The following is a 72,089-nucleotide window of genomic DNA, read 5'->3' on the forward strand; positions in this document are numbered from 1 at the left end:
CGCAACAGCGATAGTGGCTACATGCGGTAGCAACGTTGATGCTCCGGTGATCTCTTTGCAGCAGAAATAGGAGATTTTAGCAAAAGGGAAAAAGAATTAGGGTTTCACAGTGGTCCCGCTTAAGTTCCAATCTCTTTAGACAGAATTAATTAAATGTACTAAATTAAGAAAATAAAACCTAATTATTTATTTATTTACAAAACAAGTTTATGAAAAATCAAGGGTCTATTAATTTGAACAAGAATTCAACTCGCTTAACTTCACCATCCCAATAATGTTTGAGACGTTGACCATTAACTTTAAACGTACCACTGTGATTGTCATAAAATTCAATAGCTCCATAAGGATACACTTGATAAATGGTATAAGGTCCTTTCCATCGAGATTTCAGCTTCCTAGGAAATAACTTCAGCCTTGAATTGAACAACAAAACCTTCTGACCTTCTTTAAACTCGCGAGGTCGTATATGACTATCATGCCATCTTGTTGATCTTTCTTTACACATGTTGGCATTCTCATAGGAAAACAATCTCAACTCTTCCAACTCATCCAGTTGCAACATCCTTCTCTCACCAGCTTGCTTAAGATCAAAATTCAACTTCTTAAAAGTCTAGTGAGCTCTATTCTCCAACTCTAATGGCAAATGACATGCCTTCCCAAAAACCAACCGATAAGGAGTCATTCTTAACGGTGTCTTAAATGCTGTTTGATAGGCCCATAATGGATCATCGAGCCTTTGAGACCCATCTTTTCTGCTAGGACGTACTACCTTTTCAGGGATACCTTTGATTTCATGGTTCACTCTTTCAACTTGCCTATTAGACTGAGGGTGATAAGCAGTAGCAATCTTGTGTTTCACATCATATTTGTCAAGCAACGACTTAAGCCATTTGTTCACAAAGTGAGAACCTTCATCACTAATAATAGCTCTTGGTGTCCCAAATTGTGTAAACACATGTTTATGTAGGAATCATGTGACTACCTTAGCATCATTTGTAGGGTATGCTTTAGCTTCAACCACTTGGACACATAATCCACAACAACTAAGATGTATTCGTTCCCATACGAAGAAGGAAATGGTCCTAAGAAGTCAATGCCCCATACGTCGAATAATTCAATCTTCAAAAATTTGTTAAGGGCATTTCATTCCTTAGTGATATATTTTTGGTTCTTTGACAATTATCGCAGTTCTTCACATAAACATAAGAATCTTTAAATAGTGTAGGCCTGATAAGTTGTAATTTATACATATTTTTATCCCATGCTTAGTACATTTTTGGATGAATTATCCTTAGATTTATGGAATTTGATGCTCCTAATCCTTTAATTACATGTTTTATACTTGGTGAGCATAAGAGAGTAAAAAGAGCGAGAAACAGGCCAAAACGGAGAAAACTGGTCAACGTGAGAAATCGACACGACCTGGACTTCCTTACACGGGTAGACCACACACCCGTGTAGTTTTAGCAGACTCTAACACGGCCTAGACTTCCTTACACGGGTAGACCACACGGCCGTTTCTATTCAATAGACTCTAACACGATTTGAAGCACTTGCACACGGGTGTGTCACATGGGCGTGTCCCTGTTGAGACCAAGTTTAGTTCTAGTCGAAAAAGGCCACTCTTGAGGGTTTGGAAACATTCTAAAGCCTATAAAAACACCCTAGAAGAGGATGAGAGGACACACACGGAGTATAAGGCAAGGAATTACTCGAAGAAAGCCAATTGATCCATCTCAGAAGCCGGATTCTCCTTCAAGACTGAAGATCTTCCTTTAATTTCCTTCAGGAGTTTTTGTGTTTACTTTATGTTTTGTTATTATTATTCTTCTGAGATATTTTCTTTTACACATATGAACTAAATCCCCTAAATACCTAAGTGGAATGAAACCTAAGACGGATCTTGTTATTATTTTTTGAATTATATGATAAATACTTGATTTGTTCTTAATTATGTGTTCTTAATTCTTGCTTTAATATTCCAAGATTTTGATTCAAGTATTGATGTACTTATTCAGAGGAGCAAAAATCCCTGTCTAAGAGTAAATCTCAACAATACTTGAATGGAAATGATATAAGATCTCAACAATCTAACTTTCAGTTACACACTTTCGGATTATATTATCTGCACACTGTTTAAATAAGAATGGGTTCTTCCAAAAATAATACCGACTATCATTAAGGAATTTCTTCTTTTGTTGGTATGTCAATTCTCGAGGAATTATTCCACATGCAATGTAATTGGTAAAATCTACAAACCAAGGTGTTTCATGAATTCGACTCATCTCAAATAAGTGATCATCTAGGAAATTCCCATTGATAGGCACATGTGATCGAGTTACCTAATCTTGCTCCAACCTCAATAATGATCAGCTATTTGATTTTCAACACCTTTTTTGTCTTGGATCCCAAGGTCAAATTCTTGGAGTAAAATTATCCAACGAATTAGCCTCGATTTTTCATCTTTCTTCGTGAGCAAGTATTTAAAGGCCGCATGGTCAGTAAATACTGTAACTTTGGTACCTAAAGATATGAGCGGAATTTTTCAAAAGCAAAAACTATAGCAAATAGTTCCTTTTCAGTTACCATAAAATTGAGTTAGGCTCTCGTCAAAGTTCTACTTGCATAGTAAATGGGGTGGAACACTTTATTTCTTCTTTGACCCATCACAGCTCTTATAGCATAATCACTTGCATCACACATCAACACAAAAGGTGTGCTCCAATCGGGTGTAATGATTATTGGGGCTGAGATTAACTGTTTTTCAGCTCTTCAAAAGCTTCTAACATGCTTTGTTAAAATCAAACACTGCATCCTTCTCTAACAACAAACACAACGATTTAGAAATTTTTGAAAATTCTTTGATAAATGATAGCGTGATTTCGTGATAGGTTTTAAATATTTATAATTAATCATTCTTGAAACTAACTATTATCGCGATGTAGGCAAGTGTACCTATCGAACAGTAGTATAGTTTTAGTAAGACCGAATTGTCGAACCCAAAGGAACTAAAAGTACTAGTAATGGCTGTCTTTTTATTATCTAGCCTAAGAATAATGGGGTTTTGTTTTAACTAACTAATTATCTAAACTAAGAACTCACAGAGAATAGAATTGAGGAATTTCTTTTGGGAAAATCAATTGAATTAAGACAATACCTAAGGAAAAATCCACCTAGACTGTACTTGTTATTCTGGCTCCGAATCGGACGATTTATTCATTTAACTTGTTCCGTAGAGATTCCTAAGTTATGTTATAATCCCTATTCAAGACTAATAACGTCTAATCCCTAGATTGAATAACCGAGACTTTTCTCTAATTAACACTTTAGGGTTGCATTAACTCGATCTATGGATCCCTTTATTAGGTTTCACCCTAATCCGGCAAAATCTTGTCACCCTATGTCTAGGCGCGCAATCAAATCTTCTTAATTATGATAAATGTACTCTTAGACATGGTCTATTCCTCCTCTGAATAAGAGCTTATCTTGAATCAAGATCCGGGATATCAAAACAAGAATTAAGAACACATAATTAAGAACAAGTTAAATATTTATCATACAATTCAGAAAATAATAACAAGATTTGTCTTAGGTTTCATTCCCCTTAAGTATTTAGGGGATTTAGTTCATAACTAAATAAGAAAACATCTCAGAATAATAAAGAGAATACAAAACATAAAGAAAACCCAAAACTCCTAAAGGGGAATTGAGGAGACATCTTCAGTCTTGATGATGAATCTGGCTTCTGAGATGAATCAATCGGCTTTCTTGGAGTAATTCCTTACTCCCTATTCTGTGTGTCCCCTTTTCTCCTCTTCTAGGGTGTATTTATAGGCTTTGGAATGCCTAAGAGCCCTCAAAATTAGCCCTTTCCAAATTGGACTCAACTTGGGCTCGGTGGGGACACGCCCGTGTGTGATTACTTCAAGTGGTGCTCGAGCCTGCCAATTTGACACGGCCATGTAGGCTGCGCGTGTGAGGAGGTCCAGGCCGTGTTGATTTCGTACTTTGGCCCATTTTCTACGTTTTTGGCCTGTTTCTTGTTCCTTTCGCTCTCCTATGCTCTCTTAAGTATAAAACATGAAATTAAAGCATTAGGAGCATCGAATTCACCAATTCTAATGAAAAATCATCCATAAAATGCGTTAAACATGGGGTAAAAAGATGTATAAATTACAGTTTATCAAATACCCCCACACTTAAGCATTTGCTTGTCCTCAAGCAAAATCCTCAACTCATAATCAAAATAAATTCCTCTAAACTTATAATTTCTATTGATAATATCTCAAAATAATCCATAGGTAATAATACTTTGAGAATTCAACTAAAAGAACATAAAAGTTTCAACCATTTCAAGTTGAGCATTTAATTATGCAAACATAGGTGTCTCCTCTCATCTGAGTAATTACCTTTGGTTTAGAATATCACAGAGTTTCACATCCTCACTAAAGATTCGCTCAAAGCACTCGAGGTGTTTAAGCACAATAAATGAAGCGCTCAATAGTCAATAAGGAAAAGTCATTACCATAGGCTTGTATGAAAATCAAATCTCAACCACTATACTTTAAGATGATACATCAATCAAAAGGTCTTTAGAGGGTTGTAACGAGGCTTAGTTAGGAGGTGTGCTCACAAGCTGAAAGAAAGGGTTAGAATCAAGATTGAATTGAAAAATTACCTAACTAGAAAAAGAGTTGATATCACTTGCGTACAACAGAGCCTCTTCTAAGAATATGGAATTACTAATGTGTATACATTGTTTTTTTTTTTAGAACAAGTTAAATAACATAGGCTAACTTATTACAAACAAGACATGGCTAAACAATTTCTTCAACTCAAATCTTGAAAAACATAGGGATCAAATTAATTTAGGGGATTTCAACAATAATGGGTTAAGGGTCAATATTGAGGTTAATATAAGGAATGGCTTGTTAGACTCAAAGGGGTTTACTAAGGGTTAATCGTGGAGGTAGGCTTTGCATGGTTTGAGTGGGTTAATCCTAAGTGCCTTAATCATTTTGACATATCAAATCAAACGGTGAGGTCTCGACATGCATAATCAAGCAAATTCTAGAATAACAGTTCAATACTGACGCACTCAAAGCAATAATAAAAATGAGCATGAAAGAATTAATAAATGCTTAAAAGGCTAAAAAATCTCACAAAAAATTATGGCTTTTTGATGTTTAGACTCGTGAATTCCAATTCAAAGTAATACCTAGACTTGGGGAAACAACCTATAATTTTAAATTCTTAAAAATCAACTTATCATGCTTGATTCTCTAATGTCTTAAAGTTTAAAAAATCAATGCATAAATCCCTATGTTTTAATTCAAGATATATCAATCAAAGTCATAAATCAATTAAAATTTATCCTAAATATGATATAAGAGCTTTTCAAGAGAAAGGTGATCATTTAGGGATTTTTTTGATAATGAAATGAATGCCCCCCCCCACACTTAAGATGTACATTGCCCTCAATGTACAAAGATAGTTATTATAGAATATAAAAATAAGATAGGGAGAGAAGTGAAACTTCCTGTATGATGAATTCCTCGAACTAGAGTTTTGGAGAGTAATCTATTCGAGAGTGGAGGAGGATACTTCGGCGGTCGTAGAGGTTCATTAGTCCATAAGTCCTGTGCCAAAATAATATTATATCTAGTGGTAGCTATGGTCGTGGTCAATCAGGACATGACAGTCGTGGAAAACCTTTCCTGGTGGAGTTTTTAGCTCCAATGCGATGATGAGCTTAAGAGCTCTTATTTAACTATGATAAAATCAAGAACTTTTTAGGGGATATTAGGAGAAATAATTACTTATAAAGAAATAACTGAATTTGATAATTAAAAATAAAATTCTAAAATCTAATAAAAATAAAAAGTAGTTTTAATAAAAATAAAATAATATAAAATATTAAATAAATATTCTTAAACATCTTTATCGCTGGATGGTTCACGAGGGTGCTGACAAATCTGCTGTAGAGTAGCATCAATGTTGTCAAATCGTTGAAAACACTGCTGCTTGAATCGGGTGAGGCACTCAGAGATGTCAGCATATGAAGCCGCCGCATAAGCTGGACGAGAGGGTGGTGGTTCTTGAGTCAAGGGTCCTCGTCTTTGCAGTGACAAGATCGTGAATGTCCTCGTAGGCCTCCTCCTCAGTAGATTGGGCGAGACGATATTGAGGAGGGTAGGTTCCTCGGTGCCACTCGATCATCCTCATGCTAAGCATGCTCGAGATGCCTTGTGGAGACATTTGGCCAATGAGGGTTAAGGATGATTCTTGGGCTGTGGTGTCGAGGAGCCCGAAGTGTCGAGCCAATCGCGTCACATAGGGGCCAATGAAGATAACCCCCTTCTGATGCCGCTCCGTCTGGTGCTGAATCACAAGGGCAATGAAATAGGTAAGGTCGATGATTTGCCTGTGCGACATACACCATAAGAAATAGGCATCTTGAGTGTTGACGATGCCAGTGCTCTCTCGCCTCCCTGTAATCGTGTGAGCTAAAATGGTGTGTAGGTACCTCAGGGATGGTGGGAGAACTGATGCCTTGGAGCGGCTAGGATTGTAGGAGGCTGCGCCAGGGGCTAAAGTGTGCCAGCGCTTCGAGGGAGAAAAATGTATGTGGCGAGTGAGTGCCTATAGTTCATTTTCCTCCTTGAACTCCTCCGTATATAAGCCTAGTGCAACACCAAACTCTGGGACACTTAGGTGGCAGACTAACCCACCTAGGCGAAACTGAATCGTGCCGGGATCATCGCAATTTTTCATTACGGTCTGAAGATGGAACGTTGAGCATAGTTCCATCGTGAGCTCGAGGTATGTTGGTTCGATGATCCCAAAGAACAGCTATCAAGGGTCGGTGGTTAGGAGGGTCCGAATCGCATCAGCCATCTAAACTTGTTCTATGGTAGCCCAGTCGATGCAGCGGCCTGCAATTAAGGGTTGGGCCTGAAGTATTTGGAAAAGCTCTTCCTGGGGCCCTCAGAGGAACTGCAAGAGAGGGTGACAAATTTCTGTGGTTGGACTCATGGAAGATGACGCTCCCTTCCTCTTCTTCGAGATAGGTACGGTAGTTTTCTTTCCTTGTGAAGACGACATGGTACCTGCAATTTAGAATTATCAAGTCATCTTAATGAATGGTCAAAGTAAAAGGAATAAAATTTTCAACTAAAAAGCAGAATTTCAGCCATAACCAAACATAATTAATATAATAATTTGGTGACATTATCATTGTATGAGAATGGGCATAGTAATGGCATGTGTAGGACAAAAGAGTGAGGCTTTCCTAACAACTTGTTTTAACATGAGATGTATGATAAATAATCGAAGAATGCAAATTAAATGATAGACATTGGCATGCAAATATCATGAGAATAAGTATAATAAAGTCATGGGTATGAGGTTTCCCTAATAACTTGATTTAACACGAAATGTATAATAACTAACCTAAGAATGCAAACTAAATGATAAAATAATGAGCAAAAATAAAAAATAGTTCAAAAGTAATGAAGATTATGCTCATAATAAGTATTAGTAATAAGTAAAATAGAAGTGAAAGGAGTAAACAAACGCTAAGGGAGAGAGATTGAGCGTAAAAAATAGAGTGGGAAGTGATGCACGGGCATGGCAGGGAGGTCGTGTGGAGTTGCAGCGGCTAGGGTTAGGGTTTTTGAATGGGGAAGAAAGTGAATAGTGCAGGGTATTTATAGATTTTGGGGCACAAGGCCATGGTAAACGCCCGTGTTCCCCAATTTTAGCCCGTGTGATTCGTGAATTTTGAATTTGGGCGCGTCTGACATTTAGTACACGCCCGTGTTCATTGGGCATGTAGGTCCACACGGTCGGGTCGCATGACCGTGTCTAGCTTCGTTCGCTTCTCCAATGCCCGTGTGTTCAAGCCCCACGCCCATGTTAATTTGACAGGTTTGACCACGGGTGTTAGACAAAGGTGTGTCGCACGCCCTTGCTATTTTAACAAGTTCGCCCACGATTCTTCCATATGGACGTGTCGCAGGCCCTTCTTGTTTTGGTAGGCTTGACCACGGCAATGTCACACGGCCGTGGCATTTTATAGTAGCCCGTGTGAGGGAAATCTTTTTCCCTATTTTCACACAGCCCTAAGCACGCCCGTGTGCTTGGCCGTGTCTCTGTGGAAAAACCTGTATTCAAGATTTCTATTAGTAAGTTAGGTGTTAAATACCAAAATTTAAAGAAATTAATATTGTTAGTGCTCGGGTTGCCTCCCGAGAAGTGTTTATTTATAGTCTAAGCTCGACTTACCTCTCCATTGAATGGTCATGGTGGTTTGAGGAGTTTATACTCATCATACCTGCTGTCAATCTTATCAAAATAGGGTTTTAAACGGGTGTTGTTTACCTTAAAGGTGCCAAATTTGGGATGACTCACCTCGATCATACCGAATGGAAAAATACTAAGTACCGTAAGAGGGATTTCTTCATCCTTTCTGGCAGTGACAATGTTAGGATCTACGACATCTAATAAGACTTTATCGCCATCCTTGAGTTGATTGAGAAAGGTATCAAGCTCATTTTGGTGCAGTTTTGGTTTATCATGTGTTCTTGGTTTATGTGTTCGCCATTCATCTAGGTCCTCTATTTGTAGTCTTCGTTCCTCATGAGTAGGTCCTCTACTATTGCTTGAGAGTGACTCATGTGCTTCCTTTAGACTCATTTTCTACAAAGTGGGTTGCACCATATTGTTAGTTTTAGTAGAATGGTTTAAATGATCACCTTTAATTCCTGATGTGTTGCCAGAATTGCGAGCTTGAAGGGTGATTGTTTCATCTCCCACCCTGAGTGTGAATTCACCTGTGCCAACATCAATGATTGTTTTAGCAGTTGCTAAAAAGGGCCTTCCTAGAATTAAGGGAGTGTTGCTATCCTCTTCTATGTCTAAAACAATAAAGTCAACGGGAAATATAAATTTATCGATTTTAACTAGAACATCTTCAATAATACCCCTAGGGAATCTTATAGTTTTATCTGCTAATTGAATGCTCATCCTAGTCTGTTTGGGTTTCCCGAGACCTAGTTGCATAAACATTTTGTAAGGTATGACGTTGATACTAGCCCCTAGATCAGCTAATGCGTAATTAACATCTAAACTACCAATTAAGCAAGGAATCGTAAAACTCCCTGGATCTTTTAGTTTGTTGGGTAGTTTATTTTGGAGAATGGCCAAGCAAACTATGTTCAGCTCCACATGCGACGCCTCGTCCAAGTTCCGCTTATTTGCTAAAAGCTCTTTTAAAAATTTCATTGCATTTGGCATCTGTGATAGAGCTTCAATAAATGGTAAGTTAATATGTAATTTTTTTAAGAGTTTAAGGAATTTGTCAAATTGTTCATCTGATCTATATTTCCTTGTCATGTTGGGGTATGGCATACGAGGTTTATATTCAACAGTCATTGGTTTGTTTGTATTTTGATCTACCTCACCTTGACCTTTACTTACCACAGTTTCTTGCCTCGGTTTTGGTTCAGGCTCAACGACTCCTTCGTCATCTTGAATATTAATTGCGCTGAACTGTTCCCTTGGGTTAGGTTCGATATTACTTTGCAAACTACCTTGTGGTCGATCAGAGATTAGTTTGGAAAGCTGGCCTATCTGAGTTTCGAGCCCTTGGATCGACGCTTGTTGATTTTTAAGTGCTGTCTTGGTGTTCTAAAAATGGGTTTCTGACACTGATATAAACTTTGAGAGCATCTCTTCAAGGTTTGGCTTCTTTTCCTGTTGGTAGGGTGGTTGTTGGTAGCCCAGAGGATGTTGTGGTCTTTGATTTCCTTGACCGCCCCACGAGAAATTTGGATGGTTCCTCCAACCTGCATTATAAGTGTTACTATATAGATTGTTTTGAGGTTGAGGATTATTACCCATGTAATTTAATTTCTCGTTATCCATGTTGTGGCCATAAGGTTGGTATTCCGAATGGTTTGTTCCACCTCCACTTGCTTCGAATTGCATTACTAGGTGAACCTGTGAACAACTAAGAAAACCATCAATTTTCTTATTCAAGAGTTCTACTTGATTAGAGAGCATGGTGACCCAATCGACGTTATAAACATCGGCTGTTTTCGTTGGCTCTGTCCTCATGACTTGCCACTAATAGTTATTCAATGAGATTTCCTCTATGAACTTATAAGCATCTTCAGGTGTTTTATTACTGATGGTTCCGCCAGCAGCTGCGTCAACCATTTGTCGAGTCGAAGGATTCAGGCCGTTATGGAATGCTTGAACCTGAAGCCAAAACGGTAACCCATGGTGGGGGCACCTTCTCAAAAGGTCTGATCCCATGATTCGTAACAAGTAATAAATATTTATAATGAAGATCAAACCTAGACTAACTATTATCACGACGAAAAGGCAAGCGCACCTATCGAGCAATAGTATAGTAATGGCAAGACCGGGATATCATACCTAAGGGAACCAAAAGTACTAGTAATAACTATCTTTTTATTATCTAGCCTAAGAATAAAAGGGTTTGTTTATTAAACTAATTATCTAAACTAATTAACTAATTTAATTAAAGTAAAAGAAAATTTGGAAAAAGACTTGAAGAAAACCAATTGATAAAAACGACACCCAAAGAGGAATCCACCTAGATTTCACTTGTTATCTGACCTTGAACCAGACGATTTATTCACTTGACTTGATCCGTGAGATTCCTTAACCTATGTTATTATCCCTTTCGAGACTAATAATGTCTAACCTTCAGTTGAATTAATCAAAATTTCTTTCTTAATTAAAACTCCTAGGGAAGCAGTAAATCACTCTATGGACTCCCATATTAGGTTTCACCCTAATCGGGCAAAATCTCGTAACCCTATTTCTAGGCGTTCGATCAACTCTGCTTAATTATGCCAAATCTACTCTTAGGCAGGGTCTATTCCTCCTCTACATAAGCACATCAAATCATGAATTAATACCCGAAATATTAACTCAAGCATTAAGAACACATAATTAAGAACAAATCAAGTATTTATCATACAGTTCAGATAATAATAACAAGATCCATCATAGGTTTTATCCCCTTAGGTATCTAAGGGGTTTAGTTCATAAGAAAATAAGAGTACATCTCAAAAGTATAAAAAATAACAAAAATGAAGAAAACTCTAAAAACCCCTAAAGGAATTCTAAGGGAGATCTTCAGTCTTGGAGTAGCTCCAGCTTTTGGGATGGATCGACTGGCTTTCTTCAAGTAATTCCTAGCATGTGGTTCTGTATTCCTGAAAAATTCTGGAAGAGGCCCCCTTTTTTAGGTCACACTTAGGGTGTTTATATAGGCTTTGGATTAGCTTTCTTCCTCCCTAATTATCCTTTTCCGTGTAAAATACAACTCTTTGAAAAAGGGACACACCCGTATACCATGGTCATGTGACGTGATTGCTAGGCTGTGTTCGCTTCGTTAAATTGCACACGGCCATGTGGGCTCAATGGCCAGGCCGTGTGAATCGTGTAAACCTTGGTCGACACCCTCGAAGGCCACGGGCATGTGAGATGCCCGTGTGGCAAGGCTTAGGCCGTGTCATCTTCTCGATTTGGTCCGTTTTGTCCCTATTTTGCTCGTTTCTAGCTCTTTTTGACTCTTGGTGCTCTCCTAGGTACAAAACATGAAATAACCGGATTAAGAGCACCAATATCCACAAATCTAGTAATAAACATCCATAAATATGCTAAGTATTTGGGGTATAAATATGTATAATTTGGCGTTTATCAAATACCCCCACACTTAAGCATTTGCTTGTCCTTAAGCAAAATTCTCATTTACTGCTAGAATTCATTCCTTTCAATCACATAAGCATTACTGATAATGTTAGAAATTATTCCACAAAAAATCATACAGCGAGAATTCAACTATAGGGGCTTTAAAAACCTCAAACAATCTAAATCGAATACTTTGATAAGAAAATTATAAGTAATCTCCTTCCTTCAAGTAATTAACTTTAGTCCTAAATATACAAGAGATGGCATCCTCACTAAAGATTCACTCAAATCACTCAAAGTGTTTAAGGTTCAAGATTAAGCACTTGATTGTCTAACATGAAAAGTTATTACCATAGGCTTGCATGAAAATCAAATCTCCACCACTTGTAAATGATATGATACACTAATCAAAAGGTCTTTGCATGGTTGTAATGGAGTTTAGGTTACAAGTATGGATACAAACTGAAGAGACAAGGGTTAGAATCGAGATAATTTCAATATGTTACCCCACTATCAAAAACTTAATTACTGAACCACAAACAAATATCTAGAACTATTTTACATGAGTTCATGACAACTTTAGCTTGCTGAGAATTACAATATTAATACTGAGTTTTTTTTTATCATACAAATCAAGTCAATACAATATAGAAATCATACTTCATGATTCAGTAACAAAAAATGGTGAACATAGTGAGGTAACAGTATTAAATTTAATCTCGATAAAAATAAAAAAAATAAAAAATAAATTAAGTAAGAGGATTTCAACAATAATAGGTTAGTGGGTTAATGATGAAGGTTAATAAAAAAAAGTTAGTAGGCTCAAAGGGGGTTTACTAAGGGTTTAATTATGTGGGTAGGCTTTTTATGGAGTAAATGGGTTAAATCCTAAGTGCCTTTATCATCTCAGTATATCAAATCATACGTGTGATCTCGACATGTATAATCGAAGCAAGCTCTAGAAAAACAGTTCAATGTTGACACATTCAAACCACAAAAGAAGTAAGCAAGAAAGAAAGCTATATGCTCAAAAGGCTCAAAAATCTCACCAAAAATTTGGGTTTTTGATGTCATTCCTGTATACTTAAGATTTCAAGATAATACCTCAATTTAGGAAAAATAGTCTAAAAATTTTTATTTCTCAAAATATCAACTTATCATGCTCAATTCTTTAAAGTCCTATAATCAAATAATCATACATAATTCCCTTGGTCTAATTCATGACATATCAACAATAATTATAGATAAATCAGAATTCATTCTATCAATATTATGAGAAAATCACTTAAGCACAAGACCAAATTCAGGGATTTTAGAAGAATGTAAAAAGTTAGGTTTCATGTTCACCCCTCCCCACACTTAAGATGTACATCGCTCTCAATGTACAAAGATAGATTATTCAAAATAAAGAAAATCATAAGAGGAAAGGAAGTGAAACTCCCTGTTATATGGATGCAGAGCTTGATTCTAAGGCTGGAGTGTTTAGGGAAAGTAGTAGCTGCCATTGTTCTTGGCTAGATGAAGAAATTGGGTCGTTGAACATGGCACTTGTGAGGTATTGTTTCCCATTTGTTTCCTCATTCCGTAAAATATTCCTAGCAACTTTGCTTGGAAGTTTGTAGAATCATGAAGAGCTTATTAAGAATTGGTGTGGAAGAGAGTGTAGTGGGATTACTTATTAGAAATACTAGAAAATGAATTTTTTTTTACTAATATAGATATGTCTTTCAAATTAAAATAATAAAATTGAAATGAAAATAAAAATAAAATAAAATAAATAAAAAAATAAGAATAAAAAGATAGGAGGATTCAATGATCCTCGTCAGTGGGGCCCTCAGGTGGTGGCGCTGGGGTGGCGACGTGAAACTGCTGGCACAACTGCTGCATCATGGCCTGCATATCATCCATTTGTCGGTCCTGTCGTCGATCTCGCTCGTGAATCATCTCGAACTGTGTAGTGCAATACTGCTCGAAGTGGGCGAGTCGGTCAGAAAGGTGTGCCAATGAAGCAGTCGCATGAACTAGTTGTTCCCTAGGTGGCGAGGTGGAAGGCTCCTCATGCTGTGGGGGAACATCATCAGGAATGTCCTCAAGATCCTCTTCGTCAATGGCATGAGAGAGACGGTACTGAGGAGGCTCGGTCCCACATCGGTGCTCGATCATCCTCATGTGTAATATAGTCGTGATGCCCTGTGGGAACATCTGACCTATCAGTGTAAGCCTGATGAATGGGCCACGGTGTTGAGGAGACCGAAGTGTCTGGCAAGGCGTGTCACATAGGGGCCGATGGAGATTACTCCCTTCCTATGCCACTCGGTCTGATGGCGAATGTCGAAAGCAATGAAGTATGCCAAGTCAGTCACGTGTGCATTCACCATGCACCATAAATAGTAGGCGTCATGGGTGTTGACGACGCTGGTGCTCTCTTTCCTCCCGGTCAAGATGTGTGCCAATATGGCATGGAGATAGCGTAGAGAAAGAGCAAGAGCTGAGGTTTTCAAGCAGTTGGGGTCGTAGGTGGAATAGAGTGGTGCCAAAGCTTTCCAGCACAAGGAGGGAGAAATGTGGATATTTCGTGGTAGTGCATTCATGTCTTCCTCCTCCATAAACTCATTGGTGTAAAGTCCCAGAGTGACTCAAAACTCTGGGACACTCATCGCGCGAATCAGATCGCCTAATCAGAAGTGAATGGTGCCTAGGTCGTCATTGTTCGTCATCACCACCTGTAAATGAAAAGTAGGGCATAATTCTAAAGTTAGCTCTAAATAAGTGGGCTCGGTAATAGCGAAGAACCGTTTCTATGGGTTTGTGGATAGGAGGGTACGGATGGCATCAGCTAGCTGAACTTACTCTACGGCAGCCTAGTCAATGCAGTGACCTGTAGTGAGGGGTCGTGCACGTTCTGAAATAACTCCTTCTATAAAGCTTGCAGAAATTTAAGGAACGGGTGTCGAACTTTGACTGTAGCACGTACCGAGGAAGAACCTGATCCCCTACGTCTCTTTGAGGATGGGACCGCGGCCTTCTTGCCTCTCGATGACGACATAATGTTCTTGAAAATACATGAGAATTGATAGAATCCAAGATACATCAGTAGTTAAGCAAGAGACCTAAAATTAGTATATGTTATTTAGTAGCTTAAACAATTCAAATATAGAAAATTCTAAAGCAAATTCCTAACTTGGCTAAAACATATTTGTAATAGTAACAATATCTATGTAAAGCATGTAGAATACTAATGTAGCAACGCAAATTGGAAAAAATAAGGTTGAAAAAGTGAACCAAAGGCTGCTGTAGGGCGGTGCACGGGCATGTGACGCGGGGATATAGCCGTGTGGAGGAAAAATGGAGGGTATAGAGAGGGGAAAATGGGGTTAATTCAAGGGGAGTGGATTTGAGGGTGGTTTGGGGGTTAGGGAAGTGAGAATCTGGGGAATGGTGGCTGGAGTAGGGATTAGGGAATAGGGAAGGGTAGATTTCGGCTAGGGTTTTGAAAAGGGGAAGAAGATGAACAGTGGTTTGCTTATATAGGGGAGGTTCACACGGCCTAGGGCCACGTCCGTGTACTTTGAGGGTGAGCCTATGATTTTCAAATTTTGCGAGTTAGGTCGTGCCCGGCTACTATCTCACGCCTGTGCGTCTTGGGTGTGTGTCAAACAAAGCCATGTCGCACGGCGATACCTAGCTTTGTTCGCTTCTCCCACGCCCGTGTGTTATGGTAGCACGCCCGTGTATTGTTGTACACGGCTAAACGACACGGGCGTGTCTCATGCCCGTTTCGAAGAAATAGAATCGAGCCTTGTCCCTAGCACGCCTGTGGTTTTCCATCCCCACGCCCGTGGTCTCCTATCAAGTTCACCCACGGCCATGTCGCATGATCATAGGGATTTATCGCACCCCATGTTTTGGGGAAATCATGCCCTGCTTCCACATGGCCGTATCGCATGGCCGTGTCTCTTCCCCTGTTTGGCCACGGCTTTAGGCACACCCGTGTGCCTGGCCGTGTGTGCTGAAAAACTTTGCAATTCAAAGATTAAGTTAATGATTCAAAGTGTTAGAAATTAAAAATATGTTAGTGCTCGGGCTGCCTCCTGAGAAGCGCTTATTTAGAGTCTAAGCTCGACTTACCTCTCTGTTAAATGATCATGGTGGTTTGAGGAGTTCATGCTCATTATTCCTGCTATTAGCCTTGACAAAATAAGGTTTGAGACGGGTATTTTACCTTAAAAATGCCGAACTTGGGGTGACTTACCTCAACTATACCGAATAGGAAAATACTGAGTACCGTAAAAGGGATTTCCTCATTTGGTGTGGTAGTGACAATGTGGGGATCTGTGGCATCTAGTAAGACTTTATCCCCAACCTTAAGTTGATTAGGAGAGGTATCAGGCTTGTTTTGGTGCAGTTTCAATTTATCATGTGTTCTCGATTTGTGTGCTTGCCATTCATCTAGCTCCTCTATTTGAAGCCTTCGTTCCTCATGGGTGTCTTTGTTCTCTACTTGATAATAGTGCACTGTCTTCGTTGTCTTGGTTCGAGGAGGTTCTTGCAAGAATGATTGAATATTAGTTTTCTCATTGAGAAGTTTCATAGCATTATCTTGAGTCTTAGAGGTTTTGACTGAGTCACGTGCTTAGAGTGTTACTGCGTCGTCTCCTGCACGAAGTGTTAGCTCTCCTGTGCCTACATTAATAATGGTTCTGGCAGTTGCTAAAAAGGGTCGTCCTAAAATTAAAGGTACCTCGTTATCCACATCCATATCTAAGACGACAAAGTCTACTAGGTAAATAAATTTATCAATTTTAACGAGAACATCTTCAATAATACCTTTGGGAAATCTAACTGTTTTGTCAGCCAATTGTATGCTCATCCTAGTTTGTTTGGGTTTACCGAGACCTAGTCATTTAATCATTTTATACGGCATAACATTTATACTTGCCCCTAGATCAACTAAAGCATTATTCACAGATAAACTACCAATTAAGCAAGGAATTGTAAAACTCCCTGGATCTTTCAATTTGTTAGGTAGCTTATGCTTTAGAATAGCTGAGCAGACTGCATTCAGTTGCACATACGATATAGCGTCTAATTTTCTTTTCTTGCTCAGAAGTTCCTTTAAGAATTTTGCTGAGTTGGGCATCTACGACAGAACTTCAATAAAATGGTAAGTTAATATGTAATTTCTTTAAGAGTTTGACAAACTTACCGAATTGTTCGTCTGTTCTATCTTTCATCATCACTTTAGGATATGGCACACGAGGTTCATAATACGTACTTACCTGTTTAGGATCATCGTCGTTTACCTTTTCTCGACCTTTGTTTATCGCGTTGTCTTGCTGTAATTCTAGCTCCGGTGCAATGAATACTTCCTTATTTTGAGTACTAATTGCATTGAGGTGTTTCCTCGGATTAGGTTCAGTATTACTTGGTAAGCTACCTTGTGGTCGTTCGAAGATTAGTTTGGATAGCTGGCCTATCTGAGTTTCGAGTCCTTGGATCGATGCTTGTTGATTCTTAAGTGATGTCTCGGTATTTTGGAAACGGGTTTCTGACACCGAGATGAATTTAGAAAGCATCTCTTCAAGGTTTGGTTTCTTCTCCTGTTGATAAAGTGGCTGTTGAAAACCTTGAGGATTTTGTGGTTTTTGATTCCCTTGACCACCCCAGGAGAAATTTGGGTGGTTCCTCCAACCTGCATTATAAGTATTACTGTATGGGTTATTTTGAGATCGAAAGTTATTGTTACCCATATAGTTGACTTGGTCTTCTTCAGTTGTAGGATTAAAGAATTGGTATTCTGTATGCACACCTCCACCACTTGAGTCACACCTCATTACTGGATGTATCTGCGTAGAACCAAGTAAACTGTCAATCTTTTTATTGAGAAGTTCTACCTGATTAGAGAGCATGGTGACTGAATCAATGTTATAAACGCCGTCTATTTTCGTTGGCTTTGTCCTCATGACTTGCCATTTATAGTTATTCAGTGACATCTCCTCTATAAATTCATAGGCATCTTCCGGTGTTTTATTATTGATGGTTCTGCCAGTAGCTACGTCAACCATTTTCTGAGTCGAGGGATTCAGACCATTGTGGAATGTTTGTACTGGAAGCCAAAGCGGTAACCCATGGTGAGGGCACCTTCTCAGTAAGTCCTTGTATCTCTCCCAGGCATCATAAAGTGTTTCTAAATCCATCTGCACAAAAGAAGAGATATCATTACGTAATTTAGCCGTTTTAGCCGGCGGAAAATATTTTAGTAAAAATTTCTCGGTCATTTGTTCCCAAGTAGTGATGGACCCTCGTGATAATGAGTTCAACCACTGTTTAGCTTTGTTTCTCAGTGAAAAGGGAAACAATCGAAGACGCATGGAATCATCAGAAACGCCATTGATTTTAAATGTATCACAAAATTCCAGAAAGTTCGCTAAGTTAGCGTTAGAATCTTCATCCTGCAAACCATCAAACTAAACAAACTGCTTTATCATATGAATAGTGTTAGGTTTTAATTCAAAAGTATTTACAGTTACAGCAGGTCTAACTATGCTAGATTCAGTTCCTGTTAAAGAAGGTTTAGCATAATCATACATAGTACGTGGAGCAGGATTTTGATTAGCCGCAATTGCGGGAGGTAGCTGATTGCCTTGGTTTTCAGCCATCTCGTCGGTTGGGGGTCGAGTATCGTCTTCTTGCTCGTTCTCCGTGTATCGTAAGCTGCGCCTTATTTCTCTTTGATTTTTGCAAATTGTATGATCGATTTCTTCGTCAAAAAGTTATGGTCCTGACGGGTTTTTTCTAGTCATAAACTATAAAAACCTGCCAAGAGAGAGAAAGAGTAAATTAATAAATCATAAAATAAAATAAAATTGCAAGAAAAGTAAATGGCTAAAGTAATAAAAATTTAGTGTTCCTAATATTTCAGTTCCCTGGCAACAGCGCCAAAAACTTGATCACGTGATTCGTAACAAGTAATAAATATTTATAATGAAGATCAAACCTAGACTAACTATTATCACGATGAAAAAGGCAAGTGCACCTATCGAACAATAGTATAGTAATGGAAAGACTGGGATATCGTACCTAAGGGAACCAAAAGTACTAGTAATAACTATCTTTTTATTATCTAGCCTAAGAATAAAAGGGTTTGTTTATTAAACAAATTATTTAAACTAATTAACTAATTTAATTAAAGCAAAGAGAAAATTTGGAAAAAGACTTGAAGAAAAGCAATTGATAAAAATGACACCCAAGGAGGAATCCACCTAGATTTCACTTGTTATCTGACTCTGAACCAGACGATTTATTCACTTGACTTGATCCGTGAGATTCCCTAACCTATGTTATTATCCCTTTTGAGACTAATAATGTCTAACCCTCAGTTGAATTAATCGAAATTTCTTTCTTAATTAAAAATCCTAGGGAAGCAGTAAATCACTCTATGGACTCCCATATTAGGTTTCACCCTAATCCGACAAAATCTCGTAACCCTATTTCCAGGCGTTCGATAAACTCCGCTTGATTATGCCAAATCTACTCTTAGGCAAGGTCTATTCCTCCTCTGCATAAGCACATCAAATCATGAATTAATACCCAGAATATTAACTCAAGCATTAAGAATACATAATTAAGAACAAATCAAGTATTTATCATACAGTTCAGATAATAATAACAAATCCATCATAAGTTTTATCCCCCTTAGGTATCTAAGGAGTTTAGTTCATAATAAAATAAGAGTACATCTCAAAAGTATAAAAATAACAAAACATGAAGAAAACTATAAAAACCCCTGAAGGAATTCTGAGGGAGATCTTCGGTCTTAGAGTAGCTCCGACTTTTGGGGTGGATCGTCTGGCTTTCTTCAAGTAATTCCTAGCGTGTGGTTCTGTATTCCAGAAAAGTTCTGGAAGAGGCCCCCTTTTTATGTCACACTTAGGGTGTTTATATAGGCTTTGGATTAGCTTTCTTCCTCCCTAATTATCCTTTTTTGTGTAAAATACAACTATTTGAAAAAGGGACACGCCCGTGTGCTACTGCCGTGTGACATGATTGCCAGGCCGTGTGCGCTCCATTAAATTGTACACAGCTGTGTGGGCTCAATGGCCAGGTCGAGTGAATCGTGTAAACCTTGGTTGACACCCCCGAAGGCTACGGGCGTGTGAGATACCCGTGTGGCAAGGCTTAGGTTGTGTCATCTTCTCGGTTTGGTCCATTTTGTCCCTTTTTTGCTCGTTTCTGGCTCCTTTTGACTCTTGGTGCTCTCTTGAGTACAAACATGAAATAACCGGATTAAGAGCACCAAAATCCACAAATCTAGTAATAAACATCCATAAATATGCTAAGTATTTGGGGTATAAATATGTATAATTTGGCGTTAATCAAGGTCCTTGTATCTCTCCCATGCATCGTAGAGTGTTTCTAAATCTGTCTGCACAAAAGAAGGGATATCATTACGTAATTTAGTCGTTTTAGCTGGCGGAAAATATTTTAATAAAAATTTTTCGGTCATTTGTTCCCAAGTAGTGACTAACCCTTATGGTAACGAGTTTAGCTTTGTTCCTTAATGAAAAGGGAAACAACCGAAGGCGTATGGCATCATCAGAAACGCCATTGATTTTAAATGTATCGTAGAATTCCAGGAAGTTTGCTAAGTGAGCGTTGGGATCCTTATCCTGCAAACCATCAAACAGAACAAATTGCTGTATCATTTGAATAGTGTTAGGTTTCAGTTCAAAAGTATTTGCAGCTATAGCAGGTCTAACTATGCTCGATTCAGTTCCTGTTAATGAAGGTTTAGCATTATCATACATAGTGCGTGGAGCAGGATTTTGATTAGCCACAATTGCAAAAGGTAGTTGGTTGCCTTGGTTTTCAGCCATCTCTTCGGTTGTGGGTTGAGTATCGTCTTCTTGCTCGTTCTCTGTGTATCTTAAGCTTTGCCTTATTTCTCTTTGGTTTCTACGAACTGTGCGATCAATTTCTTCGTCAAAAAGTAGTTGCCCTGATGCGTTTCATTTAGTCATAAACTATAAAAACCTACTAAGAGAAGGAAAAAGTAAATTAGTCAGTAATAATAATAATAATATAAAATTAAATTGCAAGAAAAATAAATGGCTAAAGTAATAAAAATTGAGTGTTCCTAATATCTTAGTTCCTTGGTAAAGGCGCCAAAAACTTGATGGCGTGATTTCGTGATAGGTTTTAAATATTTATAACTAATCGTTCTTGAAACTAACTACTATCGCGATGTAGGCAAGTGTACCTATCGAACAGTAGTATAGTTTTAGCAAGACCGGATTGTCGAACCCAAAGGAACTAAAAGTGCTAGTAATGACTGTCTTTTTATTATCTAGCCTAAGAATAATCGGGTTTTGTTTTAACTAACTAATTATCTAAACTAAGAACTCATAGAGAATAGAATTGGTGAATTACTTTTGGGAAAATCGATTGAATTAAGACAATACCTAAGGAAAAATCCACCTAGACTGTACTTGTCATTCTGGCTCCGAATCGGACGATTTATTCATTTAACTTATTCCGTAGAGATTCCTAAGTTATGTTATCATCCCTATTCAAGACTAATAAAGTCTAATCCCTAGATTGAATAACCGAGACTTTTCTCTAATTAACACTTTAGGGTTGCATTAACTCGATCTATAGATCCCCTTATTAGGCTTCACCCTAATCCGGTAAAATCTTGTCACCCTATGTCTAGGCGTGTAATCAAATCCGCTTAATTATGATAAATGTACTCTTAGACAGGGTCTATTCCTCCTCTGAATAAGAGCTTATATTGAATCAGTATTCTGGGATATCAAAACAAGAATTAAGAACACATAATTAAGAACAAGTTATATATTTATCATACAATTTAGAAAATAATAACAAGATTCGTCTTAGGTTTCATTCCCCTTAGGTATTTAAGGGATTTAGTTCATAACTAAATAAGAAAACGTCTCAGAATAATAAAGAATACAAAACATAAAGAAAACCCAAAACTCCTGAAGGGGAATTGAGGGGAGATCTTCAGTCTTGATGATGAATCCGGCTTCTAAGATGAATCAATCGGTTTTCTTGGAGTAATTCCTTACTCCCTATTTTGTGTGTCCCCTTTTCTCCTCTTTTAGGGTGTATTTATAGGCTTTGGAATGCCTAAGAGCCCTCAAAATTAGCCTTTTCCGAATTGGACTCAACTTGGGCTCTGCAGGGACACGCCCGTGAAACACGCCCATGTGCGATTACTTCAGGCCGTGCTCAAGCCTGCCAAATTGACACGGCCATGTAAGGAGGTCCAGGCCCTGTTGATTTTGTACTTTGGCCCATTTTTTCCATTTTTGGCCCGTTTCTCGTTCCTTTCGCTCTCCAATGCTCTCTTAAGTATAAAACATGAAATTAAAGCATTAGGAGCATCGAATTCACCAATTCTAATGGAAAAGCATCCATAAAATGCGTTAAACATGGGGTAAAAATATGTATAAATTACAGTTTATCAATAAACCTTCAGTAAAAATCGGCATGGCCTAAGAAACTTTGACTCCTTTCACATTCATTAGGGCCAATAATCTTTCAATTACGTCCACCTTTGCTTTGTCGACTTCAATTCCTTTCGTTGAGATTCTACGCCCTAAGACAATCCCTTCTTTAACCATAAAATGGCATTTCTCCCAATTAAGGACAATATTCGTATCTTCGCATCTTTTCAGTACCTTAGCTAAATTACTCAAACAAATATCATAAGTGTTACCAAAAATAGAAAAATCATCCATGAAAACCTCAACAAAATTTTAACCATATTAGTGAATATTGCCATCATGCATCGTTGAAAGGTTGCAGGTGCATTGCATAAACCAAAAGACATTCGCCTAAAAGAAAACGTATCGTATGGACAAGTAAAGGTTGTTTTATGTTGGTCTTCTGGAGCTATAACTATTTGGTTATATCCCGAATAACCATCTAAAAAACAATAGAATTCATTTCCTACCAGTCGATCTAATATCTAATCTATAAAAGGCAACGAAAAATGGTCCTTCTGAGTGGCTTTATTCAGCTTTCTGTAGTCAACACAAGTTCTCCAACCAGTAACAGTTCTTGTTGGGATCAATTCGTTACGCTCATTCTCAACAATCATAATTCCACCTTTCTTTGGCACACACTATACCGAACTTACCCACGAACTATCTGAAAGAAGATATATGATTCCTGCATCTAGCCATTTGATCACTTCCTTCCTTCATAATAGGATTGAGCCTCCTTTGCCTATCAATTTGAGCTTTTTCACCTTCCTCTAGAATAATTTTGTGTATGCAAAATGAAGGCTTATACCTTGAATATCAGCTATGGTCCAACCAGTTGCTTTCTTAAATTTATTTAGAAGAGAAATTAGTTGCTCCTTTTGATCTTTTGTCAGTTCTGCTAAAATAATCACAGGCAAAGTGGAACAGTCACCTAAATAAATGTATTTCAAATGAGAAGGAAGTACCTTTAGTTTGAGTGTATGTGGTTCTTCGATTGACAATTTGGGTTGCACAAATTCTTTTACTTCCAAATCCAATGGTTCAAACCATGTAGATTGAATAGAATTTCTCGGATTGGCTTCCATCATAGCCATGTTTTCTTCACCTTCTTCATCCTCTAAAGGGTCAAACCCTAAGGCTTTCTCTAATGGATATTCTTTAAGATGGCTTTCCATAGAAATCAAGGTTTCTATTTCTTCCATAACTGAACACTTTTCTGTTGGATTGGGAAATTTCATCGCTTTAAGAATGTTAAAAGTTACCTGATCATCTTGAACTTGCATGGTGAGTTCGCGTTTCTGCAGAGGTCTCCTAAGGATAATTGGCACTTCCTTATCTGCTTCAAAATCTAGAATAATGAAATCAGCAAGAAAAATAAATTTATTGACTCTTACCAAAACATCCTCGATCTTTCCTTCAGGGTATGCTAAAGATCGATTCGCTAGCAGGAGCATCACAATTGTAGTCTTACTTCTCCTTTCCCTAGCATCTTAAAAATAGACTTAGGTATTAAGTTGATACTTGCTCCTAAGTCACACAAAGCTTTACCACAGTAAGATTTACCAATATTACAAGGTATCGTAAAGCTTACTAGATCCTTCAATTTCAGTGGCAGCTTGTTCTGCAGGAACGTGCTGCACTCCTTTATCAGAGCGACAGTCTCATACTCACTCAGTCATTTCTTCTTGGATAGTACATGATCGCGATTTTCGTATGACAACTTTTAAATATTTATAATGAATCATTCTTGGAACTAACTATTATCACGATGTAGGCAAGTGTACCTATCGAACAGTAGTATAGTTTTAGCAAGACCGGATTGTCGAACCCAAAGGAACTAAAAGTACTAGTAATGACTATCTTTTTATTATCTAGCCTAAGAATAAAAGGGGTTTTGTTTTAACTAACTAATTATCTAAACTAAGAACTCACAGAAAGTAGAATTGGGGGATTACTTTTGGAAAACGATTGAATTAAGACAATACCTAAGGAAAAATCCACCTAGACTTTACTTCTTGTTCTGACTCCGAATCGGACGATTTATTCATTTAACTTGTTCCGTAGAGATACCTAAGTTATGTTATTATCCCTATTCAAGACTAATTCCTAGGTTGAACAATTTAGACTTTTCTCTAATTAACACCCTAGGGTTGCATTAACTCGATCTATGGATCCCCTTATTAGGTTTCACCCTAATCTGGCAAAATCTTGTCACCCTATCTCTAGGCACACAATCAACTCCGCTTAATTATGACAAATGTACTCTTAGAAAGAGACTTTTTCTCCTCTGAATAAGCGCATTAACTTGAATCAGTATCCTGGGATATCAAAACAAGAATTAAGAACACATAATTAAGAACAAGTTAAATATTTATCATACAATTCAGAAAATAATAACAAGATTCGTCTAAGGTTTCATTCCCCTTAGGTATTAGGGGAATTAGCTCATAACTAAAAAAGAAAACATCTCAGAAGAATAATAAATACAAAACATAAAGAAAACCCAAAACTCCTGAAGGGAAATTGAGGGGAGATCTTCAGTCTTGATGATGACTCTGGCTTCGGAGATGGATCAATCGGCTTCCTTCAAGTAATTCCTTCCTTCCTCCCTAAGTGTGCCCTTATCTTCCTCCTATAAGGTGTATTTATAGGCTTTGGAATGCCTACGAGCCCTCAAAAGTGGCCTTTTCCGAATTGGACTCAACTTGGGCTCAGCAGGGACACGCCCGTGTGTGATTACTTCAGGCCGTGTTCGAGCCTATTAGATTGGCATGGGCATGTGTTCTACCCGTGTGAGAAGGTCCAGGGCGTGTTGATTTCGTACTTTGGCCCGTTTCTCGTTCTTGTCGCTCTCCAATTGTGACAGTCCTAAGTAGACCCTAGTCGAAAAGTGGTTTCAGGACCACGAAACCGAGTTTTATAAATAATTGAAAGTTATATTCTATGTTCATGATGTGAGTAAATGCATGTGTAAAAAAAATTTCAAGCATTAATTTTGCCATTTGTATGTGAAATTTTGAAACAGGACTTATGTGAAACATTGGTAAAATAGGTTAGGTAAATATATAAAGTGATCTAATAAAACATGTATTCAAAAATGGGGGCTTGCATGTCAAATTCCCCACTTTAGAGGAAGTGGCCGGCCATGATGGTATGGGATACAAAATATATGCATTTTGTATTAATATTATAATGACTACATGGTTTTATAATAGGAAATAAGTATTAAAAAAAAAGATATTAGATAATAGTTAGTGGGAGAAGAAACCAAAGTTGGTTCATCCTTGTTCTCCATTGCCGTAGCCTAAAGGGAGGGAGAAGAAAGTTTGGTTGCTTTGATTTTTGGCTTAGAAGATGGCTAGAATGAGGTATGTATTGAATGATTCTTGAAAATCTATGCATGTTTGAGATGATTAGTTCAAACTCTACTTATCCCATAGATTAAACTTAGAATTTTGAGGTTTGAGATTCGGTCAATAAGCTTGAAACTCATAGTAGTTTGTTTTGGTAAGCTTGGTATACGGATGATAGATGTGTTTTGGTTTTGGTTTGATAACGATGTTAATGATGGTGATTTTCGGTCATGTATTAACTTAAATTGTAAGTATGATTTATGGTATAATTTGTGTGATGGAATGGTCTTGAGATTTGGCTTGATTAAATGGGTAAAATGCTAAGTGTATTAAAGATGATGTAATGGTTATTTGGTTTATGTGAAGTAAATATAGATGATGGTTATAAGTCTGTTTTATGATTTGATAATGGTGATTAAATCTTGTAGTTAAGTGTTTAGATATATATATATTAATAATGAATTTAGTTGTACTTGCTATGTGAGAAATGTGCAATGCTATAGGTATTTGATTATTAGATATGGTTATTTTAAGTTGATTTGTAATGGTATGATTGCATTGATGAATTGGTTTGGAAATGGTGGATAATATATACATGAATATTAGGATAGGGCTTTAAGTTCATATTGATAAGTATGCAATATAGGTATTTGGTATGTATATATATTGTTGACGTCGTATGCATTGGTCGTTTTTTTATGATTTGTAATGGTAAAATAAATTTGTATCACTTTGTGTTATTTATATAAGTGGCTGTATGTTCGCCATGGTAATTGGCTATCTAGGTTCCATTTATAATGGCAAGTAATGTGAATTCTTGTTTGTGCATGTAAATTAGGTATTAGTGAAATAAACATAAAAGTTAGTCATGGTATATTTCATAAACACATTATGCACTGAAGTTATACGATTATCAACTGTGACTATTAAAGAAGTAATGTTGAATAAGTAATGAAACAAATTCGTTTGTTTTAATTAAGCTCATGAGCAAAGAGGATCTAAATCAGATAAGGGGAAAGAGAAAGCCGTCGAGTAGCCTATCCGCAGTTGCTCAAATAAATAAAGTAAGTTCTTAAGTAATTGAGTTTGATTCCTTTGTAAGTTTTAAGTTTTAAAACGGGATGAGTATGAATTATGTATATACATTAAGGTCAATGACTTTTCTAAATGACGGCATATATGATATTATGTTGTAAATATGTGAATGAGAACTTTATAGAGTAAATTGTATAAATCTGCTAGGGACAGCAGCAGTAGCGTGTTTTGGAAAAATTACCATAAATTGTGGGAGTTGAGTTAAAGGCTGGATAAATTATGTAATTAAAGCTTGATGCGTCTAGTTTCGTATAAAAGAAATCGTGTAAGTAAAGGGTGGCCGATAATGAGATTTTCAAAGTTGTGTGAGACAGTCGAGAATGGCTCAAAATCCCTGCTCAGTATTTTGAAAATCATTATAAATCGTACAAAAATGAATATAAGATAAAATTATATGCTTAGACTCCTTAATGAGTCTAGTTTCAAACAAAATAAACGAAAACATATTTTGAATTTGGTACAATGAGAAATTAAACTCTTAGTGAAGAGTAGTCGAGTAGTCAAGCAAGAAAATAGGGAAAATTTAAGAAAAATCTGGTATTGATTGGCCAAACCAAAATTCTGAACATTTTTGGATAGAGGGTATACTGAGTCTATTTTCATGCAAAATTAACGGCACATAATTTGGAATTTTGTAGCCCCAGTTACAAATAATTTAACGACTATTGCTCAGGAAAACAGCTTGTAGAGAATTTGTGGTTATGTTGTAAACATGGATAAAACTTGTTTTAGTTGCTCATAAGCTATTGATTAAACCCATACGTGAATTCTAAATTGTGATATTGTAAAATGATATATGAGTGTTAGATGGATCTTTGATATTAAAATTTGTGAAATTGTAAGTTTATAAGTGTTCGAATATGAAATGATAGTATGGCATGAAATTGAATTATTCATTGGAAAATGATAGATGTAGATTCAGCCAAGACAAAGTGTATACATGAAAGTATATGTGGTATGTGAAGTATATTTGGATAATTGTGATGTGAATACATGAAAATTTATATTTTGATTTAGGATTTTATGAGATGAATGTGAATGTGTATATATGTGATAAGGCCGAATGGCCAATGTGATGAATGTGAACATGCATATATGTGCTAAGGCCGAATGGCCAATGTGATGAATGTGAACATGCATATGTGTGATAAGGCCGAATGGCCAATGTGATGAATGTGAACATGCATATATGTGCTAAGGCCGAATGGCCAATGTGATGAATGTGAACATGCATATGTGTGATAAGGCCGAATGGCCAATGTGATGAATGTGAACATGCATATATGTGCTAAGGCCGAATGGCCAATGTGATGAATGTGAACATGCATATGTATGATAAGGACGAATGGCCAATGTGAAGAATGTGAACATGCATATGTGTGATAAGGCCGAATGGCCAATGTGATGAATGTGAACATGCATATATCTGATAATGCCGAATGGCCAATGTGATGAATGTGAACATGCATATGTGTGATAAGGCCGAATGGCCAATGTGATGAATGTGAACATGCATATGTGTGATAAGGCTGAATGGCCAATGTGATGAATGTGAACATGCATATGTGTGATAAGGTAGAATGGCTAATGTGATAAACGTGGAAGTGTATATATGTGGCGAAGCCGAATGACTAATGTGAGATATGTATGAGATGTGTATATATATATATATATATATATATATATATATATTGTGGCCAAATGACAGACGGCGAGAGGTGTGTTTATTAGATATTTGATGAGGTAAATGAATTGAAGATATGATAGTCGATGTGAATGTTGTAACATGTGAATAAATATGCATGAAACTCTATGATGTAAACCCGTGATTAAAGACCGATGACCATATGTGGTGACTATGTGCAGGTTAAGACCACGACTTTGTGTGGAGATTTCATCGAGCTAAAGGTCTCGTCGATAATCCGAGTAGAGTTTAAAGCTATAAGACTTCGCAATAAGAATTGCTTATAAATATATTCAATACGAAAGGTTGAACAGGTATGTACTCCAAGTTTATATGTGAGCTTGATTTGAACTAAATCATAAGGTAGTTATGTGATGCATACGTGAGCAATCTATGAGACTATTCCTATGATTATGTGACATCGGATCAGTGTGAGGGGTTATGTGAAATTATACAATATATCTATGTCACATGAGCTCACTTTTATGTGAAAGTTTATCTGCCTATTATATATGATGAGATGTGCATATTCGGTAAAGGTATGGTATGCCCGAAGGAAGAGTGAAATAAAAATACGAACAACTATGTTATAATTTGATTGTTATCTGTTGACACTGCTTAAAACTTACTAAGAATTGTAATGCTTACTCCGTTTACTTTGTTTCCTCTGTTTTATAGATCTCATTTGGAAGCTACAGGCTCGGGGATCGTCAGCAAGTAGTCACACTATCACTATCCACTGCTTGTTACTGTTATGTTTTGAATTAATTTATGGCATGTAAAGAATAGACCAGTGGCCGAAGAATATTTTGGTTAATGTATATAAGCCATGCGAAAATGGCATCTTTTGAATGTGTACTTATAGAAGTTAAATTGTATCCCTGACTGTCTTTAGTATTTACCTAAAGGAATGTTCTTTATTAAAAGAAAAAAAATATTCGAAATTTTTACTGTTCTGATATGAGTTTCAAGTCCGGTAATGCCCCTTTACCTATTCCGGCGACGGATACGAGATAGGGGTGTTACACCAATGCTCACCTAAGTATAAATCATGAAATTAAGCCATTAGGAGCATCGAATTCACTAATTCTAAGGAAAATTCATCCATAAAAGACGTTAAGCATGGGGTAAAAATATGTATAAATTACGGTTTATCAGTACATCCTTCATAAACTTCACATAATTCGGCATTTGTTTCAAAGCCTCCACCAGTGGAATATTGATGTGTAATTACTTCAAAACATCCAAAAACTTCTTGAATTACACCTCTTGTTTTTACTTGTGTTGCTGCAATCTTTGCGGATATGGAGGTGATGGAACTTTTGGTTGAATCAGAAAACTCTTCTGAGTAGGTAAATCTGCATCCAAAGAAGATGTTAAAGTATCTGAATTCACCAAGTTAGGATTTACCTTGTCAGTATTTGCAGATTTTGACTCTTTTGGCGTAGGAACTTCAACAGCTGGTTGACTTTCCCACTTTTCAATAGGCTCGTCTTTGACATCAATCAATGGGGTTCCAAAATTTTACCACTTTGTAATGCCACTGCCTCGATATGTTCTTTACCCAAATTTCTTGAATTCTCAGTTCGCTTGGCAAGGTTTCTTGTGGTCTATTATGAAGCTCTATAGCTAATTGACCCATTTGGTTTTCCAAATTTTTCAGTGTTGCTGCTTGGCTTTGGATCAAAGCATCATTCTTTGCCATGTATACTTTCAACAAGTTTTCCAAACTACTTGATGACTCAGCTTGAGCTGGTTTTGGAGCTTGCTGATTAAACCCTTGAGATTGGTTGGGTCTATGCTGCATAAAGTTGTTGTTTGATCAATTTCTTTGGTTGCTCCAAGAAAAGTTTGGGTGATTACACCATGAAGGATTATAGAAGTTGGACTGAGGTCCTTGTCCACTCCTATTTTAATGTTGGTTCCCCATCTAGTACACTGACTCGAGATTTGATGGGAAATTCTCGAAAGAATGACCTTCCCTACAGTACACACAGAAAACTACTTCAAACGGACTTGGTGGCTGAGCTGAAAAATTATTAGCACTATTAGCGGTAAAATACTTTAACATAGAGGAAATAGACGATACCTGAGCTACTAACGAAGTGAGAGCATCAACTTCATGAACTCCAGCTATACGTTATCCTGAAGCTGTTCGATTTGTTAGCCATTGATAGTTGTTGCTAGCGATCCTCTCGATGATCTTATAAGCCTCATTATAAGGCTCAGATAAAATTGCACCATTCGCAGAAACATCTACCACCAATCTTGTATATCATTGAGAACATTATAGAATATCTCCGACTAGATACAATGAGGAATCCCATGATGAGGACACTTACGTAGTAACTCCTTGAATCGCTCCCAAGCCTCATACAAAGACTAATCATCCAATTGTTGGAAGGTTGTGATCTCGTTCCTCAACCTAGCATTCACATCGACTATCTTGAATGAATCACTCATCTCCATAAACAATCGAAGGTGGAGATGTGGATCTTCTGTGGGCATACCACTAAATTGGCCCACCATTTATAGCATTTGAAACATCACTGGTTTTAATTCGAATTGGGTTGCCTCAATATCTGGCCTTCTAATTCTTGGATTTAACTCATTGAAAAGCGGCGCAGCATATTATCTGATGCATCGATCCCTATCATCGACAATAAGGATAGGATTTCGTACATGTTCGGCATCATTACCTTGGTCTTGATTTTGATTTCCAAGGTTCATCTCGTTCTGTCTCTGAGCTATTCGTTCACGTTTTCTTTGTCTGAAAGTTCGCTTAATTTCAGCGCCTACTGGGAGTAAATTGATAATCTGATCAATGCTCATAAACACCTGAAAAGAAAATCACAAAATTGAAAAGAACAAGCCAGTACTGTTAGAAATAACCAAATTGAAAATAAATAATTTCACAAAATATGACTATAGCAATAGTTGACAATCCACAACAACGACGCCAAAAACTTGTAACACTCAGGTTTGTGCTAGTGTACACAATTGTTATCAAGTAATAAGTAAGTATCAAGTTATCATCTCCACAGGGATTGTATTCGTGATAGGTTACTCAATTATAAAAATATTATTAACAATTTGGTAAATAGAAACACAATTTGATTTGGAAGTATTGATTAAAATTATGTAAAATTAATCTAGATGCAATGATCCCTAATGTGATTTATCCTAACATGCAACTATATGGATGGAATAAATTTTAGCAAAATTAACACAATAAGCAACAATTATAACATAAATAATCTAGGACAATTACTTTAATTAACTCAAATTATTATTAACATGCTTATCAATATTCGGAAAAACATTTCATGGCAACTAAATCTTTCATGAGTTTGGAAACCACATTAGGTCCTTTCGAAATCCTTCACTTAGTAAATACGCATTTTACCGATCCTTATTTACTAAGGGTTTCTTAGTATTCGTGCGAGGTGTCAAGGACGTGTTAGGTTTGAAATTGTTTAATCACACAAATCTAAAAACTATGCAGATAACAGAGCCTGGTTAGGGTTGTTATGCAACCTGCAATTCAATTGAGTTAGGATCTAAATTGAGCATGCACATTTCAATTATGTGTCCATTAACCATCATCTGGCTAGGATCGCTCAGCTAATTCAGGTGCATTTCAATCATGTATGAACGAAATACAAACTTGATTTTAATTGAAAACACGATCGATTGAGGTACAGACATTATAAGCATGAATTAAATAATTATTATTTAATCAAAGCAACCATCCTAGCTTAAATAAAATTAAACTATCATTGTTGTAAACAAGAACAGTAAACACATAGCAAACATTCTTGAATTAAATTAAAGTAAAGAAAGATTAAACCCAAATCAAAGTGGCTGTCACCCAAGACTCTGACTGACGAGGGCTCCTTCGTTCCTTCGCTTTGCTCCTTTGCTATGGCTCTCCAAGGTGGTCGACCAAAGGTTCTTTAAGAGGATAATTTTCTAAAAATATTTATGCAAAGATGATAATAGGCATGAGGAAAAAAGGAAGCTAAAAGTGTTGAGAGAGGAAAGAATGATGAATGAGTGAGGGATGCTTAGAAAAGTGAGAAATGGGGTCTTATTTATATGTGAGGCAAGGGAGCTAGTTGGCTAAAAATAGGAGTGTCCATCTTTTGAAAATTCCTCCAAGGGTGGCCAGACATGATTTGTGGAAATGTGGCTGATTTTTTCTTGATTTAAGTGCCACAACATCATCAGCATCAGGACTCGGTCAATTGCAAATCTCAGGGAAATCTTTGATTTCTTCAACTCTTCAAGGGCCTTGTGTAATTAAACCAAAATTTGATTTATGAACATCCACATGCAACCGAATTTTAGGTTGACTTGGTCCTCTATTTGGATGGTTTTGTAATGAACATAAAGCTCTTATACCTGTCCAACAATAGTAGATAATTTAGAGGACCAAAGAAAATAATTTAACCACTTTAATTAATCAATTTACTTAATTAATTAAAACCCAATTTATTACTGAAATATATTAAAGTAAATTATTAAATATAACTTTATATTTTATTATTTAACTAATCATGCATGGCCCACTTTATAGCTTGAAAATATAATATGTTCAAATTAAAATAAAAGAAGCCATTTTCTGCATGAAAACTATATAATAAAGCATAAAATCACATTTGAATAATTTCTATGTCCCAATTTCATATTTTCATATATTTCATTAATTTATTAAATAATTACTTAGTTTTAACAACAAATTTAAGTAAAAAGGTGACGAATTATATAGGAAAAATCCTATCTATTTTTCAGTTTACAAACGCTTATTACTACAATAAAACTTCAATTTGCATTGGAACCTAAACACGATATACAACATTATCAAAAGTTGTAATTAAAGGTATTTTCATGAATGAATGAAAACTTTGCAAATAAATTAGCACCTCTCTATAGGATACATCTAGCAATAGAAAACCGATCCAACAAGTTTTGCTTCATGAGGGAGATGGATTAGCAACTGCACCATAATAGTGAAGAATGAAGGTGGAAAGATCTTCTCCATGTTGCATAAAGTCAAGGCGGCTCGATCTTGTACTTTCTCAAGTTCTTCAAAAATAAAAATTTTGCCACAAATAGCTTTCACTATATTGGATAGTTCAATTATACAAGACGTCACTTTTTTTTTACATACAACACCATAAAGCAACTGATAGTAAATCTTGCATCAAGATGTGATAATCATGTGATTTTAGGGAATATAGTCTTCGATCTTTAAGACTTAAACATCGAGATATATTTGATGCATACATATCTGGGACCTTTATATCCTTCAACATCGTGCAGAACACTTCTTTTTCTTTCTTTGGCATGGCAAAAATAGAATGCGACAACTGAGATTTTCCATTATATAACCACTTCGAACATGTTTGCGCTGCACAATAAGGACAAGCATAACATCCTTTGGTACTCCAGCCAGATAAATTGGCATAATCCGAGAAATCATTAATAGTTCCCAACAAAGCTGCAAGTAAATAAAAGTTCTCCTTTCTCAAGACATAATATGTTTCACACCCACCCAAAACTGTTTCAACTCTTCAATAAGTGGCTGCATATAAATGTCAACATCATTCCTGGAACCTTTCTCTCCTGGGATAATCATAGATAAGATAAAAGAAGATTGCTTCATGCAAATCCATAGAGGCAAATTGTAAGAAATAAGTGCTACAGGCCAAGTACAGTACGAGTACTCATGATTTTAAAATGATTAAATCCATCATATTCATGCCCAAGCCTTACATTTCGAGGATCGCTTGCAAACCTTGGAAATTTACTATCAAATGATTTCCAAGCTAAAGAATCCATAGGATGCCTTAATAATCCATCATCGATTCGTTGATCATGATGCCACCTTATAGACTCGGCTGTCTTTGATGACATGTAAAGCCTTTGAAGCGTTGGTATTAGTAGAAAATATCAAAAAATCTTTACTAACTTCTTTCTTGATTGTGCCTCACCTTCATCCTCATCCACATTGTAACACCCTAAACCTGACCTAGAAGTTATGGCCAAATCTGGCGATGTCATATGATAACATGTTGAAACTAAGTTGTTACGATAAAACCATTTTTATTTGTTGACACTCGTTGTCTCCAAATTGCTTACATATTTAATCGATTGTTTTAAAACATAATTCGTTGCCGAAGCTTTAGTAATTATTTATTTTGAGTAAAATAGTTCATTTTATGGAAAACCTTAATTATTAGGAAAATCTGTATTTTGTTAAGCTTGAAGTTGAAAACTCGTAAAAATAGTTAAAATTTTCCAAAGCTTAAGCAAACAGTGCATAAAGTCCAATTACATAAAAAAATTTCCCCATAATCAATAAATCCATAAACAGGAGTAAAGTAGTTTAAATACGTGTGGCCACTTCGAGTCCTCTGCCGCACCGAACCGTCAGGTCTGAAGATTACCTGTACAGATTCAACAGAATGGGTGAGTTTTCGCAAACTCAGTGTGTAATCCCCACAGAAAACATGTATACAGATACACATAAGAATACAGACAAATACAGTCTCAGAAACAAGTTTGAGCCTTGGCCAAGTCAGATACTATTTTAGATATATATTAGGCCCTTGGCCCATCTCAAATACAGTATGCAATAGTAGAAAATTAGAATCCTACCCACCAGCCTCTACACACCAACTCCGTCTATCCCTACACACCATGTGGGTATTAAATCAACCCACCCATCCCTACACACCGTGCTGTATCGAAATACGGCCCATAATAAAAAATTTGCAGCAGAGCTGCCAGATAACAAGCTTGATAGCCTTCCAGATACTTCTTCCAAATAACAATAACCCACCCTGATGCAATGCAACATACAAAAGATGTCATGCTAATATGCAGATATAGTCCATACATTCAGATCAGCATACATGCTCAGTTCAGATATCATACAGACAATTCACACAATTAGGGGTCTAAATAATGCTTACTGACCCTATAAGAGGCTCACAGTCAACTTGGGCGACCCGTGCAACCTTAAGCAACTTTTTAGAAACATGGGCCCATACCCCCATATGGGCCTACACGGCCCAAACTAACCTTGGATGTGTGGATCACATAGCCTGGCCCAAAATCCCACATGCCCATGTGGGTCCACACGCCCTTGTGGCCACATGGCCCAAATCAGATTAACCTGTGTGTCGCACACAGCCTACCTGGCCCTCACACGGCTTTTTCATGCGCGCACGACCTAGCTCATCGATCGCACGCCCGTGTTCCATCATATGGCCTACCACACAGTCGTGTGGCATCAACAGAATGGTTTTCGACTTTCATTGAAACCTCATTTTTTGTATTTTTGGGTACACACCTGTATTGTTTTTGATTCCTAAACACTCTCGAGCACTCCAGTACCTAAAATCAACAATCCAGAGCCCAATTTTAGTAACTAACCATAACTCAAATGAAATTACAACAAGGCGTTCACCCATTAACTATTGAAACCTTACCTTTGTTCGACACCCACGAAATTGCAATTCTACAGTACCAATTAGGATTCCAACGCCCCCTTAATAGCGTCCTAACCACACATTAGAAATCCATTAGACAAAGATTCAACAACTAGATGATAACTACACTTACAAAGCTTACCGATAACGCCCAAAGATCCCAAAATAATGAGTTGCGGCAACAAGAGAAGATAGGGGAAGTCACCACGAATATGACAGCAAAAAGGAGAGGAGGAAATTGACAGAACACAAAAAGATGGGAGAAAGATCGAGAGGAAAGAAAAATGTGTGCTTAGAAAAAGAAGAAATTCAAAAAGATATCAAACTGACAGAGATTTTTTGGCAGGAGAGAAAACGTATAATAGGATAACTTTCAAATCCCCTATTTTTCTCCCACTAATCCACTTCTCATACTTTTAGTTTGACCGAAACTCTCTTGGTCAACTGAGCAAAAATAAACTCCCACGCTCCCGCAAGGATTCGAACACAAGACCTTTAGCAATCTGACACTCCCCTTATAACCACCAGATCAGCAGGCCCATTCTGATATCATACTTCAAACAATTAAACTTAAGCCTACTACTTAAGGTTAAGGCTTACATTAGTAAAATGCCGAAATTTGCCAAAGGTAGGGCTTGAACTTAGGACTTCACACACACACCCAGAACACTTGACCACTGAAGTAGATACACATTTATGTCAATTAATAGCAAAAGTAGAAACATAAAATTTTGGGGCGTTACAACTCTACCCCCTAAAAGAAAATTTTTTCCTCAAAATTTACCTGATCAGAATAGATGAGGATACAGTTGACGCATCGCATCCTTAGGCTCCCACGTAGCCTCCTCAGTGCTATGATTCCGTCAAAGCACCTTCACTAAAGGAATTGATTTTCTCTTCATAACCTTAACATCGCGTTCTAGAATCTAAACCAGCTACTCCTCAAAGGTCAAATCTGGTCGAACCTCAATCTCCTCAATAGGAACAATATGCGTGGGATCAGAGCGATAGTGCCTCAACATCAAGACGTGAAACACATCATGAATACGGTCTAGCTCTGGAGGTAACTCCAACTGATAAGTGATTGGTCCCATCATTTCTGAATCTGATACGGTCCAATAAACTTAGGGCTCTACTTACCTTAACTGCCGAACCTTAGAACCTTCTTCTATGGTGAAACATTCAGAAACATGAAGTCCCCCAAAGAATACTCAATCTCACGTCTCTTCAAATCAGTATAAGACTTCTGCCTGTCAGAAGCTGCCTTCAGTCGATCCCTAACCAGTCGAACCTTATCTTTAGTCTCAGAAACCAACTCCGAACCCAGAACATGTCACTTGCCCAACTCAATCCAATATAAGGGAGTACGACACTTAGGACCATATAGTGCCTCTTAAGGTGCCGTCTGGATACTAAACTAAAAGCTGTTATTATAGGCGAACTCGGCTAATGCCAGATAGTCCTCCCAACTGCCTCAAAAATAAATCACGCAGCTCCTCAACATGTCCTCCAGTATCTGAATCACCCTCTCAGATTGACTATCGGTCTAAGGATGGAATGCAATACTAAAGTCCAATCTCGAACCCAAAGCCTCATGCAACTTCCCCCAAAACTGAGACGTGAAGTGAGGATCCCTATTAGAAATGATTGAAATTGGTACCCCATTTAGTCGCACTATCTCAGAAATGTAGAGCTTTGCTAACTTCTGAAGAGAATAATCAATATGAACCGGTATGAAGTGTCCTGACTTGGTAAATCAATCCACGATGACCCAAACAGATCTTCTTAATGGGTGTCAAGGGTAACCCAATAATGAAGTCCATCGTCACATGTTCCCACTTCCAAAGGGGAATCTTAATCGGTTGTAGCAAACCCGAAGGCAACTGATGCTCAGCCTTAACCTGTTGGCATGTCAAACATTTAGCCACAAAATTGGTAACTTCCCGTTTCAATCTTGGCCACCAATACAACTCACAAATATCTTAGTACATCTTGTTCCCACTAGAATGCATAGCATAAGAGGTACAATGCGCCTCCCTCAATATGGACTGCCTCAAATCAATGTCATTCGGTACAGAAATCCATCCACGGAAACATAACACACCCTTAGAGTTTAACCCAAAATCTGCAATGCTACCACTTTCAATCTGTCAGAACCGAAGACCCAAAGGCTTATCCTCTAATTGTTTACCCTTAATCTGCTCGATCCAGAAGCTTAGCTAATAAGCTACCATTATCAAATAAGCTTAGGCGAGCTAACATCACCCTCAAATCTGTTATAACTCTACGGCTAAGTGCAATGGCCACCACATTGGCCTTGCCTAGATGATACTCGATGGTGCAGTTCTAAGTGAAAAGGTATTTGAGGCTCTTGTGATTAGTGTAGATGATACACTTCTCACCACACAGATAATGCCTCCAGATTTTTAGTACAAATACCATAGCGGCCAACTCCAAATCATGTGTTGGGTAATTTTCCTTATAAGTCTTAAGCTAACGAGACGCATATGCGACCACCTTACCATCCTGCATCAACATACAACCCAAACTGATGTGTGACGCATCACTAGAAATGGTGAACTCCTTCCCAGACTTCGGCTGTATCAGAACAGGGGCCTCAATCAGTACAATCTTAAGCTTCTCAAAGCTCTCTTGCTGCAAATCAGTCCGCACAAAAGGAACTCCCTTACACAAAAGCTTAATCAACGAAGCTGCGATCAAAGAGAACTCTTTTACAAAGTGTCGATAGTAACCTACCAACCCTAGAAAGCTACGGATCTCAGACACATTCTTCGATCGTTCCAATCCAACATCGTCTCGATCTTATGAGGATCCACTCTTATCCCCTCAGCAGAAACTACATGCCCCAAAAATGTTACTTCTCGGAGCCAAAACTCACACTTACTGAACTTTACATACAACTATTTTTCCCGAAGAATCTGTAGTACCACTCTAAGATTCTAGTCATTCTAGTCTTTAGTCTTAGAATACACTAAGATATCATCGATGAGCACTACCAAAAACTGATCTAGATAGGGCTGGAACATTTGGTTCATCAAGTCCATAAATGTCGCTAGCACATTAGTCAAACCAAAGGGCATCACTAGGAACTCGTAGTGACCATAACGAGTCCTAAATTTCGTCTTATACACATCAGCCTCCTTAACCCTCAACTGATGATAACCCGATCATAGATCAATCTTGGAAAACAAAGAAGCCCCTTTGAACTGGTCGAATAAATCATCAATCTTCAGAAGTGGGTACTTATTCTTAATTGTTAGCTTGTTCAGCTATCGATAGTTGATACACATCCTCATTGTCCCATATTTATTTTTCACAAACAGTACAGATGCTCCCCATAGAGACACACTGGGATGAATGAACCCACAATCTAACAACTCCTAAATCTGAGCCTTGAGCTCCGTAAGCTCCTTCGATGCCATTCGGTAGGGGGTGATAGACACCAGAGTTGTACCTGAAATAAGTTCAATCCCAAATTCCATTTCTCGGCTTAGAGGAAAACTCTGTAGCTCTTTGGGAAAGACGTCTGAAAAATCCCTTACAGTTTTGATGTCTTTTACCGAAGAATCCCCAGAATCAAAAACACTTACATACGCCAGATATGCCTCACATCCTTTCTAAACCAACTTTTTCACCACCAAAGCAGAAATCACATTAGTCAAAAAATTTCGGCATTCCCCAATCACAACTACCTCGTCATACCCCTCGGTTCTCAAAAAGACCCTCTTAGTCACACAGTCTAGACTTACTCGGTGCTTGATCGACCAATCGATCTCTAAAATCAAGTCAAACTCCCCAAACAGAAGCACCATCAAATTAGCCAGAAATATTATTCCTTGCACCTCTAACGGGACGTCTCTATACAGTCTACTAACTCAGATAGATTGCCCCAAAGGACTCAATACAGTTACCTCACTATTAGTATTCTCAATGGGGGTCCCCAAAGTTTCAGACATAGTACTAGCTACGTATGAGTGTGTAGAGCCTATGTCTATCAGTGCAAGATAAGGAACATTATGAATTAAAAATGTACCCGTAATGATATCTAAAGCATCTCAGTCCTCTCGGTGATGACCAGCATATACAAGAGCAGGCTGCCTCGCCTCAGTATGTCCAGCACCTCGGCCAGGTGCTCTCTATCCACGGCACAAGCTGTTACCACCCCTAACCTGACCATAGCCCGTAGGTGGTTGCTGAACTGCCCTCGACGGCTATGCAGTACCAGAACCCAGAGCTTGCATCTGATCGACCCTCAGCGGACACTCTCGAATGCAGTGCTCAGTAGACCCACATCTCAAACATGCCCCAATTGTCCTCCAACATTCACCCGGATGGCGTCTACCATAATGCCCACAAGGCTAGATTCCAGTAGGTGCAACAAGGGGCCCAACGCTAACTGACCCTTCAGATCTGGCCTTTTTCTTAGGCTTTATCACAGAACTCGTGGGCTCAAAAACCCTCTTATTCTTGCATTTCTCCTTATCCCAGTTTTGGCGCTTAGTACACTTCACTTCCTCAGCGATCTTTGCCTTCTCTACCAGTGCTGAAAAGTCACGCTCCCTCTGTAGAGCTACCAGAACTCTGAAACTGTCCCTGAGTCTATCCTCGAAGTGAACACAATGCTCATATTCAGTCGTCACCATGCCTCGTGCATAGCGGTTCAATCTCAGGAACTCGACCTCATATTCGGCCACTGAATGATCCTCTTGTGTAAGATTCAGAAACTCACGTCTCCTAGCATCAATGTAGCTGGCTCTTGCATGTTTTTCTTGAAATATAGACTTATAGAAATCCCAAATCAATCGATCTGGCTGAGTCGCTTCCTTAACGATCAACCATCATTGGTATGCTTCATCATGAAGCAAAGAAACAACAGCTCTTAGTTTCTGCTCGGGTGTAAAATCCAAATCATCCATAATTCATTCGGTGGCCTCTATCTAATACTCAGCCACGTTAAGGGCAACTCTTGTGACACCCTTGAATAACTTAGCCCCATTCGACTGAAGTTGTTCCATAACCGATCCTCAGCCTCCCAGATCCAGTATTGGGCCCAGTGACCCTCTCCAGTGTCCTCAACATAGCTTGAGACAATGCATCGTCCCCAACCATGAGATCATGAGACCCAATATCTATAGTAGGTGAAATCGGTGTCTCACTCGTATCTAGATTTGGCATACTGCCTAACAATAAGGGCTCGGCTGAAGCCCTTTTACGGCCCTTTCCACGACCTCTAGTACCCCATTCACGGATACCTTGTGCACTCATTGTAGATTTGAAGTTTATCTATATTAACAATTTTATGAGTCAGTTACAATTTCGATATTTATTAGCAGATATTTTATGCAAGATAGTATCGGAAGTTTAGAGTTTCTTATCTCGAATCGCCGTCTTACTATAGTTTTCAGTATACACTATCTATAGTGTTTTCAGTACAGTGTACTATCTATATTAGTTTCAGAATATACTAATCATATTTTCAAAAACTATCAAAGTTTTCAGAACACTTACAGGATCAGCGTCAGAGACTCGGTGTACCACATACTCGGTCAATAATATTTCAAGCCATTTAAAAATCATTTCTTTTAAAACCAAGTTTTAAAACCCAAATCCACAGTCAAGTTTTGCAACCTGGCTTTGATACCACTAAATGTAACACCCTAAACCCGACCTAGACGTTATGGTTGAATCTGGTGATGTCACATGATAGCGCGTTGAAACTAAGTTGTTGCGATACAACCATTTTCATTTGTTGACTCTTGTTGTCTCCAAATCGCTTACAAATTTAATCAATTATTTTAAAACATAATTCTTTGCAGAAGCTTTAGCAATTATTTAGTTTGAGTAAAATAGTTCATTTTATGAAAAACATTGATTATTAGGAAAAATCGTATTTTGTTAAGTTTGAAGTTGAAAACTTGTAAAAGCAGTTAAAATTTTCCAAAGCTTAAACAAATAATCCATAAAGTCCAATTACATAAAAAATACCCAATAATCAATAAATCCATAAATGAGAGTAAAGTGTTTAAATACATGTGGCCACCGTTGAGTCTTCTGTCGTACTGAACCGTCAGGTCTGAGGATTACCTGTACAGATTAAACAGAAAGGGTAGGTTTTCACAAACTCAGTATGTAATCCCCACAGAAAACATGCATACAGATATAAATCAGTTTACAGACAAATACAGTCTCAGAAATAAGTTTGGGCCTTGGGCCAGTAAGATATAGTTTTATATATATTAGGGCCTTGGCCCATCTCAAATATAGTATGCAATAGCAGAAAATCAGAATGCTACCCACTAGCCTCTACACACCAACTCTATCCATCCCTACACACCATATGGGGATTAAATCAACCCACCCATCCCTACACACCATGCTTACCAAAATGCGGACATAATTAGAATTTTGCAGCAGAGCTGCTAGATAACAGCCTTGATAGCTTATCAGATACTTCCTCCAAATAACAATAACCCACCCCGATGCAATGTAACATACAAAAGATGTCATGCTAATATACAAATATAGTACATACATTCAGATCAATATACATGCTTAGTTCAAATATCATACAGACAGTTCACACAATTAGGGGTCTAAATAATGCTTACCAATCCTATAAGCGCTCACAGTTGACTTGGGCGACCCGTGCAACCTTACGCAACTTTTCAAAAACATGGGCCCATACGCCCATGTGGTCTTCCCATGTGGGCCCACACGCTTGTGTGGCCCACACAGTCTAAACTAGCCATGGCCATGTGGATTACACGGCCCGGCCCAGAATCCCACATACTCGTATGGATCCACACGCTTGTGTGGCCCACAAGGCCCAAATCGGTTTAGCCCATGTGTTGCACATGACCTACCTAGCCCTCACACGGCTATGTCATGCACGCATGGCCTGTCTTGTTGATCACACGCTCGTGTTCCATCACACGGGGTACCACACGGCCGTGTAGCGTCGACAAAATGGTTTTTGGCTTTCGCCAAAACATTATTTTCTGTGTTTTCGGGCACACACCTGTATCGTTTTTAATGCCTAAACACTCTCGAGCACTCCAGTACCTAAAATTGACAATCCAAAGCCCAATTTAAGAAACTAACCATTACTCAAATGAAATTGCAACGAGGCATTCACCCATTAACTATCGAAACCTTACCTTTGTTCGACACCCACAAAGTTACAATTCTACAGTACCAGTTGGGATTCCAACGCTCCCTTAATAGCCTCCTAACCACACATTAGAAATCCATTAGACAAAGATTCAACAACTAGATGATAACTACACTTACAAAACTTACCGATAACGCCCAAAGATCACAGAATAACGAGCCGCGACAATAAGAGAAGATAGGGAAAGTTACCACGAAAATGGCAACAAAAAGGAGAAGAGGAAAATGACAGAACACAAAAAGAAGGGAGAAAGATTGAATGGAGAGAAAAATGTGTGCTTGGAAAAAAATTTCAAAATAATGTCAAACGGATAGAGATTTTTCGGTAGGAGAGAAAACGTATAATAGAATAACTTCCAAATCCCCTATTTTTCTCCCACTAATCCACTTCTCAAACTTTTAGTTTGACCGAAACTCTCTTGATCAAACGAACAAAAAAAAAACTCCCATGCTTGCGCAGGGATTCGAACACAAGACCTTCAGTAATCTAACACTCCCCTTAACCACCAGACTAGCAGGCCCATTCTGATATCATACTTCAAACAATTAAACTTACACCTACTGCTTAAGGTTAAGGCTTATATCAGAAAAATGCCAAAATTTGCCAAAGGTAGGGCTTGAACTTAGGACCTCTCACACACACCCAAAACACTTAACCGATGAAGTAGATACCCATTTATGTCAATTAATAGCAAAAGTAGAAACAAAAAATTTTGGGGCGTTACACACATCTTCTACATTCGTATTCATCCAACGAAATTTACCGAAAACATGACAAGACTATTTGCTTTTTCGATCACCCCAATACAATATGCAGTCATTTAGGCAACTATAAATTTTGTCGTACCCAAGGCCTAAATCCTTTATCAGTTTCTTCATATCTTTTCATGATTGAGGGATTTCTGCAAACGGAAATATATCTCTTAAAAGCTCTAACAGCAGTGTAAAAGACTTTTCGATCCACCCTCCCAAACATTTTAAGTGAAAAAGAAGTTTTGAAAATTTTGATCCTTCATAAAGTTCTTCATTCATTTCATTAAGTAACTTGTAGAACTTCGCCGCTTCTCCATTTGGCTCTTCATCAGGTGCGCTTCTTCCCATTTTGGTAAAAGCTTTTCCACCAATATCACAATCATAGGATGCTATAATTTTAGGTGGAAACAATTGCAAAGCATGATTGTGCATATTAAATGCATCCCACAACATACCTTCCATGTCATCTTCTCTAATAAGCTAATGGTAAGCATTTTGAGGATAAATCGGATTAATCGTTGAAGAGGTTCTACAAGGTGTGCACTCTCCATGGAAAATCCATTTTTTATACCCTGAATAAATGGCCAGAAAAGGGACTTGACTATTATTGGCATGCAGATTAAGGACTGTAACACCCCTCACCCGTATCCAACGCCGGGACAGGGTTCGAGGTGTTACCGGACTTAAACATTCACAAACATACAAAATCGGGTCACCAAATTTTTCCCAAAATTAAAACTTTTCAAACACATGCATATCATCCCTTATACAGGCCTTCGAGGCCTAAAACATACATCGGGGCGATTCGAGACAAAACCGAAAACATTCGATAAACTTTGGGCAACTTAATAAATTTTCTTGCTTTGGAGAGTCACACGCCTGTGTGGGTGGCACTGTGGTCACACACGCCCATGTGGCTTGGGATACGCCCGTGTCCTCAGCCCGTGTAACTCTCTGTTTATGATGTCAGCAAAATAATTTATACCACACGGCCAAGCCACACGCCCGTGTACTAGGCCATGTCCTCCACACAGTTGAGAGATATGGCTGTGTCTCTGCCCGTGTAGCTAACATTTAGGCTAGTTTCCAAGCCTTATGTTGACTTTATTTTCCCCCTATACTTTTACACATCATAGGCACAAATTATAACATCAATTTAATGTTTAATCAACTTTTGGTGAAATCTAATTAAATAATTTGCATGTTGTTATACATGTATTTATTACCCAACACTTAATCTCTACACATTCAAAAATTGTCCATATTCAATCATTATCATCTTACTACCATGCCACACATTCACTCCATGGCCACGATCATCTCGAATGGTCCTGGGACATTCATCATGTACATATGCCATATACTTCTCATACATAGTGAACAAGTATAATCACATAACCACATCACAATACATTAACACATACCATGGAAAAATAGGCTCACAAGCCAAAATCATTATAAGCCACATCTCATGGAGATATACAATGAATTAATATAAGCCAACATCTTGCCGAAAACATAAATACACATATCAATAATTAAGTCCCTATACATGCCACTCACTTGAAGAAATTAAGTTTCAACAATACTCCAAAGATGATAGTTTGATAGTGTGAGGTTGCCTCCGACGATCTCCAACCCCGAGCCGACTTGAGGACACCAGAAGAAATGGAAGGGGGAGTAAGCTTTACGCTTAGTAAGTCCATATGAAAATAATAAGCATTATAACAACATGTTTCCTTAGGTAAAACAACTATAATTACACTTCTACTCATATTCTGGTTAAGCTGTCTACTTGAGTCATAGTCGATAAATTGTTTATATCTCGAGCTACAGAACTCTAAATTAATATACTTTAATTTTTCTTGAAACTAGACTCATATATCTTCTTACCATAAAATTTACAAAATTTTTGGTCTAGCCAATAAGTACAGTTTATTCTTTAAACTCTCCCCTGTTTTATTGTTTGATAGATTCGACCTCTATCTACTAAAAATCAAATATCTCATAGTACAAGACTCGTATAATTTTTTCGTCTCTTTCTCTTGAAACTAGACTCATGTAAGATTTCATTCATATGAATTTTAACTCATAATTATTTTTTTTTACAATTTCTAGTGATTTTCTAAATTTAAGAAAGGGGAGTCCAGAATCACTCCAACTCTGTCTTACAATAATTCAAATATCTCATAATAAATAATTATTTTCTTACATTCTTTCCTTTATGTGAAACTACACTCATTAATCTTTAATTTCATATATTATTCAACCTCTAATTCGACTTCCACCATTTATGGTGATTTTTTAAATTCGGGCTACTGTTGCTGTTCAACACTGTTTCGGTGCAAAATCACAATAGCTATCATAATTTCATTATCACATTGATCTTGAACTCATTATTTCATAAATCCCATATTAAATTAAACAATGTAAGTTAACATGATATTGCAACACAATTCATAATCATAAGCATAAGGATGGTTCGTCTTTCAAATCTTTTCACTTGTTCATCATGTATACACATACATATGCATGAATTCGCTTACTCATCATTTATTAGCTTTCAATAAGGCAACACTTATGAGTATGATGTACGTATCTGTACATAACCATAGCATATCGATTAACTTTACCTTTATCACCATGCCCATCTCGGGACTTTCATCGCATTATTCATTATAATACCCGTTGAATTTCTAGAAAATCTCGATGGACAATCCATTTACCATCAAGTCATATAAGTGATCATCTCAAGTACGCACTCCCACGAACCTCACATCTTACGGCGGGATTACCAGTCTAGGCTAAATCCCTCGTAACGACAAGCACATTCAATGAGCTCAGATCTAATAACCAGTCTAAGGTAAATTCAGACCCTAATCGAATTACCCGTCCAAGCTAAATCGTTAATGCACACATATTCTTCGGGAGGCTCGATCCATCAAGGAACACCCGTCTAGGCTAGATCTTTTCTATATTTGAGATCAACGGATTACCAGTCTGGGCTAAATCCTTTTCTGCAACGCATGCAGGATTTCAAGTCATGAAAGCCATGGTTTATCCATCGGATTTCCCTTTTTCTTCAACCAGGATTTTCTCTTTTCATCAAGTACCTCATTATGCATAGCTGATCATGTAATGTACATCCAATTCAACACATTTCCATGTTTATTTAGACATTAGTCCATGAAATAAACATGGTATTGCATATATTTATATTTAGGCATTTGTTACAATATATAATCTTCATATCCACTAAATAAATATCCATCACACAATGTTAACACATCAATTTAAGTTCAAGTATGAACAATAATATCATTGCATTATTATTGACATATGAACTTACTTCGGTTTCGAGTATGACTATTTATTTCGAGTTTGTGCTTAACCTTGTTTAACCTCGTTCTAAGCCCGAATCTTGTTTTCCTTGATCTATAATATCACATTTAGCCTAATAATTAGTCAAATTATTCATATGGGTCCAAAAATCATATTTTTACAAATTTTCATTTTGACCCCTAAGCTTTCTAATATTTTCATTTTTGCCCCAATGCTCGTAAAATGATTTTTATTCAATTTCCTTGCATTTCAAGCCTAGCCAAATCATTTTCATAACTATGGCAGCCCCTAATTTCCACTAAATCACCATTTTATGACCAATTTTACAATTTTTACAAAACGGTCCTTTCAGACGTTTTCATCAAAAACCGCTTAGTAAAAGTCATTTATTACGCACTGAGCCTTCATATTCTACCATTAAACATCAAAATACATGCATATCATTCATGGGTAAATTTTTAAACACAAACCCTAGCTCAAATAAATGGTAGAAATAGCTAGAACATGTTATCAGGACTTCAAAAATGCATAGAATGTTAAAAACGGAGCTCGAAATCACTTACTATTGAGCTTGGAAGCTTTGCCAAACCTTAACTGTAACATCCCGACTTAGGGCCTAGTCAGAACAGTGGTTTCAGGACCACAAATCTGATGTAAGAAAATTTATTCTTATTATATTTTTATGGTCTACGATTTCACGGAATGATTTTGTGAAAATTTCGTTCAAAAATTTTGACGTTTGGGCACTCAATTTGGTCAAAAGGACTAAATTGTAAAAAGTGCAAAAGTTGAGTTCTACATGTTAGAGGTGTCTAATTGTTATGAAATTTTAAATGGGAGGTCCTTAAATGGTAATTAGACCATTAGTTAATTTCTGGACAAAAATAGACATGAAATGGGTGTAATAAAATATTTTTAATTTAAGGGCATTTTGGTAAACTAATAATTAAAAGAATTAAAAAGCCAAAATAGCCAAAATTTGGTCATCTTCTCCATGTACCAGCCGAATCCCCCATGGAAGCCATGGTTAGGGTTTGTTCAAGCTTCCAAGCTCAATTGTAAGTGATCCCGAGCCCGCTTTTAAAGTTTTTACATTTTGAAATCCCAAAAATATGTTCTAGCTATTTCTACCATTATTTTGAGCTAGGGTTTGTGTTTAAAAATTTACCCATGAGTAATATGCATGCATTTTGATGTCTAATGGTAGAAAATGAGTGTTGGGTGTTTAATAAACGACTTTTACTAAGCGGTTTTTGATGAAAACGTCTGAAAGGACCGTTTGTAAAAGTTGTAAAATTGGTCATAAATGGGTGATTTAGTGGAAATTGGGGGCTGTCATAGTTATGAAAAATGATCAGCATGTCATAAAACATAAGAAAATTGGATGATGTTTAATTTCCGAGCATTGGGGCAAAAGTACAAATATGCAAAAGTTTAGGGGTCAAAATGCAATTTTGTAAAATATGATTTTTGGACCCTTATGAATAATGTGACTAATTAGTAGGCTAAATGTGATATTATAGATCAAGGAAAACAAGATTCAGACTTTGAACGAGGTTGAACAAGGTTAAGCACAAACTCGAAATAAATAGTCGTACTCGAAACCGAGGTAAGTTCATATGTCAATGATAATGTAATAATATTATTGTTCATACTTGAACTTAAATTGATGTGTTAACATTGTGTGGTAAATATTTATTTAGTTTATATGAAGATTATATATTGTAACAAATGTCAAATTATAATTATATGTAATATCATGTTTATCTTATGGACTAATGCCTAATTAAACATGGAAATGTGTTGAATTGGATGTACATGGCATGAGTGGCTATGCATAATGAGATACTTGATGAAAAGAGAAAAAACTCAGTTGAATAAAAAGGGAAATTCGATGGATAAACCATGGCTTACATGATTTGAGATCCTGCATGTGTTGCAGTAAGGATTTAGCCCGGACGAGTAATCCGTGATCTCAAGTACGAAAAGGATCTAGCCTGGGCGGGTGTTCGTTAAGTGATCGAGCTTCCCGAAGAATATGTGTACATTAAGGATTTAGCTCGAATAGGTAATCCGATTGGGGTCTGAATTTAGCCTGGACTGGTAATTCAGATCCGAGCTCATTGAGAGTGCTTGTCGTTACAAAGGATTTAGCCTGGACTGGTAATCCCGACATCACTCCATGAGTTTATATTATGGGGGATTTATCCTGGACTGGTAATCCCTTCGTAAGATGTGAGGTTCGCGGGAGTGTGTCTATGAAATGATCACTTGTATGAATTGACGGTGAATGGGATATCCATTGAGATTTTGAGAAATTCAACGAGATTAATATGAGAAATGAAATAAAAGGTTCTTGCCATGATACATAATGTATGTTATATGATAATATTATGATGCATGTGAGTAGTCATGTTTGGACGAGTGCAGTGCTAAATGATAGCACAGGTAAGTACTCGAAACCCATGAACACGTGCTTGACATGTGAAATGAAATGGACTTATGACAATGGTGCAAATGAATGAATGATATTTATGAGAATAATTTCTATGACAAATTGCGATGGTTATTATCTTGTTGCACTAGGACAGATTTGGTACAGTAGCATTGGTTCAACTTTGAAAATCCACCAAAAATTGTGGAAATTGAATTAAAGACTGAATTAAATATTGAATTAAATATTAATGAGCCTAGTTTCACATAAAGGAAATGGTGTAAGCAAAATAATTTTGTATCATCAGATATTTGAATTCTTGTGAGACAGAGTCAGAGTGATTTTAGACTCCCCTGCCTCAACTTTGGAAAATCACTAGATATTGTACAAAAAAAATTATAAGTTAAAATTCATATGAATGAAGTCCTTAACGAGTTAATTTCAGGTGAAAGAGACAGGAACATTATCTGAGTCTCGTACTAGGAGATAAATAAAGTTTAGTGAAGAAAGGTCGAAGCTGTCAAACTGCGAAATAGGGGAGAATTTAAATAATAAACTATACTTATTGGCTAGACCAAAAATTATGAAAATTTTATTATAAAAAGATATATGAATCTAGTTTCTGAAAAAATTAACAGATATTAATTTGGAGTTCCATAGCTCAAGTTATAAATAATTTATCGATTATGACTCGAGTAGACAGCTTGACCAGAATATGAATAAAAACATAATTATAGTTGTTTTACCTAAGGAAACATGTTATTATAATGCTTATTATTTTCATATGGACTTACTAAGCGTAAAGCTTACTCCCCTTTTCCATCTTTTTAGTTTTGACAGGTCAGCTCGGGGTTGGAGATCGTCGGAGGCAGCATCACACTATCGAGCCTTTACTTTTAGAGTATTGACATGTATATGTTAGACGTGTTCAAGTGAGTGGCATGTATAGGGACTTAGTTTTTCTATGATCGATGTCGTTGTGATTAGCCAAATGTATTGCCTTATAATGATTTGTTGTATGTAGCCATGAGATGTGGCTTATAATGATTTTGGCTTGTAAGCCTATTCCTCCATGATATATGTAAATGTCTTGTGATGTGGGCATGTGATTATGCTTGTTCACTATGTATAAAAAGTATATAACATATGTACATGGTGAATGCCTTAGGACCATTTGAGGTGGTCATGGCTATGGAATAAATGTGTGATATGGTAATAAGTTGATAATACCCTGAACATGGATGTTTAATTTATAAGTTTGTAAACATAGTATAATGGTGTGATAAGTAAAAAGGGGTGACTTAAGGCTTGGAAAATAACCTATTAAGGTCCACATGGTTGGACACACGGGCGTGTGTTTAGGCCATGTGTGACACACGGTTCCCTCCCATGGGTGTGTGCCATGGTCGTGTGTCCCCTACATTTAAAATTTTGAGTTAGTATAGGACACGGGTAGGTCACACGGGCATGTCCCATAGTTGTGTCCCAAAGTGAGTATTGAACACGGATAGGCAGCATGGGCGTGTGCCATGGCTGTGTTTAAAAGTCAGTGTTATCCACTAGCTAAGGGCATGGGCGTGCCCCAAGTCACACGGGCGTGTGACACTCCAAAGCTAGAAATTTATTAAGTTGCCCAAAGTTTACCGAATGTTTTCAATTTTGTCCTGAATCGCCTTAATGTAGGTTATAGGCCTCGATGGCCTGTATAAGGGACGATAGCATATGTTCTAACAGTTTTAATTTTGGGCAAATTTTGGTGACCTAGTTTTATATGTTTATGAAAGTTTAAGTCTGGTAAAGCCTCGACCCTTGTCCCGGTGTTGGATACGGGTGAGGGGTGTTACACTAACCATGTTTGCTCTTGGTACATTCGGCTGAAGCAAGTAGAAAGGGACACATTTGGGTTTTAAAATTTGTCTTTTAATTCATTTTACCCCTAAATGACCAAAATGCCCCTTTTACTAATCTTTCAAATTTTACCCAACCAAGGCCATTTTTGTCCAACAAGTTATACAAAGTCTAATTACCATTTAAGGACCTCCCATTTAAAATTTCATAACAATTAGACACCTCTAACATGTAGAACTCAACTTTTGCACTTTTTACAATTTAGTCCTTTTGACCAAATTGAGTACCTAAACATTGAAATTTTCGAACGAAATTTTCACGAAATTATTTTGTGAAATCGTAGACCATAAAAATATAATAAAAATAAATTTTCTTACGTAGGATTTGTGGTCCCGAAACTACTGTTCTAACTAGGCCCTAATTTGGGATGTTACATTTCTCCTCCTTAGGGATTTTCGTCCCCAAAAATCTTACCAGAAAAGGGATTTTGTTTTTTCACTTGGATCCCTCAATCCTATAATCGATGTCAAAGAAATTTCACTCAAGCTGAGCTTTTACTACCTATCTCTTTAAATTCCACATACAAAAATCATGAGTGGTATTCACTTTACAACACTTTCGCTGAAACTTAATCTCTATCAGAAAACTCATGTACTTAAAAGTCTGATCCATACCATCATGTTACATATACATTTGCACCCGAATCTTTTCGGTTTCGAATAGTGAAACTAGCTAGTTCATCCCGGCCTCATACTTTTTATAATTCCATACAGTCCGATTATTTTCCAAATCAACTCTCAGTTACCTTTCATTTCAAAGCCTCCACTGGCTTTACCAAGAAATCATGTTATGAAACCCAAATCTTAATCCGATTAATGAATATTAAAATTTCAAGATATCCAACAATCATAAAGACACAGAATTCTATGAATCTAGTGAGCAGACATTCAGGCATACCCGCATAATTTTACAAATCTCATGACGTTTAACAACACTACGTATTACTTTCCTCTTTCAAAGACAAGAATAATCCAGACAAGAAAATCCACATGAACTTTTCTATCTCCATTCAAATGTCCAAACGGCAAAAAAATAATTTTGATAATTCTTGCTATACATCCTTAAACTTTTAACATTCCAAGAATTTATACTCAAAGATCAACAATGATCGTTTCATCATCTTTTATACTCAGATCGTTCTATTGTATCCAAGTCTTCTAAGAAACATACACTTCTCAATCAGACTATTCGTTTCTTTTACCCGTGAGGAAATAAAATCTTATTCTCAAGTATTAACATCTCATCAAATTCTAAACATGTATTCCACACAGATTGAACAGTCAAGTCGACCTTATTCATCCATAATTAATTTTTCAAGAAATTCTCTCTTCTAGTCAACAGAACAATTCAACATGCATCATTCCAAATTCACTCATCATGCTAATCGAAGACTATAACAAATGCATTAGCATAAGTAGTACTGATATCTCAATTGAATATATTAACTCTGATTAACTCACTTGAGAAAAGAAATCCACCATACAAATTGGGACTTGAAGTTTCACCACATTATCAGCACCAATTCAGAGCTATAGTCATACTTGATCTTTATATATATCAATTACAACCTGGAGGTCATGCTCTAAATGCAAGCCATGATCAACAAGTTACAAAATAAAAATATCCAGAAAACCCATGATAGAGAAATCCGAGACGAAGAAGTCCAGAATAAAGAAATCCAAGATAAGGAAATCCAATTTACAACACTGCATCAGAAGCCCGAGAACCAGACTCATAAAAATATGAAAGGCCCCAATGGGTTTTTTTTTTTTAAGAAAAGAAATCCAGAATAACATCATTCCAAACCACTGACAACAAATACGACCAGACCTATATGTTTCACATATATATAAAATCAGTCAGAGTAATGATCAGTAGAGACAGAATCATGACACCATACACAATTTCTCATCCATTCCCAACAGGCAAAATACAACAAAATACTAGAGAAAAATAGAACCATGTATATCATAAGCCAATCAGACTGACAACTTATTCATCTAATGTTAAGTTCAGGGAACATTTTTATAATATAAGAATTCATCAAAGATTAGATAGTCCCAATAACATTTCCGAGGTCAAATAATCTCATATAATATCTCAATAGAGACAGTCACAAACTATTTACTGTAATTACCATACTTGGACATTTCATATTTTGTACATTATTCCTTTAACCATTTCTACCATCCCAAATTCCATAATATTCCTTTCACTAAGAGAACAAGTTCACGAGGGAATTTCAATCAATACATCCCTTGACATTATACCAGGATAGATTGTTTTACCAAAATTAACCATTTTCACTAACTGCGATGTTACAAAATTAAACAATCTTTCGGTCAATCCGATATCTTTCTAGCTCATGTCTGCACTTATCAGCCCATTCTCAATCTCTAACCATGCTTATAACCATTCTATCATTGAAGTTTTTGGTTTCTCACATGGAAACTCATTCAACACAAATCTCAGGAATTTTCATTATCGAACACCACTTTGGTAAGGGGAGGGGATCATAGGGCCTCTGACTCACTCTCATTTACATATACATGTAACACAAATTTCATCATCATAATCATGTCATTCATTTCAGGTAAACTAAATATCATATTGATTTTACGCCCACTTTCCAGTTATCTCCTTCTAACAAGTATACTTATACATACATTCCATGTTTTCTAGATAACTTTACTTATCTATTCATTTAATCATACAAGTCATGCACATGATATCATACATGGGCCAACAAGCATAGATAAATTTATCACAATCTATACTTTTACCTCGTACACCATTATTTAGACATATTGTTACAACCATATAAATCAGTCCAAGCAATTTAACATATTTACTTAAGCTGTAAGAGCTTATCAATAATAATCTTTCATATAAGCGTACGTGAATATTCATTCCATCTACATTTTTAGTAAGTTATCTAAACACATGCATTTACTTAAGCAAATCAACCATTTACATCATAGAATTATCTATTAATCATAGATAAGCTCATTCCACCATATACACATTCCATGAATCCTTATTCGTACCTTTCCAAGGTTCAGTTCGTCATGACTATACTTTACTCGAATATTTTAGCATCACATTCAACATGGTCGGTGTAGCTCGGTTGGAGAGTACCTTTGTCTAAACAAAATGGCTCTCATGCGTGTCAGGAAACATCACACTATCACAGATCGGTGGCATGTATAGCTGAACTCTCATACATATGCTAGGTTAACCTGAGAACCGACTAAACCATAGCTCTGATACCACTAAATGTAACACCCCTCACCCATATCCAATGACGGGACAGGGTTCAAGACGTTACCGAACTTAAACATTCACAAACATACAAAACTAGGTCACTAAATTTTGCCCAAAATTAAAAATTTCCAAACACATGCATGTCGTCCCTTATATAAGCCTTCGAGGCCTAAAACATATATCGGGGAGTTCGAGACAAAACTGAAAACATTCGATAAACTTTGGGCAACTTAATAAATTTTCTTGCTTTAGAGAGTCACACGCCCGTGTGGGTGGGGCCGTGTGGTCACACATGCCCGAGTGGCTTGGGACACGCCTGTGTTCTCAACTCGTGTAACTTTCTATTTATAACATCAACAAAATAATTTATACCACACAGCCAGGCCACACCCCGTGTAGTAGGCCGTGTCCTCCATATAGTTGAGACATATGGCCGTCTCTCTTCCCATGTAGCTAACACTTAGGCTATTTTCCAAGCCTTATGTTGACTTTATTTTTCCTCCATGATTTTAAATATCATAGGCACAAATTATAACATTAATTTAATGTTTAATCAACCTTTGGTGAAATCTAATTAAATAATTTGCATGTTGTCATACATGTGCTTCTTACTGAACACTTAATCTCTACACATTCAACAATTGTCCATGTTCAATCACTATCATCTTACTACCATGCCACACATTCACTCCATGGCCATGACCATCTCGAATGGTCCTAGGGCATTCATCATGTACATGTGCCATATACTTCTCATACATAGTGAACAAGCATAATCACATAACCACATCACAAGACATTAACACATACCATGGACAAATAGGCTTACAAGCCAAAATCATTATAAGCCACATCTCATGAATATATACAATGAATTAATATAAGCCAACATCTTGGCCAAAACATAAAAACACATATTATTAATTAAGTCCCTATACATGCCACTCACTTGAAGAAATTAAGTTTCAACAATACTTCAAAGATGATAACTTGATAGTGTGAGGTTGCCTCTGACGATCTCCAACCTCGAGCCGACCTAAGGACACTAAAAGAAATGGAAGGGGGGTAAGCTTTATGCTTAGTAAGTCCATATGAAAATAATAAGCATTATAACAACATGTTTCCTTTGGTAAAACAACTATAATTACACTTTTATTCATATTCTGGTTAAGCTATCTACTTGAGTCATAGTCGATAAATTGTTTATATGTTGAGCTACAGGACTCTAAATTAAGATCTGTTAATTTTTCCTATAACTGAAATTAGATATCTTCTTACCGTAAAATTTCCAGAATTTTTGGTCTAGCCAATAAGTACAGTTTATTCTTTAAAATCTCCCTTATTTTGCTGTCTGATAGCTTCGACCTCTATCTACTAAAAATCAAATATCTAGTAGTACGAGACTTAGTTAATGTTCCTGTCTCTTTTTATTGAAAACAGACTCATTAATGATTTCATTAATATGAATTTTAACTCATAATTATTTTTTTACCATTTTTAGTGATTTTCTAAAGTGAAGACAGGGGAGTCTAGAATCACTCCAACTCTGTCTCACAAGAATTCAAATATCTCATAATACATAATTCTTTTACTTACATACTTTTCTTTATGTGAAACTAGACTCATTAAGATTTAATTTCATATGTTATTCAACCTCTAATTAGACTTCCACCGTTTATGGTGATTTTTCAAATTTGGGCTACTACTGCTATTCAACACTGTTTCGGTGCAAAATCACAATAGCTACCATAATTTCACTCTCACATTGATCATGGACTCATTATTTCATAAATCCCATATGGAATTACACAATTTAAGTTAACATGATATTGCAACACAATTCATAATCATAAGCATAAGGATGGTTCTTCTTTCAAATCTTTTCACTTGTTCATCATGTATACACATACATATGCATGAATTCGCTTACTCATCATTTATCACCTTTCAATAAGGCAACACTTATGACTATGATGTACTTACCTGTACATATCCATAGCATATCGATTAACTTTACCTTTACCACCACGCCTATCTTGGGACTTTCATCGCATTATTCATTATAATACCCGTTGAATTTCTCGAAAATCTCGATGGACAATCCATTTACCGTCAAGTCATAAAAGTGATCATCTCAAGTACGCACTCCTGCGAACCACATATCTTACGGCATGATTAGCAATCCAGGCTAAATCCCCCGTAATGTAAACTCATAGAGTGATGTCGGGATTACCAGTCCAGACTAAATCCCTCGTAACGACAAGCACTCTCAATGAGCTTGGATCTGAATTACCAGTCCAAGCTAAATTCAAACCCTAATTGGATTACCTGTCCGGGCTAAATTCTTAATGAACACATATTCTTCAGGAGGCTCGATCATCAAGGAACACCTGTCTGGGCTAGATCTTTTCTATATTTGAGATCAATGGATTACCTGTATGGGCTAAATCTTTTTCTGTAACACATGCATGATCTCAAGTCATGAAAGCCATGGTTTATCCATCGGATTTCCCTTTTTATTCAACCGAGATTTTCTCTTTTCATCAAGTACCTCATTATGCATAGCTGATCATGCAATGTACATCCAATTCAACACATTTCCATGTTTATTTAGACATTAGTCCATGAAATAAACATGGTATTGAATATAATTATATTTAGGCATTTGTTACAATATATAATATTCATATCCACTAAATAAATATCCATCACACAATGTGAACACATCAATTTAAGTTCAAGTATGAAAAATAATATCATTGCATTATCATTGACATATGAACTTACCTCGGTTTTGAGTACGACTATTTATTTTGGGTTTATGCTTAACCTTGTTCAACCTCGTTCTGAGCCCGAATATTGTTTTCCTTGAGCTATAATATCACATTTAGCCTACTAATTAGTCACATTATTCATATGGGTCCAAAAATATATTTTTACAAATTTGTATTTTGACCCCTAAACTTTTGCATATTTTCACTTTTACCCCAATTCTCGTAAAATGATTTTTATTCAATTTCCCTACATTTCAAGCCTAGCTGAATCATTTTCATAACTATGGTAGCCTCTAATTTCCACTGAATTACCCTTTTATGACCAATTTTAGAATTTTTACAAAACGGTCCTTTCGAACGTTTTCATCAAAAATCGCTTAGTAAAAGTCGTTTATTACACACTGAGCCTTCATAGTCTACCATTAAACATCAAAATACATGCATATCATTCATGGGTAAATTTTTAAACACAAACCCTAGCTCAAATAAATGGTAGAAATAGCTAGAACATGTTACCGTGACTTCAAAAATGCATAGAATGTTAAAACTATTGAGCTTGGAAGCTTGGCCAAACCCTAACCATAGCTGCTCTTGGTACATTCGGCTGAAGCAAGAAGAAACGGACACATTTGGGTTTTAAAATTTGTCTTTTAATTCATTTTACTCCTAAATGACCAAAATGCCCTTTTTACTATTCTTTCAAATTTTACCCAACCAAGGCCATTTTTGTCCAAAAAGTTATACAATGGTCTAATTACCATTTAAAGACCTCCCATTTAAAATTTCATAGCAATTAGACACCTCTAACATGTAGAACTAAACTTTTGCACTTTTATAATTTAGTCCTTTTGAACAAATTGAGTGCCCAAACCTCGAAATTTTTAAACAAAATTTTCATAAAATTATTCCGTGAAATTGTAGACCCTAAAAATATAATAAAAATAAATTTTCTTACGTCAGATTTGTGGTCCTGAAACCACTGTTCCGACTAAGCCCTAATTTGGGATGTTACAAGGACAGTCTTAAGGTCTTGGATAATTTTCGGTCTTTCACTTGTGTTTGTACTAGTCGGTAGTGTAATTCTATGGCAGATTTTATTTGTAAGAAAATGTGTGTGGATGCTTGTAATTTGTTTCTTGATATGGATTATCCTGCATATATCCATAATGCTGTAATTTGTGATGCTATTTGAATGAAATTTTGTAGCGACCCTTGTGGTCATTTGTTTTTCAAAAAAAAAAATAATTAGATGTTCGTAGACAAACTTCACGAATATGTCAATTGATGTTGCCACACTTCTTTCACGAGTAAAGAATCATATTCCCTTGGCTTGCATTTTGAAATGCAAAATTTAGAAAATTTTGTACTCCATTTTGATAATCGTTGCTTACCCTTGACAAATCCATCCAACTCTTATCCATTTCGTAGTTCTTGAAGTCTAAAGTTGACAATAAATTACGTTTACTTAAGTGTTCTAAATAGATTTAAATCATGTCATTGTACTAAAATAGATAATATATATCAAGTATCAAGTATCTAATTATTTAAAAGATATATATTAGTGACAACATTTTAGTTTGATACTCCAAATTCACTATAAAAAATTACCTTGAAGATTTAATGCATTGTATTTTAATAGGTGTAAACTAATTCGTAAGTTGTTTATTTATAAGTATAATTAAAAGTAGGAAAAACAATAGTGTTTCCCTAATTTCGTGATTTTTATATATTTTGATCCAAAGTTTTATGTAAGTTATGATTGATATATATTTTTATATTCTTTAAATGTTTATGTAAGTTATGATTATCTTTAAATATTAACTTTAAATATTGACTTTTTTAATTATACTATTTTAAAATCGATCAATTTAAATTTAGAATTTCAAAAAAATATTAAAATTAAAATTGTGTTACTTAATTTTATGAAAGGATAAATAAATTTTAAATATATAGATAAACAATATTTATCTTTATGACAATTAAATATATTTATTTTTATGATAACATTTATGAGAAATATTAAAATAATTTTACATTAAGATAAATATTATTTACCTTTAAAAAATTATTTTAATTAAATAATATTTATTTCTATAATAAATATTATATTATTTTTTTGAAATTTAAACTTTAAGCTATATATGTTTAAGGATAAATAAAAAATATTATTTAAATTAAATTTTTATGAAAATTTTAACTTTAAAACTAAATATTAAAATTAATGAATTTAAATTTAGAATTTAAAATAATAAATTAATAACACAATCAAAATCCAAAAGTTAGAACTCAAATTATCTTAAATTTTAAAATAAAATAAAAATTTAGAATCAAAACTAAAATAAATAATAAAAATGGAATTAAATATAAAGATAATAATAAAATAAGATATTATAATGAAGTTACTTAAGTCATACCCATGTAAAATATAAGATGATCTAAAATGAAATTAACCCAAATTAAAGATTTGAATATCCGTTCCCATGTGAAATATCAACATTGATTATTTAAATTGAATTTTTTATTAAAGATATTAAAGATTTGTTATTTCTTTTGTTTATTTTCTAAAATTTTGTTTATTTTGTCAATACTAAAATTGACACTATAAATAATATTTAAATTGATTATTTTGTTTCATTTGGATCATTCATTTATTTACTTCAGTAATTTGAAATGATACGTGATAATTGCAAAACAAATTATAATGTTTCGAAATATATATATCATCAAAATTAAATAAATAATAGCCCACGATAAGGGAAAAAATTAAATTCATGGAAAAAAAAAGGGATCATCTATACAGAGATGAGCCAAGAAAATATCCTTTTTTATAATTTACAAGTACAAAATAATAGCCCGCAAATGACATAGACAGGGACTAAGTAAAGACTCTTCATATTATCCAACCAAGAGGTAACCCTAGTTAAAAGCAATCAATATGAAGTAGCATCCCATTGCAATCTTAAGGAGCAAAAGAGATCACATACATACTCCACGAGCATATAGGTTAAACAAATAAAAACCAGCTATAAGTTTACTTGAAATGGTACCCAAAACATTCAGGCAAAGAATTTGCAAGTATAGGACGATGAAGGCTTTAAGTATAGAACAATGAAGGCTTTAACAGTTTGCAAGTAGCATATCTAGAGAAAGACAATAGCATGCTCAATGTAAATGTTGTCACTCATCTTCAATTTCATGAAATGGCAAAGCATGCAAAAAGGTTTACAACTAAACAACTTATTAAAATTCAACTCTATTCTCAAAGTATCTACCAGATAAAATGTGGGGTATTTAGCATATCGTAATATTTTCAAGATCAAATATCAAGCTAAAACAAAGCAACAGTTTTAAATATAAGGGTGGAATTCACTACCTTTACAAACTTTGGCTTGTTTAATTTGGTATAACCAAAAAAGAGAAAAAAATAGAAAATTTGGAGCTCAGTAACTGCCCTGCAAAACCATGCTCTATATAAAGAACTTGCTGATGTATAATGATCTCCAAGAGTTATACTAGTGGCCAGGGTTGAAATGCGAGGTGACCGACTTTGTTGCTCATTGTTTGACTTGCCAACAGGTGAAGGCTGATCATAAATTACCTTCGAGTTTGCTACAGCCAATAACGATACCAATGTGGAAATGGGAGCGAGTAACGATGGACTTCGTTAATGGGTTGCCTCTAACACCCACTAAGAAGGATTCTGTTTGGGTCATCGTGCATTGATTGACCAAGTCTGCACATTTCATTCCGGCTAGGACGAACTTCTCCATGCAAAAGCTAGCTAAGCTCTACATTTCTGAGATAGTGAGGTTTCATGGGGTTCCTGTTTTGATCATATATGATAAGGATCCTCGTTTTACGTCTCGATTTTGGTAGAAACTTCATGAGGCTTTGGGTTCTTGTCTTGACTTCAGTACTACTTTTCATCCTCAGATAGATGGTCAGTCAGAGAGGGTGATTCAGATACTAGAGGATATGTTGAAGGGTTGTGTTATGGATTTCCCAAATAGTTGGGAGGAATACTTGTCGTTGGCAGAGTTCGCTTACAATAACAACTTTCAGTCTAGTATTCAGATGGCATTATATGAGGCACTTTATGGTCGTAAGTGTCGCACTCCTTTGTGCTAGACTGAGTTGGGTGAGCGACGTGTTTCGAGTCTGGAGTTAGTATTAGAGACTAAGGATAAGGTCCGCTTGATTCAAGATCGACTGAAAGCAGCTTCTGATAGACAGAAGTATTATGCTGATTTGAAGAGGAAGGACATTGAGTATTCAGTGCGGGACTTGGTCTTTCTTAAAGTCTCACCATGGAAGAAGGTTTTGAGGTTCGGTTACAAGGGTAAGCTAAGTCCTCGATTTATTGGGCCGTACCAGATTCTAAAATGAGCTGGGCCAGTCCCATATCAGTTAGAGCTTCCTCCAGAGTTAGATCGCATTCATGACGTATCTCATGTCTCAATGTTGAGACGTTACCATTCTGATCCCACACACATTGTGCCTGTGGAGGAGATTGAGGTTAGACCAAATTTGACGTTCGAGGAGGAGCCAGTTCAGATTATAGACCGTGATGTTAAGGTTCTGCGTAGAAAGTCCATTCCTTTAGTGAAGGTGTTGTGGTAGAATCATAGCATTGAGGAGGCTACCTGGGAGCCAGAGGATTGGATATGATAGCAGTATCCTCACCTTTTCTGATCAGGTAAAAATTTGAGGACGAATTTTATTTATAGGGGTAGAGTTATAACGCCCCAAATTTCTATAAATTTGGCTTTTGTGATTGTTGAACATGGAAATATCTGAACATTTGTTTTGTGTCAGTTTGGCATAAAATATATGAGAGTTAGGAGGTTATGTGCTCTGGGGTGTGTTTGGGAGGTCCCAAGTTCGAACCTTAACTTGGGCTAAATTTTGGTTTTTATTTGAATAAAGCTTGACTTTTGGTTAGTGGGCTTATAAGAATTTGTTGGTAAAAACTTAACAGAATGGGTCTGCTGGTCTAGTGGTTAAGTGGCAAGGGATTATGCTTGAGGTCTTATGTTCGATTCACTACGTAGGCTTTATTTTGCTGCTAAGCCGTATGAGTGGTTGAGTTAGATTAAAATGCTAATAGAGGAGGGTTCGATGGAGAGAATTTGGGGATTGAAAGCGGTAATTTGATCAATTTTCATCTATCTTTCTTTTTCTGAAATTTGGTTTTCATCTTGTTTCCCCAAAGGTGTCGTTTTGCTCTCCCAAAACACCATTTCTGCCGAAATTCCTTAGTTCCTCTTCTATTCTTTTCCCTCTTTCAATTGTTTCGTTATTCACCTGTTGGAAAGCGCAGTAAGTTTCCATTTCAATCGACTTGAATACTATTCGATTTAAGTGTTTAGTAAGAGGTTTCTGCTGGTTAATAGGAGTTGATCAAGGGGCTGAAGAACATCCATTAACGCTTTAAGGATTCAGGTTTGCTACTTTTCATTCAAGGGTAAGTTTTGATTGTTCGTTGAGTGGATATTTCGTTTAGGGTCAAGTGAAAAGACTCGTTTATGGGTTTCTAATAGGTTGGATATACTGATTATAGGTCTTAAAATGCTCGTGATTACGCTAGGCTTCAATTGGAACCAGGTGTGTACTCCGTTTACGTAGGAAACAAGTTTCAGCGGAAGCCGAAAAGCTGTCTGTCGGCGCCACACGGGAGTGTAGACTCCCTGTGTGGTAGTCTATGTTGTGATACACGGGCGTGTGACTAATGGGCCAAGCCGTGCTTGTGCCACATGGGCACGACAAACACAGCCGTGTGAGGCTAGCAAGGCCGTATGCCAGGCACGGCCTTGACCAATTGGGCCAAGTTGGCCACACAGGCATGTGGGCTCACACGGGCAGGGCACACGGGCGTGTGAGGCCAATTTGTTGGAAATGTTTTGTAAGGTTGCACGGGTCACCCAAGACAACTATGACTTGACTGTAGGGTCGGTATGCATTACTTAAACCCCATACTCTGATTTGTTACTAGATTGTATGCAAAAGCAAGTGGATTTATGCATGTGTATTTGTTTGATTTTGTATATCTGTTCTGACTTGATGATCGTATGATCTGATATCTGCATATAAGCATGCCATATTATTTACGTTGCATTGCATTGGTTTGGGATTCTTGTGAAGAGAAGGAAGACTGAAAGGCTTTTAGCCTATTATTTGGTAGCTATGCTGTATGTATCAGATATGTGCCGTTTTACAGTACCTTTTGGTGTGTAGGGTTGGATGGGTTGATTTTATCCCCATACTTGGTGTGTAGGGCTGGGTGGGTCGATTCTATCCCCACATGGTGTGTTGGGTTGGACAAAGATAGTGTGCAGGGTTGGTGGGCATGTTTCTCTGATAATCTGATCTGTTATGCATGCGATGTCTGTATAGGCTAAGGCCTGATTGTTCTGATTCTGTATCTGGGTGGGCTAAGGTCCACACTGATTCTGGAAATGGCTGAGCCCAAATTATCTATTTCTGTTACCTACTTGTATGAATGTTGTCTGTAGGGATGTACACAATGAGTTGCGAAAACTCACCCCTTTGTTTAATTTATTTTGCCAGGTAATCCTCAGCAGTAGATGGATTGGTGTGACAGAGGGCTCGACGGTGACCACCGCTAGTTATGTGTTGGTTTTGTTAGATACATTCTATTTTATTGCTTTCATTTAACATTTATTTTCGGGATTTTTTTTATGCTCGAACTGTTTTGGGTTTATTCAGGATTTTAAATTGTTAATTTTATTGATTTATAAATGGCTACACCACAAATACGTTTTGGAAACTTAAGGTTTTCGTATAAATAAATGATGTCATAACTTCCGCGATAAAGAGATGTTTTCAAGTAATAACTTGATTAGCGATTTCACACTTAAGTAAGATAATAAATAGAACAAATTTAAACTTTCTAAGGTCTTCTAAAAGCACTCTCATGTGACACCACTAGATCCAGCCATAACGTCTAGGCCGGGTTTGGGTTGTTACAAGGTAAAAGTTATAAAAATTAAAAATTGATTGTCCACCAAGAAATCAAATCAAAGAAATAAACAAAAGAAATACAATACTAACGAAACAATAAAAAATTTCACAAATATATCTATATGTCGTTATTTTAATCACATAAGAAACCAAATAAGTTAACTGAAAGCCAATTACACCAAAGCTATCACCACATTTGCTTGTTCCACAAGATAAACTAAAATCAAACATTAATAAATTACTAATTCTTGTTTGAAGAATAACAAAAAGAGTGAGGATGACACAAGATTCCACTTATGTCAGACTACTCCATGGAATTTGTACCATTACTTAACCTCAAAATTCCAATTTTCAAACACATTTCAACACTTAACACTTAAGTATAAAAAGAATGAATCAGATTCCCACTAAAACGAACCACAAATTAATTTTTTAACAAATTTGTTCAAATTATAAAATACTAAACAATGATTCGATTACATCATATATAAGGCATCAATCATGAATTTACAGGAAAATGGAAAAAAAAGAAGAAAAAGAAACAGTACTACTAAAAAAATTAGTAAATCAAACACTTATGTTCCTATTACCCCAATTTTCTAAGCACCCAACCAGCATAGTAACACAATGTGCTTAACTGAAACATCAATGAAAACCCATAATTCAAAAGAAGAGAGAAAATAAATTACAACAAATAACGAGATTAAAGAAAAACAGAAAAATAAAAACCCAATAAGAAAATTAAAATCAAAGAAAGAAAGGAAGCAGAACTATCTTACCTGAGACAATGTGGATTGAATCTAAGCAAACACATCAAAAAGCTCTCTTCTCAATGTCAAGAGCAACAAAAATAGAATAACAAGGTCTTGTAACACTCGGGTTTGTGCATGTGTACATAGTCATTATCAAGTAATAATAAGTGTCGAGTTATCGTCTCCACAAGGATTCTATTTGTGCTAAGTCACTCAATTATAAAAATATTATTAACAACTTGGTAAATAGAAACACAATTTGATTTGGAAGTATTGATTAAAACTATGTAAAATTAATCTAGATGCAATGATCCCTAATGTGATTTATCCTAACATGCAACTATATGAATGAAATAGATTTTAGCAGAATTAACACTATAAGCAACAATTATAACATAAATAAGCTAGGAAAATTACTTTAATTAAACTCAAATTATTATCAACATGCTTATCAATATTCAAAAAAACATTCCATGGCAACTTGATCTTTCATGAGTTTGAAAACAACATTAGGTCCTTTCGGAATCCTTTACATAGTAAATAAACATTTTACTGATCCTTATTTACTAAGGGTTTCTTAGTATTCGTGTAAGGTAACTGGGACATGTTAGGTTTGAAACTATTTAATCACACAAATCTAAAAACTATGCAGATAACAGAGCCTGGTTAGGGTTGTTATGCAACTTGCAATTCAATCGGGTTAAGATCTAAATTCAGCATGCACATTTCAATTATGTGTCCATTAGTTGTTGTCTGGTTAGGATCGCTCAGCTAATTCAGGTGCATTTCAATCACATATGAACGAAATACAGACTTGATTTTAATGGAAAACATGATCAATTGAGGCACAAACATTATAAGCATGAATCAAATAATTATTATTCAATCAATGCAATCATCCTAGCTTAAATAAAATTAATCTATCACTGTTGTAAATAAGAACAGTAAACGCATAGAAAACATTCTTGAATTAAAGTAAAGTAAAGAAAGATTAAACCCAAACCAAAGTCACTGTCACCCAAGACTCGGACTGACAAGGGCTCTTTCGTTCCTTCACTTTGCTCCTTTGCTGATGGCTCTCCAAGGTGGCCGACCAAGGGTTCTTTAAAAGGCTAATTTGTTAAAAATATTTATGTAAGATGATGATAGGCGTGAGGGAGAAAGAAAGCTAAAAGTTTTGAGAGAGGAGAGAATGATGAATGAGTGAGGGATGATTAGAAAAGTGAGAAATGAGGTCTTATTTATAGGTGAGGCAAGGGAGCTAGTTTACTAATAATAGGAGTGCCCATTTTTTGAAAATTCCTTAAAGGGTGACCGGCTATGATTTGTGGAAATGTGGCTGATTTTTGCTTGATTTAAGTGCCACAACATCATCAAGATCAAGACTCGGTCAATTGCAAATCTCTAGATAAATCTTCGATTTCTTCAACTCTTCTAGGGCCTTGTGTAATTAAACCAAAATCTGATTTATAAACATCATATTCAGCCGAATTTTGGGTTGACTTGGTCCTCCATTTAGATGGTTTTGTAATCAAAATAAAGCTCTCAGACTTGTCCAAAAATAGTAGATAATTTAGAGGACCAAAGAAAATAATTTAACAACTTTAATTAATCCATTTACTTAATTAATTAAAACCCAATTTATTAATGAAATATATTAAAATAAATTATTAAATATAAATTTCTATTTTATTATTTAATTTAATCGCATGATCCACTTTATAGCTTGAATATAATATGCTCAAGTTAATATAAAAGAAGCCATTTTCTGCATGAAAACTATATAATAAAGCATAAAATCACATTTTGATAATTTCTATGTCTCAATTTCATACTTTCATATTTTCATTAATTTATTAAACAATTACTTGGTTTTAACAACAAATTTACGTAAAAAGATGACGATTATATAGGAAAAATCCTATATATTTTTCAGTTTACACGCCCCCAAACTTAAATCATTGCTTGTCCCGAGTAATGTTCATGCACAGCACAAGGTCTCGCTAAAGAAAAATTGTTAAAAGTGTAAGCAGCATCAATCCTTGCCCCATAATCATGTATTAATAAATTCATGCTCATAGATCTTCTTTATTAACAATTAAATCATAAGCAAACATTTTGAAAATTTTATACTAAGTTTCAAGATATGCCAACATGAATCATAATATGTATATAGGTCACAACCATAGATAATATTCTTTCATCCAACATAATTTCTCATCAATCAAGCAAAACAATCATAAGGCTTATTTATAATCTTCATATGTTGAACTTAAGACTTCCTCTCCACTAGTGTAGGTGACAGAATCATCAAATCAATAGGTCTTTTATAAGGTTGTAATAGGGCTCGGTCAAAGGTAGGGATTTTAAGAGATGAGATTTTTCAGTTTCAAAATTTTAACCTTTTTCTTTAAGTGAACCTTTGGAACACCCCCAAACTTATTTTGAACTCAAGCTCATACATTTTTCCTTTTTAGAGACTGAGCATACTTTTCTTTGCTCTCTTTTTTTTTTTAAGCATGAGCACATACATCTTTATGAAAATTTCCTCAAATGTTGATTCCCAAGACAACTTTAGTTATGATAGGTGCACAAAATTAGGATAACTTACAAAGATGGTAATGTAGCTTATAATGTAGGTTCATTGCGATAAACAGGCCTTTAAGCTCAAAATTACAGATTAAAAGGTTTAATATCATAGGGTTGGCTCGAAAAGGCTTAAACAGTCCAAAGAAATAGTGCCTAAATCATTTTAAATTTTTATGTCTACTAGGATTTCGCCTCAAGAAAGTTACTAAGTCAATTCTAAAGATATAAACCTTCATGCATGTCTAATCTCAAAAGAAACTAAGTTTTCGTGGCAAACATTACTGAGGCCAAGATCTTACAAGCATTCCATTCTTCATGATAACATATTTTCACTCAGATAAAATCATCATTTATACTTGCATACAAACTATCTTATTAGCAAAAAAAATGTCTTTAAACATTCATTTATTAAAACATACTCATGAAAGAAATGATTGAAACGTACCTGAAAATTTTAAATATTTGAGCAATTATTTGCCTTACCCCACCTTTAAAAAAAAGCAATGTTCTCATTGCAAGAACAAAGTAATGAATGAAAACTGAACACCAGGTAGGTTAAAAAGAAAGAGAGGTGAGTTATTAAGACTACTTAAATACCAAATCTTTCCTCATAACCCAATCCTTGACATGTTCATTCCCATTACCACATCACTTAGTCTTTTTCTTTTTAAAAAAGCATTTATTTTTATTTTACAGAAATTAAATCCTAGTTACTAAAGAAACAAATTCCTAAAGACCTAAAATAAATAAATAAATAAATACAAGAATCCCCTTTTTATTTTTCTAACTCATTCCCCTTGTCTTCTTTAGCTCTTTCTCCATTTGTATAATTAGTATCTTCCATCCATGTCTCAAAGATAGCATCTGGGAACTCAGGAACAAAAGTGTTAGAGATATTCTTAAAAGTATTTCGAATTGAATCATCTCTTTGCATATTTCCAGTAAGTTTGCTATTGATTGTGCATGAATTTGCACATATCCATCAAAATTGACAACTCTGATTTCTTTGAAGTACTTGCATAAGTTGGCATGGGAGTTGTACATTCAGGTTCAACACTTAGCTTGACTGGTTCTTTTTCTGGCTCAACCCTTGGTTCATGGTTTTCAAATTCTTCAACTAGTTTAGGACTATTTGGTTCCTTATCAAATTCTTCTTCTTTAGTGTTTGTAACTGATTCAGTTTCAGTTTATTTGTTGAGTCCTCCGTATCTGGCTTAGTTTGTTCTTCTTGCTCACCTTGATTCAGCTCATGCACATTCTCTACTAGCCTTTTAAGATCATGACTTGTAATGCACCCTTAAACATATTGCCCCTTCAAATTTGCTTGTGTTTTAACATGTACCCTTAAGCAAAGTGAAGTGATTAATGATGGGAAATAAGCACTTCCTATCTTATTTTTAGCACAGTCATAAATCCCTTTGATAATAATTTTCCCAACATTAATAGACTTTTCTATCAGGATTGCATATAACAAGAGCATTCGTTCCATCGAGATGGTGGAACTATGTGAGATAGGCATAAAACTGTAGCAAATAAAATAAAACCATACCTTTGCTACTGGTTTTAGGTATTTCCTTCGGCAAGAATGGCTTCCATGCTTTCTTATAATCCACTGGGATCCCGGATTTGTCACAACATCAAGCACTTGTTGAAGAAAATCCCAATTTATGTTGTTCATCATAGTGTAGTACTTATCTTCTTCAACATTAGGCAAGTTCAACAAATCATTGATGGACTTAGAGGTGAGAGGTACCTTTTTCTTCTAAACGATGACCTCAGTAGCATCTTGTGTGGTCAAACTTGCATAGAACTCTCGAACTAGTTCATCATCAGGAAGCGAATGAGCATAAAAAAATCGTTCCCACTTGAGAGCATTGATTGTCTTTCTAATTGGCACAAGGACAACGATCAAATCATTACTCTTCAAGTTAAAACCTTTTTCTGGCATCATAGGTTGATGCCTGAAAATTGAATCAAATCTCTCTTTGACTTCTTCATTGATCACAATTGGGTTTTCAAGAGTAGTCTTCGACGATCTAGTTCTTTTGCGAGACATGGTGTTTTCCCAAAAATTCAACAAAATTCTGCTTATAGGGGCAGAAGAAAAATCAGCAATTGGGTAGGATTTGCTTTGGTGAACCTTGCAACGACAAAGAGGTTGCAGCGATGAAGGCAATGTGCAGCAGCAATGGTGGTGTGTGGCAGCGATAGCGGTTACGTGCGGCAGCAACGTTGACGCTTCGGTGATCTTTGTACGGCGGCAATAGGAGATTTTGGCAAAAGGGGAAAAGAATTAGGGTTTCTATCGGGATTTGAGTTTGACAGCACAAGAGAAAAGTTTAAGGATTTTTGGGGTTTAAGCAATTTGCTTTGAGGGATATGAAAAATATTAGAATGAAGAGGGGTCTTTATAGGGAAAAATTAGGGCAACATGTAGCAAAAACTTAGCTACATTAGGGTTACTTGGGTGGCAAGCAATGGAAGTGGCGGCAATAGGTGTGGAGTTTCCCTCTTTTTACTGTCTTGGGCCTCAAATTCAGATTGTATCTTACTAAAAAAAATTGATTAGTACTTTGACCAAATTTGACCCCCTTTATTAACATAAAAATTTAAAATTTAAACAAAACAAAACAAATGAAACTAAAAAAAAAATTGAATCTTAATTAGAAAATTTCTTCTCAATAAATTACATTAAATTAATTCCCAAGAAAAATTGAAGGGGTCACAGTGGTCCCGCTTAAGTTCCAATCTCCTTAGACAGAATTAATTAAATGTACTAAATTAAGAAAATAAATCCTATTTATTTATTTATTTACAAAACAAATTTATGAAAAATCAAGGGTCTGTTAATTTGAACGAGGACTCAACTCGCTCAACTTCACCATCCCAATAATGTTTGAGACGTTGACCATTAACTTTGAACGTACCTTCATGATTATCGTATAATTCAACAGCTTTATAAGGATACACTCGATAGATGGTATAAGGTCCTTTCCATCGGGATTTCAGCTTCCCAGGAAATAACTTCAGCTTTGAATTGAACAACAAAACCTTCTGACCTTCTTTAAACTCCCGATGTCGTATACGACTATCATGCCATATTTTTTTATCTTTCTTTACATATTTTGTCTTTCTCATAGGAAAACAACCTCAACTTTTCCAACTCATCCAGTTGTAACATCCTTCTCTCACCAGCTTACTTTAGATCAAAATTCAACTTCTTCAAAGCCCAATTCTCCAACTCTAATGGAAAATGACATGCCTTCCCAAAAACCAACTGATAAGGAATCATTCCTAATGGTGTCTTAAATGCTGTTCGATAGGCCCATAATTCATCATTGAGCCTTCGAGACCAATCTTTTCTGCTAGGGCGTACTACCTTTTCAAGGATACCTTTGATTTCATGGTTCATTCTTTCAACTTGCCCATTAGAATGAGGGTGATAAGCAGTAGCAATCTTGTGTTTCACATCATATTTGTCAAGCAACCACTTAAGCCATTTGTTTACAAAGTGAGAACCTTTACCACTAATAATAGCTCTTGGTGTCCCAAATCATGTAAACACATGCTTATGTAGGAATCACATGACTACCTTAGCATCATTTGCAGGGTATGCTTCAGCTTTAACCCACTTGGACACGTAATCCCCATCAACTAAGATGTATTTGTTCCCATATGAAGAAGGAAATGGCCCTAAGAAGTGAACGACCCAAACGTCGAATAATTCAATTTCGAAAATATTTGTTAAGGGCATTTCATTCCTCCGTGATATATTCCCGGTCCTTTGGCATTTACCTTAGTTCTTCATATAAGCATAAACATTTTTAAATAGCATAAGCCAAAAGAAACCTACTTGCAAAACCTTTGCTGCAGTATGTGCACCACCAAAGTGTCCCCCACTTGGAGATGAATGGCAATCATATAAGATCTCGGCAATCTCACTTTCATCTACACACTTTCGGACTATATTATCTGCACACTGTTTAAACAAGAACGGGTCCTCCCAGAAATAATAACGACTATCATGAAGGAATTTTTTCTTTTGTTGGTATGTCATTTCTCGAGGAATTATTCCATATGCAAGATAATTGGCAAAATCAGCAAACCAAGGCATTTCATGAATTCGACTCACCTCAAATAAGTGCTCATCTGGGAAATTCTCATTGATAGACACATGTGATCGAGTTACCTCATCTTGCTCCAACCAAGATAGATGATCAGCTACTTGA

General features: G+C 36.2%; 2 non-coding genes across 2 annotated transcripts; both read left to right on the forward strand.

Moving 5' to 3' along the window:
• The first annotated feature begins 17,853 nt into the window (after positions 1–17,853).
• LOC128295945 (small nucleolar RNA R71) lies at positions 17,854–17,960 on the forward strand. Its single transcript, XR_008286494.1, has one exon. It is a non-coding gene; the product is annotated as a small nucleolar RNA R71 (small nucleolar RNA).
• A 12,733-nt stretch (positions 17,961–30,693) lies between these two features.
• LOC128295832 (small nucleolar RNA R71) lies at positions 30,694–30,800 on the forward strand. Its single transcript, XR_008286381.1, has one exon. It is a non-coding gene; the product is annotated as a small nucleolar RNA R71 (small nucleolar RNA).
• The last annotated feature ends 41,289 nt before the right edge of the window (positions 30,801–72,089 follow it).

The sequence above is a fragment of the Gossypium arboreum genome, chromosome 7 (assembly GCF_025698485.1).
Source record: "Gossypium arboreum isolate Shixiya-1 chromosome 7, ASM2569848v2, whole genome shotgun sequence".
Classification (NCBI taxonomy): domain Eukaryota; kingdom Viridiplantae; phylum Streptophyta; class Magnoliopsida; order Malvales; family Malvaceae; genus Gossypium; species Gossypium arboreum.